This window comes from Euphorbia lathyris, chromosome 2 (assembly GCF_963576675.1).
Source record: "Euphorbia lathyris chromosome 2, ddEupLath1.1, whole genome shotgun sequence".
Lineage (NCBI taxonomy): Eukaryota > Viridiplantae > Streptophyta > Magnoliopsida > Malpighiales > Euphorbiaceae > Euphorbia > Euphorbia lathyris.
The window spans coordinates 51,333,604-51,405,692 of record NC_088911.1 but is presented as its reverse complement, the minus strand read 5'-3'; the positions used below and the strand labels follow the sequence as shown (position 1 = coordinate 51,405,692).

At 37.5% G+C, this 72,089-nt stretch overlaps 3 protein-coding genes across 5 annotated transcripts; all 3 read left to right on the top strand.

Annotated features, from left to right (window-relative positions):
* The first annotated feature begins 4,978 nt into the window (after positions 1 to 4,978).
* Positions 4,979 to 9,418, top strand: LOC136218169 (F-box/kelch-repeat protein OR23). Of its 2 annotated transcripts, XM_066004936.1 has the most exons (3): positions 5,270 to 5,409; positions 5,495 to 6,210; positions 8,854 to 9,418. In XM_066004936.1, exons 1-3 carry the CDS (start codon positions 5,407 to 5,409, stop codon positions 9,143 to 9,145), a joined length of 1,011 nt encoding a protein of 336 aa, XP_065861008.1. In that variant the 5' UTR covers positions 5,270 to 5,406; the 3' UTR covers positions 9,146 to 9,418. The 2 variants fall into 2 exon arrangements, with proteins under 2 accessions (XP_065861007.1, XP_065861008.1); XM_066004935.1 differs by having other exon boundaries at positions 4,979 to 6,210.
* Positions 9,419 to 27,691: 18,273 nt separating this feature from the next.
* Positions 27,692 to 41,060, top strand: LOC136218168 (myosin-11-like). 2 transcript variants are annotated; one of them, XM_066004933.1, is made up of 27 exons: positions 27,692 to 28,019; positions 28,517 to 28,648; positions 28,743 to 28,886; positions 29,001 to 29,146; positions 29,238 to 29,394; positions 30,447 to 30,505; positions 30,865 to 31,024; positions 31,100 to 31,258; positions 32,075 to 32,211; positions 32,293 to 32,439; positions 32,533 to 32,634; positions 33,037 to 33,094; positions 33,176 to 33,277; positions 33,962 to 33,999; positions 34,147 to 34,273; positions 34,366 to 34,533; positions 34,681 to 34,812; positions 34,897 to 35,006; positions 35,115 to 35,178; positions 35,446 to 35,623; positions 35,844 to 36,049; positions 36,142 to 36,255; positions 38,273 to 38,371; positions 38,649 to 38,867; positions 39,577 to 39,716; positions 39,947 to 40,188; positions 40,457 to 41,060. In XM_066004933.1, exons 2-27 carry the CDS (start codon positions 28,520 to 28,522, stop codon positions 40,507 to 40,509), a joined length of 3,390 nt encoding a protein of 1,129 aa, XP_065861005.1. In that variant the 5' UTR covers positions 27,692 to 28,019; positions 28,517 to 28,519; the 3' UTR covers positions 40,510 to 41,060. The 2 variants fall into 2 exon arrangements, with proteins under 2 accessions (XP_065861005.1, XP_065861006.1); XM_066004934.1 differs by having other exon boundaries at positions 27,693 to 28,019; positions 31,109 to 31,258.
* A 10,784-nt stretch (positions 41,061 to 51,844) lies between these two features.
* LOC136220553 (zinc finger protein 11-like) lies at positions 51,845 to 52,855 on the top strand. The gene has a single exon (XM_066008366.1). The coding sequence runs from the start codon at positions 52,095 to 52,097 to the stop codon at positions 52,524 to 52,526; it is 432 nt and encodes a 143-aa protein (XP_065864438.1). The 5' UTR covers positions 51,845 to 52,094; the 3' UTR covers positions 52,527 to 52,855.
* The last annotated feature ends 19,234 nt before the right edge of the window (positions 52,856 to 72,089 follow it).

Sequence of the window (72,089 nt, the reverse complement as noted above, 5' to 3'; positions counted from 1 at the left end):
GAGTCACTTCAGAAAAATTCCTTGACTATGTCATTAGCAAAAAAGGTGAAAAGAGCGCCTAAATAAAAGCCATGCGAGGAAAAAGGTGAAAAGAGCGCCTAAATGAAAGCCCCACTATGGGTGAGAAAGATCCAGAGGTTGAACGGGCGGATCATCATACTAGAAAGATTGTCAACAAGCATATCAAGGTATAAAACAATTCCTAGCAGAACCACCCTTGATGAGCAGACCAATCTGAAGGGGAGACCTGCATTTGTATCAATCTGTCATGGATAAAGCTATGTGTACCGTGGTTATTCAAGAAGAAAAAGGTCAGCAGTTCTCCATCTATTATGTTAGCAAAATGTTGAAGGATGCGGAGATAAGATATTCGAAGCTAGATAAAACGGCTCCCACGGTTGTGACAACATCCATCCGCATTAAACCATAGCTCCAAGCATAACCTCAACATGATCGAGATCAAGATCAAGAGCCGGCTTCACCATCACGATTCAACATTGAACACATGGATGATGAGATTGAAAGGCGAGTACATGCCGCTCTAGATAGACAAGAGAACAATTCAGAAAGATACGCCATCCAGTTAATAGGAATTCGCCATTCACAGCGCAGATCATGGGGTACGAGGTGGAAAAAATGATTAAAGCTTCCAACTTGCCACAATATAAAAGAAAAGAATCAATATAAGCGGGACATTACATATCCAGAACCCAAAGGAGGGGAGCATGTAACCGTTGGAAGAAACGCCAAAGCGTACTACAGGTTGGCCACCACACTGAAGCTTGTTGGGAGCTGGCAAACTAGATAGCTTTGTCCAGAATAACAAATAACAAGATGACAAGCAGAAGACAGATCCCAAAAATAAATTCAAAAGTGTCATTAATGTCATAGCAGATGGACCAGTGTATCAGCCACCCGTGGAAAAAGCAAAAATATCCGCTCTGGATAAAACATCCCTCCATTGCTCCTTTTGCAGAAACAGGTCCAGTAATCTCTCCACATGCATATGCATTGGTAGTAATAATGGAGATTCAAGGATGGGAGATAAAATAAAGCGAGTAAAGACACATGCAGTTCTCGCAATGTCATCACCAAAGGTGCATTCGCCAAACTAAAGGTTGATCCGATCCAAATAGAAACAACCATTGTTGACATCATTGGAGTGACGGGTCACACTATCCAGACCAAGGGCCAGAGGTTGCAGCCCTAATTTCCATCCGTCGTCTGACAATGTACATTCCCACCAGCAAAGGAGGAGTAATGATTAGCGGGAACCAAAAGGTGGCTAAAGAGACTTATACTCGGCGTCACTATCAATCCGCCCACAATCCAAAGAGGACGAAGGTGAGAAATATTAACTTGTCACTACAGCTTTGGGCGACACAGAAACGCTCCTTATTGCTGATGGAAAGCGGGTGCGGATCGCCAAAGGATTAAAACTTGAGATCAAAGAGGATGTTGAAAAAGTTCTCATTGAGTCTGAAAGCGTATTTACATAGGAGAATGAGATCCCCACAGGAGTAAGCCCAGATGTGATTACTCGTAAGTTAAACATCATTGAGGATGCGGTTCTAGTTGCTCAGAAAAGACAGAACCATGGGCCTAAAAATCAGTATTTTTACATATTCTTATATGTGCATTAAACTGTTATAGTATCCTATATTTTATAATTTATTCTTTCTCGCCATACTTCTTATATTCATTTGCCTAGCTTTTAGTGCTGATATATGCCCAGTGGCTGGCGAATGAAAAGTTCCACAGGTGGATCAATTACCTCAAAGATAGGACAATTGATCCCATCACGGGCGGATCCCCTTTCCATAAAGATAAGAAGCACAGACCCTCAGGAGCTTTCAAATGAGCTCAACTCTCTCCTCAAAGACAGGAAAAGGATTGACCACCATCAAAAGCGGGTTAAAATCGTCTCAAACATGAGATCATTACACCCTCAACTTTCTCCTCAAAGATAGGAGAACACTCTCATGGGCGGATCCATCTTTAGATGATCACCATTCGAGAAAGAGTTAAAACATTCCTTGGACGCAAGGACTTTACACTCTCTCACTCCCTTCCCAAAGAAGGGTTCACAAGTCCTACGGGCGGATCGCTTCACCTCAAAGATAGGTAGCAAGTTGATCCCCTAGGCAGCTTTACTTTCTCTAGAAGGAATAGAACAGCTTCAAACCTTCACAAAGGTTCGCACAACGGAGTATGGCTGGCCACCTACTCCATATTAAATCCTACAAACTTATATATTTACTTACGCAAACGTAAAAGTAAATGGCGACCATAAGGATTAAAACAATTGTACTTAAGTTTTACAAACAATCGGACAATAATCTCAGCGGCGGATCGATCTACCTCAAAGATAGGAAACAATTGATTGCCATCAGAGACAGAGTTAAAACATTTCTCAGACGTGAGAACTTTACACTCTCAAATACTCTTCCCAAAGAAGAGTCTCAAGACCTGGCGGCGGATCGATTCACCTCAAAGATAGGAAGCAAATCGATCGCCTAAGGCAGCTTAACTTCCTCACCAGGAATAAAAGCTTCTAAACCTTCACAAAGGTTCACACATTGGGGTACGGCTGGCCACCTACCCTAAACAATCAGAGAAATCCTAAACCAGATTCTAGAAAATTACTTGCTAAAAGATATAATGCATTAGTAAAAATAGTTCTGGAAAGCAAAGGGTTCATCCAAGTAATGAAGCCTCGTCTTCATCTCCAAACAATGAAGCCCCGTCTTCATCAAATTCATGAAGCATCGTCTTGATCCAATCAATGAAGCCTCGTCTTCATCCAATTAATGAAGTCTCGTCTTTATCCAAACAATGAAGTCTCGTTTTCATCAAAGTAATGAATCCTCATCTTCATCATAGAAATAACAAAGTCTCGCCTCCACAAAATGAACAAAAGTCCCTAAATGGCTGATCATTCTTACTGATCCCTAAGTGCGGGTCATTCTCCTCAATATGGCAGAACTGAACAAAAGAAGTCCCTAAGGCGAATCATAATCCTATGTCATAGGAACAAATGGTCCCATAAAGGGCGGGTTATTCCCTTTCTAAAGGAAATATAACTCTCAAGAAGCCCCTAGAGGATAACAATGGATACGGTTGGCCACCTATCCACAAGGAAGCAAAAGCCCCTAAAAGTGCATCATATTCATATATGATCCCACATAGGGCGGATCTTGTTCATAAGATCCCGCATAAGGAAGCCCCAAAAGGCGCATCATTTCCATATATGATCCCCCATCTAGGGCGGGTCCACTTTCCTCCAAGATAGAAAAATAAAACACCATTTAGACAGCCCTAAAGAGCTTTTTATACCATTAGGGGGGGTTTCTGATAACAACCCAAATTATTCTTGAATAAGGAATAAGGAAAAATTAATAGAGATAATGACAAACCATTATTTCTTCTAAAAGAGATATTTATGCATGATTAATGTGGAATTAATGATAATTAATGCAGGGGTGAATATGCAAATAATGAGGAAAAGAAAGGAGTTTCTAGCATTATGCCACACCACGTGGACCATGGCGAGATACGCCATAACGAGATACGCCCGATGAGAGCGAGTAATGGAGACCCGCCATTGTTCTCAAGGAGAGCGTACATACGCCTTGACGGATCCAAGAATACCAAAATGCGCATTTATTACCATCCATGAATGGGAATAAATACAATTACATGGCAATTAATAGCCATTAAAGGCGAATAAAGACTTGACTGTTCGAATACCTCAACTCTGAGGGTTTTAATGATAAATGCTGGGATTAATGGAGAATTGATAGCAATCAAAGATGAGTAATGGCACAACTCTTCACCTGCTTCCCCATTAATGCTGAAGGTTACAGAAACCTATATAAATACCCCAGCTTCCTAGGATCAAAGGTACACTTACTGATTCTCTACTTTTGTGCTTACAGTTTATTCTCAGAAATATTACTGACTTTAGCATCGGAGTGTCCCCGGCCGATCCCAACGACGCCTCACAGGGAAGTGCTCCAATCAAGGATTTTTCCCCAAGTTATCACCATTATTTATAAATAGATATATTAGTATAGAAATGGAGAGGAATCCGTGCATTGCACGGGCCTGAATCTAGTTATACAGTCCCGCTCAATTGGACCCTAATGATCAAGTAGAATTTGTACCTTCACCGTTAGATCCAGCCAATTAATAATCCTACGGTTAACCAATTATTCAATTTAATATTAAAACAAATATCTTTTTTTCATAAGGAACAAGTTTAGGAGAGAGGAAGAGATTTGCAGTTCCGGAACAAGTTTAGGAGAGAGAGAGGAAGAAATTCATATGAGCAGTACCCAAATTCCTAATTTTTTTTTCTTTTTATGTATTAATCTTAATTAAACCTAAAAATAATAAGGAACAAGTTTAGGAGGGAGGAAGAAATTCCCTGAGCAGTTCCAGAACAAGTTTAGGAGGAAGAAATTCAGAGGAACAGGTACCCAAATTCCTTTCTTCAACTTTGCAGGAGCCAAAATAGATTGCAGGAGCCAAAATCGATTGCAGGAGGCAAAATAGATTCTTCTTCGAATTCTTCTTCTTCGACTTTGCAATTTGGATTGAATTTCTCGACTTCGCATAAAATTTCTCTCAGAAAATTGAACGATAAATTGAACGATTAAAACGTAAAAAGGATAAAAAAAAGAAAATTGTTTTATAATATTAAATTGAATAATTGGCCAACCGTAGGATTATTAATTGGCTAGATCTAACGGTGAAGGTCCAAATTCTATTTGGTCATTAGGGTCCAATTGAGCGGGACTGTCTAGTTATATATATAAACGAAATAACGAGATTCAACTTGCAAAAGTTAGGGTCATAATTGTAATATTTGTAAAGTTTGGGATAAAATTGATGTTTAGCGTTCATACAGAGTAATTTTGAAGTTTATTATCCCAAATTGTTTCCAAAAACAGAGAAAAGACAAAAGGCATTACACTTTCCCAAATACGAGGAAAGCGCAATAAAGCTTAATAGATAAGCAAACAGACAGGCCCGCCCGCTAGCTTAACCATGGAGGTAGACTACCACTCATATTCATTTTCATGATCACAATTCATGGAGGTAGACAGAGTTGCTGTTTATCAGTTGATTCGGTCGTGTATTTCATACTTATGAGCGACCGCTACTCTGCAGATTGTCTCTAGAATGTATAGATTTATTATACTGGCAAATTGGACAGGATTCATTCGGATTTTTGTTTGAATTTCAATATTCTGAAATGGTTTCAATTCCTTCTTCTTCGTCTTCACTTGTAATCGATGAGCCAGCGACTCTGATTCCCGGCCTACCCAACGACATCGCAGCACAGATACTCTCCGTGGTTCCATATTCTCACCAATCCCGAATCAAAACCACCTCCAAGGCATGGTACGCTTTCCTCTCCTCCAAAACCCTAATTTCTTTTCGTCATCACCTATTCCATCTCAGTCATCTCCTGTGTATTTTCCCTCAGGACCCTTCTATTTCCTCTCCTTACCTATTTGACCCACACAATCTCGCTTGGCGTCCCCTACCTCCCATGCCCTGTAATCCTCATGTGTATGGACTTTGTAATTTTACCTCCATTTCTCTTGGTCTCAATCTTTATGTTCTCGGTGGTTCTCTATTCGACACCCGTTCTTTCCCTATAGATCGTCCTTCCCCTTCTTCCTCTGCCTTCCGTTTTAGTTTTGTCGATTTCTCCTGGGATCAACTCTCTCCGATGCTGTCTCCTCGCGGTTCCTTTGCTTGCGCTGCAATCCCGCATTTGGGCCAGATAATTGTGGCTGGTGGCGGGTCGAGGCACACGTTATTTGGTGCAGCAGGAAGTAGAATGAGCTCGGTGGAGAGGTATGATATAGTGAGAGATGAGTGGGTGGAAATGGACGGGTTACCGAGGTATAGGGCGGGTTCTGTGGGGTTCTTGGTTGGGGATGGGGAGGAGAGGGAGTTTTGGGTTATGGGAGGATATGGGGAGTCCAGGATTATATCTGGAGTATTTCCTGTTGATGAATACTACAGGGATGCTGTGGTCATGGATGTGAAGAAGAACGGTACCGGAAATTGGAGGGCAGTTGGAGATATGTGGCTGGAAGGCGAGAGGGCTAGGCTTGGGAAGATTGTGGTTGTAGAGGATTATGATTGCCACAGGCCTGGTATTTTTATGCTTGATAATAATGACATATTCAGGTGAGTTCCTCGGTTCTTAATTGTTTTTCCTTTTAGGCTTTCATTGATTTTGATATAATGTTTTTTCATTCTAGGTGCAATTGTCTATTTCTTATTTCGCTGAACTATATCTAATTTGATGATGATTAGTATTGTTATTCAATTTTGTTTGGTGCATTGCGCTTTGGCTAGTGGGCTTTTATTTGATTGATTTTGAGTTACTTGTTGAACTGCTGTGCACAATAATTCAATTTGACTTAAGCAAATAATATATATGGAGAAATGTAATATTAGCATATTAGTGTTAAATTTATTGCCTTGGTTTTATGCTGGTCCTGTAGTTAATTCATTGCTAGATTTGTAGGGTTGCTTTGGTGTTTAGTCTTCATTAGCATAGTTTTAATTCTATGCTGCATGCAACTGCTATGTGTTTTTATCTTTTTCATTATTGAACTTATTGGATATCTTTCCTCTGGAAGTAATTTAAGCAATGGATTTGGTTCAGTACTTTCCATATCAGTTCTAGTGGGGACCATTGAGCTCTTGCTTGATCACGATCTTTTAAGTTGCTGCCCTTTAGCTACTCAATTGCGAAATTTTTTACCCAGGATGATCCAGAGTGGATGCCTCCGCCATAGCCTAAGAAATTGCATTAATCAAGAATGACCTATAATAGTATTCAACCTCTGCTTCAAGGATGGTTTACATTTTCCCTTATTGGGGGTAGGCTGGCTTTTCTGAAGTTCATTTGTTAGACATGGTGATTGTTGTAGGAATTAGCATTTTTAGGCCACTTTTTTAAATGTTTGCCAATCGTTGTGCGACACTTGGTTTCTCCTACAGATTTGATGTACTGGTTACTGCACTTTACTGTTGCTCTCTATAAGTTACACACGGCAGCTTAAGTTAACATTGTTTTTTTCTTGTCCCTTTTGGTGAGAGACAACAAAAGGGATTATGTTGTGGGGGGAATCTTATGCTATTTATATCAAGTATTAGATATGTTTCTCCAGTTTATGTGTTTGTAGACATAAATATGTCTTTGTCATAGTACTGGAATACTGGTGGTTGATTTGTATTTTTTTCAATTATTTTGGTTAATTTTGTAAGGAGTTTGTAACTTTCATGGTGCCAAGATGCACTTGACCTTTCAAATGTCTTCAGTAGTACATAATTTGTGGGCTTGTGTCCAATGGTATGGATTTTTTTTTTCCGTACATTGCTATAGAATATAGACAGATAGGAAGTCTGTGGGTCCACTGAGGGCTTTCAGTTGATGGATACTGGGGTTTGATAGTCATAGTCTGAAGTGTTATCTTAATTCAGCTGGAAAGCTAAGGATCTGAAGTTTCTGAAATCCTTGGGCATCATACTCAAGGTGCTATCGACACCTAGGGTTGAACTGTGTGCTATCAACACCTTGGGCGTCTTCCCTAAAATAAAAGAAACTTTACTTGACAATTTTCTAAAATATTTTAACTGATAATTGAAGTAGATTACATTGTTCCGGGTTAGAGATCACATACTCGGACCGACTTAGAACCTAGAATTCAATCAAAAAACAAAGTAGAGTAGATAGATATGGGGCTCAAGATACAGAGTCCAGTTCATTCTAGCAGTGTAGTAATTGTCCAATTATCTCTGCACCACTGTTGTTAGAATCTTACGATTCTCGATTCGAATCCTATGATTCAATTCAATTCAGCTTTATTTCGAGCCGAATCAATAGACGAATCTAAATTATAACAGAATCTTACGGTTCCCGATTCGAATCATACGATTCGACTCGATTCAGCTCTATTTCGAGCCGGATCTTCATCACCATTCATCAAAAACTTAAACAACACTAACTACTAAACTCATTGTCCTCTAGTCCGATTGTTATTTATCAAGTTATCAACTCAAACTAGCTCTATTCCATCATTATCAAGTTGACAACAAGGCAAAAAAATAGAGTCAAAAATTCAAACTCTTCATCTCTACTAAGTTATTAAAAAGAATCCTTGTGAATTAGTTTTATTAGGATTGGATTTACATTGGATTTGAATTTGAAGTACTTGGTTGATATGATTTCTTTTTTTGACATTAAAATTCCATTTCTAGACTAATATTTGATAATATTTTGAGTTCAACATAGTAAATATTATATTTTTTATAATATTATGAATTTGAACCGAATCTTACTATTCATGAGTCACGATTCACAAAATGAGGATTTCAATTCACGAGTCTAATCTCGATTTGACAACTATGCTCTGCACTAACAAACTGTAGAACATAGCAGCTATATCTTGTAAGAATAGATTTATAGGATCTATAATGACCTGAAATTACTTGTAATGTTCTGAGCAAAGCCTATTTGTGATATGAACCTTAATTTCAATACGTTATCTGCTGCAGTGCACATTTTTAATCTGATATGCTACTTTACAATTGGATGGTGCTTGTGTTGTGTTGTACTTTTGTTAATTCTGATATGCTACTTTGCAATAACATGCTGCTTATATCGAATTTTGTCTACTGCACTTTACTATGTTCCTTGCTATTTGGATGCTTCTGTTGGTTTATGGTATTTGAGACAACTGTGAGCAAGTTTTAACTGCAAATGAAAGCAAGAATTTTTTTTATGTTATAGCCAATAAGGTTGGTTGATGACCTTTTCAGATATAACATGGTCTCAAACTCGTGGGGAAAAGAGTCAAGTGTACCGAAAAAAGCTCCTTCTAACTCATCATGTGGTTTTGTGGTGTTGGATGGTGAGCTGCATGTAATGACTCTAGTGAAAGGAGGCGATTCAACAGAGAGTCGAAGGTCGAGACAGCAGAAGAGGGCAGGAACACTTGTGATTCAAATTTATCATCCAAGGAAGAAGACATGGAGATCGGTGGTTACAAAGCCACCGTTGAATATGCCTCTGGATTTCAACACTGCAGTTATGTGTACCATCATGTTGTAGAGAGTATGCGATGCGAGAGTAGTGAAGTTGTTCTCAATTCGTGTGAAGTTATAGGAGGTTGGTTGTGTTCTTTGCTTACAGAAATGAGTATAGGTCAGTGTACAGATTGACAGCATAAATGGTGCAACCATTTCAGTTGCTGTAGTAGTTAAGTTCAGATGATGTCAAGTGCAATGTGTATATCTCTGCTTACTTGAAATAGGATAAATTTGATAGACTGAAAATGATGGGATATATATATAGAATTTGTCCAATAAAATTCAGTTCACTTTTTCTCTGTGTTTACCTTATATTAGCTTTCTCCCACCCATGTGTTATATGGACCATTATATGATATGATAAATGATTTTGACATCATATGTGAAGATGATCATCATTAGAAGATGTTTTTAAATGGATGTGATTTTATTTTATTTTTGTTTCACGATAAAATAAGATGGAAAAGCCACAGTTGTGATACGGCAATAAATACAAAACTAAAACAATGGATATACCACCTTTAATTTTACACTAACATATTTTATGGATGATTTACTGTTAAAGTGTATAATTTTACACCTAATGTTGTTAATACATCACGCGAGAAAAAATTTATTCTTAATATCGTAAAATGGTACCATCATACTCATAAATTTGTAAGTTTGCTCAATTTTACTTCTATTATAATTATGATTTACGGAATCATGACTCTCGCTATCTTTATTCCACTTCACCATACGCATTATATTATCGCTCATTCATAATAGGTCAAAAACACGTGAATTTTTTAAAAAAAGAAATGCAAAATAAATCTCGTCTGTACTTTAAAGTGTTTTTGATCTGATACAGAATACGAGATAAATTTTTTCATACATGTATACGTGTCTTTGATTTGTTAATGATGAGTAATAACATAATACACATGTGGAATGAAGATAACGAAATTCATGATTACACAAAATATCACGCTAATAATGATTTGAAAATCGGTCCAACTTTCAAATGTTACGTGTAAAATTGGCTCAACTTACAAACTTTAGTGGTAAATTTGAATTATTTTGGACGTTAGAGCTAAAATTGTTCTCAACTCCTAACAATGTGAGTATTTTTATACCTGATACCAATATATTAATATGTCGTTTGGTACGTTGTAATGGAATGCCAATTACATTACAATTGCCATGTTTGGATTAGTCTATTGTTTTTGTCCTAATGGAATCACAATTATATCACTCAATTTTTCTTTATAAATTTATTTAAAGTGGGGTTACATAAAAAAATATGCATATATAATTCTCTTTACGACTAGCTCATATATATATATATATAATATTATTTATATTATTATCCACAATTCTTATTAAACGGTAAAACATAAAATGAGAAAAACATGAAAAATACGAATAACGGGGAAAATGTGAAAACAAGAAAACACGAAAAATAGAATAAATGGAAAAATATGAAAAACGAAAAAATGAGAAAAACGCGAAAGATGGGAAAACATGAAAATGGAAAAGACGTGAAAAATGAGAAAAATGGAAAAAAAAAACAGAAAAAAACGCGAAAACGGAAAAAGCGAACAAAAATTAATTTTTTTTTAACCATCATATATGGATGGTGTTCCCATTCATATGAAAATTTGAGAATAATTGAAGTTTCTAACTACATTTGACGAAACAAACATAAGTATTGTAATAATGGGTAAATTAAAAAAAAAACCCATGTGGTTTGATGTTGTTCCAAAAAAACCCTTGTGGTTAGTTATTACAAAAAAAAGGACTGTGGTTTGCGCCGTTACCCGAAAAACGGAAATGGACTTAACACCGTTAATTTGCTGACGTGGCACAGGGGTAGAGTTGAAAATTCGATATTTTTTTATTTTTTTTCTCTCTCCTCTTCTTCTCCTTCCTCCTTCTCCTCCTCATTCTTCCATCTTCTTCATCCTTCTCCTTCTCCTCCTCCTTCTTCTTCCTTCTTCTTCTTCCCCCTCCTTCTTCCTTCTTCTTCCTCTGCTCCTCTTCTTCTTTTTTTTTTCTTCCATTCTTTTTTTTTAATTTCCCATTTCCGAAATCTCTCGCCGATTCGATGATACTCCGGTGAGCAGCGAGCTTGTTCTTGACAGAGATTCGAATTCCGGTGATACGAAGACAAATGGTGTAAGTTACACGCCGTTCCTCACCAATCCCGGAACTAACCTTGTTTTTCAGGATTATTACTATCTAATGTTGCGAAAAATCATCGTCCGCGATATAGATGTTAAAGTGCCGTACAGTTTTCTAGCGCCCGGAGCCGACGGGAACAGCGGGACGATAGTGGATTCAGGTTCGACTTTCACGTTCATGGAGGAACCAGTTTTTGAACTTGTAGCGAAAGCATTTGAGAAGAAAATGCGTAATTACAGTATTGCCATTGATGTTCAGAATCAGACCGGTTTACGGCCGTGTTTTGATATCTCCGGCGTGAAATCGATGATTGTACCGGAGTTGATTAATTTTTCATTTCAAAGGTGGAGCTAAGATGGAACTTCCATTATCGAATTACTTCGCGTTCCTTGATGTGGGAGTCGTCTGTTTAACGATTGTAAGTAACAGTCCCGCCACCGACGGTGGAAGCCGCGGCGGTGGTCCAGCGATTATTTTGGGGAATTTTCAGCAGCAGAATTTTTATGTAGATTATGATTTGGAGAATAATAGATTTGGATTTAAGAAACAAAATTGTGCATAAACAAAGGATTATTATTATAATTGACATTATTACTGAGTTCACGAGAAATAAGAGGAGGAGGAGGAGTTGACGGTGGGGATGGCGGCGGCGGAAGTGGTGGTGGTGGTGGTGGAGGTGGAGGCGGTGGCGGCAACGGTTAGAAAGAAGAAAAAAAAAAGAAGAGAAGAGAGAGAGGAAGAAGAAAGAAGAAGAAGAAAGAAAAAGAAAAAGAAAAAGAAAGAAAAAAGAAAAATTAAAAAAAATAAAAAAAAATTTCCAACTCTACCTCTTGCCACGTCAGCATTTTTAACGGTGTTAAGCCCTTTTCCGTTTTTCGGGGTAACGACGCAAACCACAGTCCTTTTTTTTTTGTAATAACAAACCACAAGGGTTTTTTTGGAACAACATCAAACTACATGGGTTTTTTTTAGAATTTACCCTAATAATTACATTTCACTAATTTTTTTTTTTAAATTTGCCAACCAAACATTGTAATGGAACCATTATTACATTGCATTACATTACAACTTTGATTATATTACAATATTTGTTACATTACATTGCATTACATCATACCAGACGGGACCTAAATATTTATTAGTTTTAAGCTAATTTGATTATTTTACTTTTAATATAATAAATCAAAATAATTAATTTTAAATTAGATATCAAACTACAAAAAAACAGTCCTTTACCGACGGATTTTTTCTACTGTACCGACGGTTTAAACCGTCGGTATACATATTAGGGATGGTCTTGCAAACCGTCGGAAAAGTGTTGTTAATGCCACTGTTGCTACATTTACCGACGGTTTTACAAGAGCGTCAGGGTAAGGTTTTCGGTAGGGACACTTTTCTAATGGCGTTTAAACCGCCCCTACAATCGATTTTCACAAAAAAAAAACAGAATTTACTGACAGAAAATCGGTCGGCAATCCGTTGCTAAAAATTTAATGATTAGGTTAAATTATACCGACGAAATGTTTTATCGCTAAATATCTGTTTATTATTGCCATTAATTGCTTTTTTTGGGGATTGTGCCTCAAACTGTGATAGCGAACAATCACTGAAGTTGAACTAGCTAGATCACTGCTATCTCGTCTTTGGGACAATATCGTCTCATCTTCACTGCTGCTTCTAGAAAGATTATACCCCTCTTCAATCCCATTCTTCCATATGTTTCTTTTGTTCTTGAAAAAATGAATGTCCATGCTTCTCATCCTGCTAAAAAATCAACACTAAAATGTTGCACGGAAATGAACACGCAAACGCTACTGAAGAGAAGTATCACAAAGCATCAAGGAATGTAGAGGATGAGGCTTACATGTGAAGTGAGTTCATTTTGCAAGAATTTAGAATTCCAATTCAGATTGAATTATGCTGCTATTTCATCAAGGAGCTCAAGTTTTATCGCTAAATATCTGATTTCTATTTGATTTTTTTTGTTTGGGCTTTTTTTTTAATTAAGTTGGACACTTTTTAAAAGTGTTGGTAAAAAAATATTGTTAAAGTCCTTTTTTTTTGTAGTGATCACTAATGACAGTTTTCTGTAAAAAATATTTTCTATATTTTTTAAATATATTTATCATTGTTTTCAATATAAATAAAGTATTATAACTATAGAAAGTACCAATAAATTAAAAAACTACATATTTTTGAATTTAAATTATTTATTAAATAATTAAATTATTTAATAATTTTAATATTTATAATATTCAACTTGTTATTTATTTTTAATATTTAATGTTCAGTTTTACTAAAAAAAACATGTCAACATTGAATTAGAGAAAATGGTAAATTCCAAAAACAACCCCCGTGATTTCATGTTGTTCAAGAAAAACCCCTGTGGTTTGTTTTTACCAAAAAAAGGAGCGTGGTTTACGCCGTTACCCGAAAAACGGAAAATGACTTAACAGTGTTAAAATAGAGCGGTAAAATTGGAAATTCCGAATTTTTTTTTATTTTTTTTATCTTCTTCTTCTTTAAGTCCAGAAACCTGGAATTTCTAGTTGATGTAATCCATCAATGGCGGCGGCCATTTTAGCTCCAGATGTAATGTCTTCTTTAAATCCGGGAGGCGATGATAGATGTGAATCAGACTCGGGTGGACTCTCGGGCGAGAAAGAAATTTCTGGCGGTTGAGCGCTAATCTCGGGATTTCCCGGTTTGGTCGTCACCGTCGGATTCTTTCCAAAAATCTCTCTCGGCAACAGAACTCTCGAAACCCCAAATATCGCCACTGGATTCTGATCGAAAACCGTTTGCGTCATAGATGCTTGAACTATTCCTGTATCAATTGCTACCGATCCATTAACTCTTGAGATATTGAGAGTGTAGCTACCAGCGCCGATAGCCTCTGTTGCTAATGTAGGTTGAACCAGATTCACAATCGATTCTAGCGAACCTAAGGGATAATACGAATGCAACACATGGAATTTCAACACTACAGCTTTTTTCCCTACAATATTTCCATTGTTTCCGTCAATTCTCTGTTGGTACCTGATAGATTTAATCTAATGGCGTCGGAAACTCGGCCGCCGTTGGGATTGAACATTACGAAAGCGTTACTCGATTGACATAATTTTTTTGTGGCGGCTTCGATGTTGTCGGCTTCTTGTGTGGTGGGTGAATTTGAAGCCGATGAGAGAGGCGCTGGAATTAAATCTCAGATTTCCGATTTCGGAAATCTGGAATTTTCAGATTTCCGAAATCGAAAATCTGAGATTTCTGAAACTAAAAAAAAAAAAAAAGAAGAAGAAGAGAAGAGAGAGAGGAGGAGGAGGAGGAGGAAGAAGAAGAAGAGGAGGAGGAGGAGGAGGAGGAGAAGAAGAAGAAGAAGAAAGAAAGAAAAAAGAAAAATAAAAAAATAAAAAAAATTTGTTTTTCCAACTTTACCCCTTGCCACGTCAGTATTTTTAACGGTGTTAAGTCATTTTCCGTTTTTCGGGTAACGGCGTAAACCACGCTCCTTTTTTTGGTAAAAACAAACCACAGGGGTTTTTCTTGAACAACATGAAACCACAGGGGTTGTTTTTGGAATTTACCCTAGAAAAAAACATAGGCCCTGTTTGGGAATTAGCTGTTAGCTGATTACATTAGCTGATTTGACTAGCTGTTTGTGTAGACCTGTTTGGTAAAAATTAGCTGATTGATAATAGCGGTTTGTGCAAAAAGACGAATAAGGGTATTAATTTTGGCGCAGGAGAAGAGTGAGTCTATCTATTAGGGTTAAAGAAGTCCATTAATTTTAATATTCCAAAACGCTAATTGAAAAAGCTCCTTTTAAGAGCTTTTTTTAAATTAGCGTTTTCATCCCAAAACTCTCTCCCAAACCTCTCTCCACCAAACACTCCAATCAGCGGTTTCAGTGGTCAAACCTCTAAAATTGGTCAAAACCGCTCTTTTTATCCCAAAACGCTCTTTACCAAACAGGGCCATAGTTGTTAACAAAATTCTCAAGTTTTTCAAACAGATTTTTTGGTTATTTATGGTTTTTAGCTGAAGATAAGCCTATTTTTTACTTTGCCTTGATTTTTTCTATATTGAATGAATTTTTTTATTTATTAGTTTACTATAATGGTCAGTTTGATAGTTTATTTTTTATTTGAATTTTTTTATTCTTTCTTGTAATTCTCTTTAGGTGGTTGTGAGTTTTCTCTCTATATGAGTTTTATTATGTTTTTGTTCATACAAAAATAAAAGAGTTTTGTCTATAATCACATAAATCTTGCTCATTAAAATATTACGAGTTCATTCCTGGAGAAAAAATTTGAAGTGTATTCTGGGTGAAATTCATTTCCCGTTGTTGTGCCAAAAACAGTTTCAAGCACTATTTACTATTGCTCTATCACGAATTATTATATTGAACATGCAAATCAAACTCCTCTAATGTACTTCTGGATTTTGTAATTTTGTAATTACTTATATCGAGATCTAGTATTTTTTCATGATTGAAATAATTAGCTTTTGTTTAAAAAATTCATAAAATCCCATTTTGTTTTAGGATAAATTCCAAAAAAAACCCCTGTGGTTTGATGTTGTTCCAAAAAACCCCTTGTGGTTTGTTATTACAAAAAAAGGACCGTGGTTTGCGCCGTTACAAGGAATGCAGAAATGGAGAAAACGCCGTTTAACTAAGTGACGTGGCAAAGGGTATATTTGTCTGAAAATGTTGGGAGACCTATATAAGCTCCAGAACTTGTTCTTCTTTCCCCAATTTTCTGCTTCTTCTCAATTTCTTCGTTCGTTCGAAAACCTAAAATCAAAATTCCTTCAAATCATGTTGAGTAATTAACATGTTCGTGTTTCTCTTGATGTTTCGAAGGTAAACCCCAAGATTTGGAGTTCCAATTTCGCCTAATTCGTGTAGAATTGAGTGAACCCTAAACGCTTGAAGAGATGAGTTCATCGAATTCAGGGTCTTCTCAAATTTCATTGGGCCAGTGGCAGAAATCATACTGCTTCTGTGGGTTTAGAGCTCCAATCCGCCGAGCATCAACAAAGGTAAACAATGGAAGGAGGTTCGTTGGCTGTGCGAAATATCCTGATCGAGCTGCTTGTCGTTATTTTGAGTGGATTGATCCTGATGAGTTAGAAGTTTGTCGTGCTCGCTTGGATGAACTCGAGATGGAGTTACGGTCTATTTCTGAGGGTAAGAAAAAGGTAGAGATGGAACTCTTGCAGGAGAAGGAAGAAAATGGAAGACTGAGAAAGGAACTTTTGCAGAAGAACGAAGAAAACAGAAGATTGAAATCAGAAAATGGGTGTTTAAAGAAGAAATTAATTGTTATTGGGATTGTATTGATAATTGGATTGATTGTGATGATGATTGCCAGCTTAGAACATGATAGTAGGGTAGATGGTAGATTTGGGTTGCCTTAGTGGTAGGCATACTACACTGTGTAGTTGGATTGTAATCCAAATTTGTAATGCCATTTACCTGTTTGAGTAAATGCTTGTGTGAAAAATGAAGTTGGATTGTAATGCAAATTTGTAATTTTGTGCAACTTATTGGCTTGTGATTTTGATTTTGTGCAACTTATTGGCTTGTGATTTTGGCCAACTTATTGGCTTGTGATTTTTGTGCAACTTATTGGCTTGTGATTTTGATTTTGTGCAACTTATTGGCTTGTGATTTTGTGCAACTTATTGGCTTGTGATTTTTGTGCAACTTATTGGCTTGTGTTAATTGTTACCCAAATGAAATTGGCTTGTAATTTTGTGCAACTTATTGGCTTGTGATTTTGTGCAACTTATTTGCTCCTAAATGTTGGGTTGTTACTTGTTCTTACACAAAAATGTTAACAAGTTCATGTCACATAATATGTAAATTGCAAATGACCTTAATTACATATAATGTCAAACAAAACGTATTACATATAAGTCATTGGAAAGAACCTTAATTGTCAAACAAAAGGTATTACATATAAGGCATTGGAAGGTACCTATAATGCCAAACAAAAAGTAGTGTATGCATATATGAAGGGCATAAGTTGTGATTACCCTATACACAAAGTGGTGTACCATAAAGGTCACAATTCACAAAATATACAAAATGGGCAGCAAAAAGTAGTGTTCCAATATGCATATCAAACTTGTTAGTAGTCTTCAACATTTCCAGTGAAATGGCCATGCCTCTTGGCTAAATCAGCAAGGTTTGCAGCCCTTCTTGGTCTTTTTGGGACACTTGGCTCGCCTTCATTTGGGTTGGCTCGTTTCCTGGAGGTAGAAATTGTTGGTGCCATGAAATTTCTGCCCCCGCCCCTACCTCTGCCTCTGGCTCTCACCACTGGTTCAGCTTGACCTATTGCGGAAGGTTGTGTTGGGGGTGGCTGTGAAGCACTTCCTCTACTAACACCACCAACATTTGCTCGTGGTTGTGTTGGGGGTGGTTGTGAAGAACTTCCAACTACATGCCCTTGCTGCATCATATTACATCAAGAAATAACTAAATTGCACTATTATTCCAACAATCATCAGGAAAACAGCAAATCCAACAAATCCAACCAACTTACACTAGAATGTACAGGGTTGGAAGTGGTTGCATTAGGGACTTTTTTAGGCCTGCCTACCTTTCTAGGTGGACTTCCCTGCAAATATAAGAAAAGAAATGTTACATGGCCATATAATGTAGATTATCCAAAATTTGTATAGACTTACTTGAACTTGGTTACCACTCCTTTTGTTGTTTAATTTGCGCTGCCTTCTTTGCCACGGGGTTTCACCTGTAACTCCAGCTTTGCAACCCCTGGCATTATGGCCAAACCGTTGACAAAGCCCACACTTCACACCACCTCCTATCCTCGAAACCTTATGAGGGTTCCTTGGTTCATCAGCCCTCCTATTCCTTCTCTTCTTGGGTCTTCCAGGTGGTTTAAGTACAATTCCAGCATGAATGTCAGGTAGTGTTGTCCTTTCCCATTCCTCTTGTGATGGCACAGGCTTGAATACATATTGATATACTGCCAAATACGTTGTCTTCGAAAAATATTCATGCACATATTGCTCTGGTTGTTCTCTTTGATACATGATGGCAGCCACTGCATGTTTACAAGGAATACCAAAAATGTCCCACATCCTACATGTGCATGTCTTATCCTTAAGATCCACAGCAACATTCTTTCCATAATGACTAACCTTGTACAATTGATCACCTGCTCGAGTGCAGAAACAGTTTCTACTCTCCACTTTTACCTTCTCAAGTATATCCTGGTAATTTGGGCACACATTCCCAGTGTAGTTCTGCATACCAACGAACTTAGTATACTGTCTCGCCATAAAGGCTTTCCTGATCCACTCCAGCAGACTAAGTATAGGCAACTCTCTACAAGGCAATATCATCCTGTTAAATGACTCACATATGTTGTTTTGAATTGCGTCACACTTGGTTCTAGGGTCGAAGTGACTTCTTGCCCATGTGTGAGGATCATAGTCCATCACCCATTGATGAGCCGCATGGTCAAATGCTTTTAGTTTCTCCATATGATTCTCCCATAACTTTTTAGTACCAGCTGATGCATCCTACCATAAATGGTCTTTGTATTCAACCCCTTTGAATCTCATTTTCATGTTCTCGTACATGTGCTTGACACAGAAACGATGTTCCACATCTGGCATTAGCTCCTTCATAGCTTGAACTAGCCCCTATAAAAGAATAACAAACCATAATTAGTCAATTATAAATCAACACTAACAAGTAAGTACTAAACGTGACTAACCTTTTGTTGATCCGACATGAAGACCCATCCAGTTTCTCTAACAGTTCCATAATCATCTTGCAAAACTTGTAGAAACCATGCCCATGATTCTTTGCACTCAGAGTCAACAACAGCAACAGCAATTGGAAATAGGTTCTCATTGCCATCTCTACCAATTGCCGCCAACAACTGCCCCCCCATCATTCCTTTCAAATGACAACCATCAAGGCATATAATTGGTCGTAGGCCAAAGAAGAATCCTTGTTTTTAGGCAGCCATTCTTACATACATGTGTTGAAACAGAACAATCTCCCTAGGAACTCCTACCCCATGGTCTAGCTTGAGCTCGGTTTTGATTTTCACAACAGTTCCTGGATTAGTGACTTTGAGAGTCTCTGCATAATCATACAGCCTCTTATATTGATCCCTAACTTGACCAGATATAATTTTTCTCGCCTCGCTCTTAGTCCTATAGCACTTTCGAATAGACACCTCATATCCCAAATCCCTCTTAATCTTATTCTTCAAGTATGCAACTTTCAAATCCTTATCATCCTTCATGTCTTCCAAATACTTTTCACAAAGGTATGAAACCTTGACAAAGTTTGAGTGTTTCTAACCATAGATCCTCTAATCCTGAACTCACAACCCTGGGAATCACATCTCACATGCACCAATGATGGTCCATTCTTACTAAAGCAAAATGTATGCCCTCCCTCTATTGCCCAAGCCCTCAAGGCCTTTCTAAACTCCTTAGCACTCCTAAATGTCATACCCAATGCCAAATTTTTAGTCCTTGCATTGTAGTCTACATTAGGTGTTACTCCCTCATCCTCGGAACCTTGCAAACTTCTTAACTCATCATCTAAGTCAGGAGCAGCCTCATTGAACTCAAATTCCACCTCCCTCATGTTTGACAGGTTCTCATTGCCACCCTCATTATGCATTTCTCTATTAGGGACATTACTTGTACCTATATTTGGAATTTCAGTGTACAAATTACCTTCACTATATAATGACACATCAGCACTATCTGAGTTCTCAGACCCTGAATGAACTTCAAAATCACTATCTTCACTATCCTCACCATCACTACCCTCATTGTCCTCTTCACCATCACTACCATCATTGTCCTCCTCACCCTCATTGTCCTCCTCACCATCACTACCCTCATTGTCCTCATCACCATCATTGCCATCATTGTCCATATCAGGACTGTCACCACTTTCTTCCCCCCTACCAGCTCCCATATCATTGTCAAGCCCTACTGCATCCCAATCCATACCTATATCAAGCCCTACTGTTTCATCAAATATGTATCCTCCATCAACACCAAACTCCTCTATTACTTCTTCTCTAGCTTCCACTGCTTCATCCATTGTTGCATTACCATCCCCATTTACTTCCCCAACTAGCTCTACATCTTCCCCATTTACTTCCCCAACTAGCTCTACATCTTCCCCACCTACTTCCCCAACTAGCTCTTCATCTTCCCCACCTACTTCCCCAACTAGCTGTTCATCTTCCCCACCTACTTCCCCAACTAGCTCTTCATCTTCCCCACCTATATTCACAATTCCTTCATCAACTCTTTCTCCTTCATGCACTATGGCTTCATCACATACATCTGGACCACCCTCACTATCTAATGACACATCATCACTTTCTGTGCTATCAAACCCTGAAACAAATTCAAAGTCACTGTCCTCACTATCTTCACTATCCTTACTATCATCACCTCCAGCCACACCTACATCCACGTCCTCAACTTGGTGATCTCCATCCACACCTACATTCACATCCTCAACTGGTTCATCTCCATCCACACCTATTTCCTCAGCTACTTGAACTCCAACCATATCATCAACTAGAGTTAAATCCTCTATCTCCCCTACCATCACCAACTCAAGACCACCAACTTTAGAGCATAAGCTATTATCTGAGTTGGATGAATTGGACTCAGCTGGTGCATGTTCATCACCATCAACCAGATTGACAAAAACATCATCCCTAATCATTGACACGGGTTTAGGTAAAGCTTCAAAATATACATCCCAAGTATCCCAACCCCTATTAGCATCTGCCATGCTAAAACATGATTTATCATCTACGATCTCCCAATAACTCCATTCACCTCTAAGTCCTATAACATGCATCCACATCCTACAACCACCTGTATACTTTAACTGCCTATAATACTCCAACAATCTATAATACCCTAAATAATCTTTGTCTAATGTAATCTCAGCTTCATCTCCCCCTAAATACTTCATGGAGTCATCAAATGAGGACCACTTGCCTCCATGGTGAAAAACCAGGGTCACATATCCAGCCATCTGCACCCCTTCATTCAACATACCAGCAACAAAACAAACAAACCAATAATAAATAGCTATTAACGACCAACAAAACCATAATATCAAACCAACAACAAACAACAGCCAACACTAATCGCGTAAATAGAAACAGAGAGATGTATCAAATGACACAAACAATAATATACACGACTCGATTCAACTAGAACCCTAACTATTTCAAACAAAACTCGACAAACGATAATATACATGCAATATAACTGTTGATGATTAATATACCCAACAAAAAAATCACAAATCCGATTATTAATCGTACAAAACAGAAAACCCTAACTATTTCAAACAAAACCCGAAACCAAGAACATATGTAACATAAGAAAAAATCGATTCTTCCATGGATATTGTTAGCTTACCTTGGCTGACACGTAACCCCTTGGAGAGCCTTGAAATGTGGTTGCTCTACCCACTTCGAACAATCGATTCTAACGTCTATCTAATTTCCTCGCTTACGAAATCAAACCCCTTCAGTAGTAGAAACGATGATCGAAGTGCTTAGGGATGAGTTCTTCCTTAACTGACACTTCGTATTTCGATTAGGAAATCGTTCAATGAAAGTGAAATATGGAAAGTCACTGAAGATAAACTCTGTTAAAATAAGTTCTGGAGCTTATATAGGTCTCCCAACATTTTCAGACAAATATACCCTTTGCCACGTCACTTAGTTAAACGGCGTTTTCTCCATTTCTGCATTTCTTGTAACGGCGCAAACCACAGTCCTTTTTTTTTGTAATAACAAACCACAAGGGTTTTTTTGGAACAACATCAAACCACAAGGTTTTTTTTTGGAATTTACCCTTTGTTTTATTATTATTATTATTTAAATCAGATCTTTTTATTAAAAATTTAATTCAATGACTTTTTTTTATTGTTCAATGAATAAATTTTTGATATAAGGTATTTTCAATTTTTTTTTTATTAAGGTCCAAATTTATCACTAATTTTACACTCAATTGAAAATTTGAACAGACTTATTTGATTGTTATTTTATTGTCATATCGAACCTTCTAAAGAAATTTGTCGATAAATTGAAATACTTACGTGCATTTTAACATATTATTTATATCTACATTACTAACATGGTAAATAGTTTAGACAAATTTTTTTAGGATTAATTTATACGTGTCAGACTAATCGCGGCAGCCCAGATATTGATTTACGGACCATGGATGATGGTCCCGCGACGACGATACGTACCAAAAAACATAGGGACAGAAATAGAAAAAAGGGCCAGCCGAATGTGGAAGGAAATACGGAGTTGTCTTTGAAAAAAACGAACCGAGGGCGTGGAACTCACCAATGACAAAGGAAAAGGACTTCTAATACAAAGCGGAGGGACCAGAGACAACCAATCTGCCAAATCCTCTAGAGGGTCCAGAGCTACCTGGGTAATAAGAGAAAATGAAATCACTCTGCACAACCCTTTTAGTGCTTTGACCAGCGGTACTAATCCTTTAATAACTGAGACTGAGGAGGAGATTGGCATAGGCAACATGACCAAACGAAGCCGGCTGAGCAATCACAGAGTAGCATTAGAACATTTGACACTGGTGCAACAATGATTTTCAAAGCGTCTACTATAAGTGGCAAGGGAGGCAATACCAGTACTGCAGGTTCTAGTGGGGCTGCTACCCCATAAATCCAACAACCCCTATGATTGAAAAAATAGCGACCCTAGAAGGATTAATGGTGGATGTTGGAAGGGTTCCGATCCCGCACTGCTAGATGTCGTGGTTCCTGCATCAGAATCTCTTTTATGTGGATAATATCATGGAATTGCTTTGGTGCAGGCGGCACCGAGTTCTTCAGAGCTTGTAGTCATCTTATTATTAAAAATGATCCTGAGATTCTAGTACTAATGGAAACGAGGATGCATGGCACCCGTGCGAGGATGCATGGCACCCGCGCACGGGACCTCTGTACCAAATTCAAATTTTCTGATGTTGAAATAGTAAGAATAAACCTGACTATTCTTCAAATGCACCAATAGTTCATTCACACTCGGATTACTGTCATGGGAGGAAAACAAGATGGGATGACCTTTGTGGTGACCTTTATATACGTCCGCCCCCAGATGATGCTTAAACGATAATTTATGGCAAAAATGCTCGCCCTCAAGGTCTCTGTTATTGATCCTTGGTTATTAATGGGAGACTTCAACATGATCAGAGTCGCTGATGAGAAGCATGGGGGTTCGTATAGAACCTTAACTCGGTGTACAGGCTTCGTAGAGTGGATTGATCAGATGGAGCTTGTTGATATGAGATTCCATGGGCCTCATTTCACTTAGTTTCGGGGATCACTGCCTAGGACCCGAGTTGCTTGCAGGTTGGATAAAGGATTATGTTCGACGACATGGAGAATCATGCTCTCGGAGGCTATGATCGGACACCTCCCCCGACATATGTCTGACCATTGCCTTATCATGCTCGACACATTTGGACTGGAATCTCCATATACATCTCAGCCCTTTTGTTTTCAAGCCGTGTGGCTGCTTCATGATCAGTTTACTAATTTCTTCAAATCCACCTGGGTAAGTGATGGGGATCTCCGTGAGGAACTGGCCTCCTTCACTGATAATGTACGGGATTGGAGCAACAGAATTTTTGGACACATTGGTTTCAAGAAGAAAAGAGTTTATAGTCGCATTGAAGGGGTGCAAAAGGCACTAAATGAAAGAGTAACTACTGGTTTGCTACGGCTGGAAACAAAGCTGCATGTTGAGCTAGATGAATTGCTCCGCTTCGAGGAAGTGTATTGGGGTCTGAAGTCGCGGGTGAAATGGCTCCACTTTGGAGACTAAAACACATCCTTTTTTCATCTTTCTACCGTGATTAGAAGGCGACAGAACAGAACTGAAGGCTTGCGCAATGCTGAGGGGGTATGGGTGTGGCAGATCGAGGAGCTCAAAACTCTCATTACTGAATATTTTTGCAAGCTGTATACGGAGGAGAGTCCTATTCAGGGCAGCCTCCACACTATGAACACGTTTCCAGATATTCCACAGCACCTTCGCCCGAGATTGTTAAATGAATTTGTAAAAGGAGGAGGTACGGGTGGCGCTTTTTTACATGGCTCCATTCAAGGCCCCGAGACCCGATATCTTTCAAGTCAGCTTTTATCAACACATGTGGAATAGCGTGGGAGATAAAATAAGTTCCTTGGTTCTGCGTGCCCTCAATACTGGAGTGATCGACCCTGGAATAAAAGAAACCTTAATCACAATCATTCCAAAAATCTCCTACCCGGAGTTTGTGTCCCAATTTCATCCAATTAGCCTATGTAATGTTCTATATAAGATAGTCACGAAGTGTATTGTGAACCGTCTCAAGCCCGTGCTAAATTGCATCATCAGCCCAGCTCAAAGCAGTTTCATTCCAGTGAGAAGTATCTCGGATAATGTTATTCTGGTTTAGGAAGCTATTCACTCTTTCAACAAAAAACAGGGAATGAAAGGAAATATGATTCTGAAACTTGACTTGGAGAATCCTATGACATGATCAGCTGACATTTTCTCTAGGAGACACTGGAACTGGTTGGACTTGAAGCAAATTGGATTTAGTTGATTATGAACTATGTGGCGGCCTCTTCCATGACGGTCCTTTGGAATGTGGAGCAACTTCCGGGTTTTACTCCGTCTAGGGGCCTCCGTCAAGGCGATCATCTATCCCCCTATTTGTTTGTAACCTGTCTAGAGCGATTGAGTCACATGATTGACGATGCGGACTTATGGAAGAGTTGGATTCTAATAAAGTTATCGCGCAATGGACCTTTGTTGACACACATGTTCTTTGCGGATGATATCGTTTTGTTCGCTGAAGCCTCAATTGCTCAAGCAACCACCATCAAGCATATCGTTCAGTTCTTTGGGGAATGATCAAGCCAGAAGGTTAGCTTGGCTAAGTCGAGAGTTTTTTCCTCTGCTAATGTAACTGGTGACCTGCGAGGAAGCATTAACGATACTCTTGGCTTTACAAGTACGGAGGATTTAGGGGTGTATCAAGGTATACCGTTGGTGCATAAGCGGAAATAAGGATACCTATAGAGGCCTGGTGGAGAGAGTTCAGAGTCCGCTTGCAGGGTGGAAGGGCAAATGCCTTTCCTTTGCGGGGCGAGTTACCCTCATCAATTCTGTAACCTTGGCAACTCCGTCATACGATATGCAAACCGTAGTTCTGCCTTCTGGAATTTACAATCGACTCGACAAATACGCTCATGACTTTCTTTGGGGTTCAAGCACGAAGGTCAGACGGGTCCCTTTGGTTCGCTGGGATAGAGTTTGCAAGCCTCGTAGACAGGGTGGTCTGGGCATCAAGTTGATGAAGGAAGTTAACTGGGCAATGAGTGCAAAACTTTCCTGGAAAGTGCTAGCGGAGCCCTAAAAATTTTGGGTTCAAGTGATTCGAGCAAAATATTGCACAAATCGTAGTCACTTGGACGTATTTAATCATCGGAATGGATCTTTTGTCATTTGGAGGAGCATTCTTTCAAGGGTGCCAATTATCCGGTTTGGCTTGAGTAGAACCATCTACAATGGAGAATCTACAAACTTTTGGACGGAAAAGTGGTGCGGTGACCGTCGATTTCAAGAGATAGCGATTGCTTTGGTTCCACCGGAAATGATAAATTTGCGGGTTTCGGATTATTGGGTTGATGGTGATTGGAATTGGTGTACAATCGCTCCATTTTTGCCGAACACTGTTCTTCTCCAACTTCAAGTCGTAACTCTTCAGCCTGAACTTGGTCGATCGGATTGCTGGAGTTGGTCGAAATCTCGCTCGGGTAAGTATACAGTGAGCTCGGGTTTTTTGTGCTTGCAGGAAATGCTGCAATCGCTCTATTTTTGCCAAACACTGTTCTTCTCCAACTTCAAGCCGTAACTCTTCAGCCTGAACTTGGTCGATCGGATTGTTGCAGCTGGTCGAAATCTCGCTCGAGTAAGTATATAGTGAGCTCGGGTTTTGTATGCTTGCAGGAAATGAAGGAACAAATTCATGAGGATACAGGTTGGGAGGAATTATGGCACGTCGAAGCTACGAAGCGGGTTAGAGCCTTCCTTTGGCTTATCCGACACGATAGGGTCATGTGTAACATAGTTCGTGTCAGACGTCACTTGACGAATTCGGCTGCGTGTTCGGAATGTGGAGCGAATGAGAGTATCCTGCACATGCTCCGTGACTGTCCGGAAGCTAGATCGATCTGGCTACGTTAGCTTCCCATGGATCTGGTTTCCCACTTTTTTTTGGGAATGAAAGGAAGCAATGGATCAGCGCCAATCTGCAGGAACGGAGGCGGGTGAGAGGTGTAGGGTGGCCAAATATCTTTGCATTCGGGGTCTGGATGATATGGAAATGGCGGAATAGTAGAGAGTTTGGAGGTGAAGTAGAAAGACGGGAGAAGGGCGAGCTAGTTATGACTAGCGTCTTGGAGAACAACAAGGCTTTGGCGGATGATGGCAGGCCTAGAAATATGTTTAGATCAGAGAAATGGATAAAATGGCATCCTCTAGAGATAGAATGAGTCAAGATTAATACAAATGGTGCAAGGAAGGGAAACCCGGGGGCTGCCTCAGCCGAGGGGGGGGGGGGGGGTTCTAAGGGACCATGATGGGGTCTGGATAAGTGGCTTCGCTGCAAATTTGGAGATCTGTACCGCCTTAACTTCTGAACTTTGGGGGGTGTATCATGGTCTCCTCTTGGCCTGGAGCAAAAGATACCGTAAAGTAGTCATTGAAGTGGATTTTCAGGAAGTGATGAAAGCTATGGAAGAGGAGGTGGAAAATTGTCACCCACAGGCTTGGTTAATATTGAAATGTCGTACGCTTAGAGAGCGAGATTGAGAGGTTGTTGTAAGCCATACTCTCCGCGAGGGTAATGAAGCTGCTGACTGGATGACAAAATTCGCAGGAACTTGTTTATTGGGTTATCACGAGTGTGATGTACCATCTGTAGACCTCTAAGATATTCTTGACGATGACTGTACTGGACGGTCAACAAAAAGAGTAGTTTTTTCTGTTTAGTTTTATCTTTTTCCTTGGAGATTACCTTCCTATTTAAAAAAAAATATATACGTTAGCGTTTTGATTATATTTTTTATTTTTTTAACTTCACGGGGTCAAATAATAATAGTAAACCAACATATACATATTAAAATAAGATAAAAACGATTAAAAATTGAGGTGAAATAGTAGAATGGTTTATCATTTATTTAAGAGTGAAAGATTGATTTTCCATCAAAAAAAAAAAAGAGTGAAAGATTGATTTTTGTTTATAAAATTGGAAACTATAGTTAGTTAGTAATGGGATGTTCAAAGGAAAATTAGATTTCCTGAACCGCCAAAAATGATCAATGAAATAGACCACAAGATGGCGAAATGGAAGGAGGTTGTTCAAACCATGTCAGCTCCACAAACCTGCAAGTCTTCATCCTCTTCTTTTTTCTCTCTCCTTTTGATTCCTTTTTTTCCAGCTAAGAAATCGTTTTGTTCTTTTGGCATCAATTTTTCGAAATCCAAGCATCCACCGTTAATTCTGTCAAGGCTGCTGCATTGCACGTCTTCTTCCCCAACTCCTTGATTGCTTTGCTGTTAGCATTTCAATTTCATGGTTCTGTGTAAATCAGATTGGTAAGTCATCTGAATCTATTGTTTCTGTTTTTCGTCAAAATCAAAATCTCCTTGATCTCTTATTAAACATATATTGTTTATTATCGTAGAATTAAGAATCAGTTTCATTTTATGATTAATAGTTATGTTAGAGATTTGGACATTTGCTAGGGAAGATGACAGAATTTTGTATAACGAGGGGAAAATTTTCTATCAATTAGAAGGGCTATTCAAGTGTGTAATGGACAGTGTGCGAGTTTGAATTTTGATAACGCGCCAATGGAATAGCCGTGATATCTGGTGTTGTAAACTTAAGAACGAGAAGATGGTTAAAGTTAATGAGATTCTGATGATATATTTTTTAATCTATTTGTTGTGACATTATACTAACAAAGAAAAATGTTATGCTGTTAACTGGGAAAAAAGTTGCTGGAATAGGAGAAAGTGGAATAAGGGGCAATTTTATGCACAAAAATCTCTTTTTGCAGTCTAAGAAGCTAATGATATTATAATTTCAGCCAATGAAACCACTGCAAGTTGATGTTGGCTCCCATATTTGGGTTGGAGATCCTGAAGTAGCATGGTTAGAAGGAATTGTGTTGAACATTAAAGGACAGGATGCCGAGATTCAAACCAGTAATGGAAAAAATGTGAGTGGACTAATGCCAAATCTTATCTGTAGTTTTTTTGGTACTTCCGTTGCTTTCCAACGTGTTAATGCTGTTTTTCCCCCATATCAAACAGATTGTTGCCAGTTTGTCAAAAATATATCCAAAAGATGTGGAAGCTCCTGTTGATGGGGTTGATGACATGACTAAGTTGCAATATTTGCATGAGCCTGCAGTTCTACACAATCTGGCTACCAGATATGCAGTCAGTGAAATATATGTAAGTTTGAGCTCACCTTGAGTTTTGAGTTTATTGATGTTCCCATAGTGAGATAAAACAATTAATTAATGCAGCTACGGGCGGCACTGTTATAATATTTTCACATCTGGGCAGACTTATACTGGAAACATTCTTATTGCTGTCAACCCATTCCGAAAGCTTCCACATTTGTATGATGTTGACATGATGGAACGATACAAAGGATCACAAATAGGGGAACTACATCCTCATGTTTTTGCAATTGCTGATATTGCATACAGGTGATCAGTATTTGTGTACATGCAGATTCTTTGTTTTAAATACAGGTTGTATGTACTAATTGCTAAATTGTATGCATTTCCTTTGCACCAGGAGAATGATGAATGAAGGCCAAAGCAACTCAATTCTCGTCAGTGGTGAAAGTGGGGCTGGTAAAACTGAAACAACTAAAATGCTTATGAAGTACCTTGCACATTTGGGTGGTCACAATGTTGGTGAAGGATGGGCAGTTGAAGAACGAGTTCTAGAAGTATGTAGTTTAAGTTTCTGTTTCTTCAACATCGTTTTCAGTTCAAGTAAATATGCGTAGCTTTTCCTGGGTATCAGTCCAAGTGATGAGTAACACATTCACATCTTGGAGTTCCTTGACATTTCTCAACACAGGGAGGTCATATAGTTATGAGATGGCAGAGTTAGGTGTATGAAATGTATGCAAATTTCAAAGACATGACTTTTAATTATGTCTTTCTATATGCATAAACAGACATACTCATTATAGGTGTTAGAATCTACCGATATAGAAAGTCCAACGCTGTGCACTTTTTGAGGTGCACCTCAGATGAGGCATACCTGTTGTAATTAAAGCAAGTAGACCTTACAATGCTGGTCTCCAATAGTCCCTTTTTTAAAGTTAGAAACATCTTACGTTTTTTGAGAATGGGAAAAAGATAAATGGTTGAATAGGGTAGAGTCAGTTAACCATGGACCTTTTTGGTGCTGTAAATTGTCAAGTTCAATTGGCTTTAGTTTACCAGGTCTGTTAATGCATCATCTGGGCTATGATATGAGAAATAGATACGCCCCTGAATCCCTGATGATATTATATAGAATGACAAGAATTCAAGGGCATGGAAGGAACATTTGGTATTATGTCATCTTGGCTCCACCTTGAACAAACATGAGAAGCATATTATTAGGGATAATATCTTAGACATGATTAATGGATTTAGCAAACTGTATATAATGCAGTTTGGGTGTTCCCTTATTCTGTATAATTTGAATGATTAGATTGCGTTCAGTCCTCACATCATATGACCAATATGAAAACACATGCTAAAGTAGACCAAGGATTTGCTACAACTTCGATCGACCTCCCAACTCTAAATTTCAGAAAATGAAATATTATCTGCAGTACAGAATGTCTTTTGAAAATCCATTCTCAAGATCTAGAGTCCAATGCTCCTTCACATTTGTATAATTTTGTAGTGGAAGCAAAATTTCCTCTCTTTTCATGAGTTATATTATTTGCATTTGAACTTTGTCAAAGTTCCAATTTTTTTTACGCTAACAAATGTTTTGCAGTCAAATCCAGTTCTTGAAGCATTTGGCAATGCAAAGACTGTTAGAAATAACAATTCCAGGTGAAAAAATATACTCTGCAATTTACTTCCTTGTCTCAGTTGACCAGTATGTTTTTGTTTGACAATAATTTTAAACTGCATTTCCATGAAAGAATAGAACATCTTTTCAAGCATCATGCTGATTTGTCAAGAGGATAGTTAAAAAATTAGTTGCAAAGAAAAAGAAAAAAGGCTGCGACCTAAGTTGCAAGAAGTTACTAGAGAAATTAATCTCAATACAAAATTTCTTACAGATTTTTCTTGCATTTTGTAATAAATTTTTACTATTGGCAAGAGGCCATGATTTATTTTGAATTCTTTTGCTCATTAATAGTTGGCAATCTATAACTAGTTGTGTTCTCTTGACTATGCCGGCCCAGCCGTTTTGGGAAGTTTGTTGAAATTCAATTTGATCAGCGTGGAAGAATATCAGGGGCAGCCATCAGAACTTATCTTCTTGAGAGATCTCGAGTTTGTCAAATTTCAGACGCAGAACGGAACTATCACTGCTTTTACCTTTTGTGTTCTGCACCACAAGAGGTGAATTACCCTACCTTGATACCACTTATTTTACTTTATATTCTTTGTTAAACACTTCAGCTAATTTATTTTAAGTATTATCAGGAAATTGAGAAGTATAAACTGGGAAATCCTAAATCATTTCATTATCTCAATCAATCCAATTGCTATGAGCTGGCTGATATTAATGATGCTCAGGATTACCTGCTCACTAGGAGAGCTATGGACATCATTGGAATGAGTGAGAAAGAACAGGTCATTCCTTCTTCCATATACCACATTTTTTAGTTTGTCATGCATTGGATTATTATTCTTCTTTTATAACCTTTGAAATTTTCAATCTTGGACTGCCATGTGTTCGAAGATAGGATTATGTGTAAAAGCTGTGTGCATTATCTTTTTGAAAAGCTATGTAACTCTTATTTGATCTTGTCCTAATGAAAAATAAGGAAACAATTTGGAGCATCTAAATGCAGTAAGATCTATGAAGCACCGATACTTCCCGGAGGTCACCGTACGCGTATCCGATACTCCGGGTGCGGGGATTCGCCGGGGATTCGCGGGGATATGTACGGGATTCGCCTGGGAAGTATCCCCTTTTTTCTTTTTCTTTTTAAATGAGGGGATACGCGGGGACACTTCGGGGACACTTCGGGGACACGTCGGGGATACTTCGGGGATACTTTAGGGTTTTTTTTTTAAAACTTTGAAAGTATAAGGGTTTTTTTTAAAAAAAAACTCAGTAAATAGAAGGATTAAAATGAAATAATCCAAGATTACTGGTATTTGTGGTTTTATAATGACTTGAGAGTATTATTTGTGTTTTTATAATGACTTTATGAATATGATTTGTGATTTATATATTTATGTATCTTTTTGAATTTTCATTATAAATGATATATATATTATTAATTATATATAAAATTTGCCGTATCCCCGCCGTACCCGTATCTCATATTTTTTAGAAATGCCGTTTGCCGTACCCGTACGCGTACCCGCACCCGTATGCGTACCCGTATCGGTGCTTCATAGAGTAAGATCTAGTTTTAACTCTATCTCTCTCTTTCTCAGGAAGCTATTTTCAGAGTGGTGGCTGCAATTCTTCATCTTGGAAACATTTGTTTTGCAAAGGGCCAGGAGATTGATTCATCAGTTGTAAAAGATGATCAATCCAAATTTCATCTTCAAATGACAGCAGAACTTCTCATGTACGACTGGAGTCTTAATGTCCCTTGGTAGGTAATCCAATTTATCAACCGTGGTATATAAAAGTCTTGTACTTTTTTCAGGTGTGACCCTCATTTATTGGAAGATGCACTATGTAAGCGTGTAATGATCACTCCAGAAGAAGTTATCAAGAGAAGTCTTGATCCTCAAAATGCAGCAATTAGCAGAGATGGTTTAGCCAAGACAATATATTCTCGATTGTTTAATTGGTAAGGTGTTAGCATCTGGATTTCAACTATTGTAAAATAATTCCACTGTGATTTTGTATCGTTAAAAGATTACTCTTATTTTATTGTTTTCAGGTTGGTCGATAAAATTAATGTTTCCATTGGGCAGGACCCTAACTCAAAATGTCTGATTGGAGTCCTAGACATCTATGGCTTTGAAAGCTTTAAAAGTAACAGGTAATGCTTGCAATAAATCATTCTAGACTGATTGAACTTAATAACAACAACAATGTTAATCATAATGATGATGATAGTAATAATAATAATAATTATTATTATTCTTGAGATAATAATGAATTGTAGTCAACAATATGCTCGCAGATATTTATCTTTTGAAGCAACATGATTACTGAACATAATTTGGAATTACTAACGAAGTTTTTTTTTTTTCTTTTCCCGTAATACTAATAGAATAGAATAGTTTACTATAAACACAATACCTTAATTTTAAGTAGAAATATTTCAATATCAATTTTAAAGAATTAAGTTTAAATAAATTTTAATATGATAGACTCAAGCATCTAAATCTGTTTCTCTTATGGCTAGATTTATGTTCTAACTTGATTACATCCTGGATAGTTTTGAACAGTTCTGCATTAATTATACAAATGAAAAGCTGCAACAACATTTCAACCTGGTATGAGATCAGTTGTGTTTGACTACTTCACAAATGCTAATATTTTAGTTGTATAAATTCCATGCTATGTGGTGCTTTCAGCATGTCTTCAAGATGGATCAAAAGGAGTACGTGAAAGAGGGCATTGATTGGAGCTACATAGAATATGTTGATAATCAAGACGTCTTAGACCTTATTGAGAAGGTTTATAACTGTATCCTTTTGTCCTCTTTTTATAATAGTTCTTGTTTGAACTAGTGAACTGATAAAATTAAATTTTTGTGTTAAATGGATCTTTGAAATGGTGTCACAACCTCTTAGACCAAAATATTTAGAGTTTGATTCTTGACAACCCCGTTTGTTATTTAAATTTCAGCACAAGGTAGAGTGAGTATGTGCTTGCTTGCACATGAATCAAGCCCAAGGAGCATTTGCGTGTAGGGGTGTGTTATAAAAAAAAAAAAGGGCGGCCCGCTCGCACTACGCGTGCCCGCTGAGCGAGGGTCCGGGGAGGGGTCCCACCACAAGGGTGTACTAGGGGCAAGCCTTCCCCTGCCAATTTATTTGGTAAGAGGCCGCTCCTAAGACTCGAACCTGTGACCTCTTGGTCACAGGACAACAACGTTTACCATTGCGCCAAGGCTCGCCCTCAGTAGGGTGTGTTATAGATTAAAAAAAAAACTATTTTTGTAACATTATCTATTAATTGAAGCTTTTGGGTTAAATGGTTCTTTGACATTATTTTTTCACTTTGAAATGAAATGATGAATTCCCCACATCAATCTTTTTGTATTTTGTTGCTGCACCGTATAGTGGCAATTCAATTTTGCTGGATTATTTGCTAGTTCATTTATATTCACATAACTCCAATTCATCGTGCATTTGCAGAAACCTGGTGGGGTCATTGCCCTGCTTGATGAGGCATGGTATGCTTAATTCTTTATACTCAGGCTCTGATATCTGAGAAATTCGTATTTAGGGTTATACATTGTCTTAGGAATTGTCAGAATGTTTTCTTCTTTAAAGATCTGGTGAGTTTTATTGACTGACATTATGGACTTTATGGGCTGCAGTATGTTCCCAAAATCAACTCATGAGACTTTCTCGAATAAGCTTTATCAAACTTTCAAGGATCACAAGCGGTTGATTAAGCCAAAACTGACTCGGTCAGATTTTACTATTGTTCATTATGCGGGAGAGGTTAACTGTTATTCCTGTATTTGGTTGCGTTATCTATTGTTCATACTCCTTTTTAACTACGCATTTAAATATTATTATTTCTTGAATTGCAGGTTCAATATCAGTCTGATCAATTTTTAGACAAAAACAAAGACTATGTTGTTCCTGAACATCAGGATTTGTTGAGTGCTTCCAAATGCTCTTTTGTGGCAGGACTTTTTCCTTCTCCTCCTGATTCTGCCAAATCGTCAAAGTTTTCTTCTATTGGCACCCGTTTTAAGGTATCATCTCTTTAACTATACCTTGGTGTAAACTTAAACCACAGTAGGATTATTAGTGTATGGAGGTAGCTATATTCAGGCTGCATTAAGAATTGGATTTCAGAACTTTGACAAAACATACCTGATATCATAACCTAATTTGTGCAGCTACAACTGAACCAGTTGATGGAAATTCTAAATTCTACAGAGCCCCACTACATTAGATGTGTGAAGCCAAACAGTTCACGAGAACCTGTTCTATTTGATAACATTAATGTCATGCAGCAACTGCGCTCTGGTGTAAGCAAATTTTGAAATTTGGTTTAACCTCTGTTTACTTTGAGTAAATTCTTTTTCCACTCTACTGATTTGTTATTATTGTAGGGAGTTTTAGAGGCAATCAAGATCAAATGTGCTGGATTCCCTGCTTATAGGCCTTTCACTGAGTTTATACAAAGATATGGAATTCTTGCACCAGAGATTTGGAAAGAGAAGTAAGTAATGCATTGTGCATTGTAATGAATGTAAACAAACTTCATCTTTTTTCCGCACGGTCAACTTCAACAATCTGTTGAACTTGTTGATTTGCATTCATATATCAGCAGCTATGAAGAGAAGGTAGCGTGCAATTATATTTTGGAAAAGATGCAGCTTACAGGATATAAGGTATTAAAACTACTACTTTTGTCTTTATTCATTAAGAAGTGAAAACTGTGCCTCACTCCTGAAATTAGTATCTAATGTTACCTACATTTGTCATAGTAAATGGAGACTGCTTGATCTTCTTCTTATACCCATCTTTTCCTCTCCTTTAAAATAACTCTATTCATTTTCTCAAAACAATAATATAAAAAAGGAAGATTCAGATACTTTGAAAACATAATCTTTTGACTCTTATGTCATATCTTATGTTTTCTATATCCTACCTTGTAGTTGGGGAAAAGTAAGATTTTTCTAAGAGGTGGTGCAATGGCTGAGTTGGATGCACATAGATCAAGATTAGTTCGTTGCTCAGCAACAACTATTCAGAAGGTGATGAGAGCTTTTGCTACTCGTAAAAATTATATGCGCATGCAGCAGGAATCTATTCAAATACAGTCTCGATGGAGGGGTGAGTCTAGCGGCAAATGTGAAGGCTTTTCTTGAAACATACTTGTATATGTTGATGTGAAGCTGAACATGGCTGATACATGTTCAAAGAATTTGGTCTTGCTCATGATTTTGTCATAATTTGCCTTTATTTCATGCATGTATATTGTTCTGGTGCCTCAACATTTCATCATGTTAATGCTTATTACTACTTGCACATTAATATTACTGTTGACTTCCAGGAAAACTTGCTCGTACGGTCTACAAGGTGATGAGAGAGGAGGCAGCTGCAGTCAAAATTCAGAAGCACTTGCGAAGACAATTGTCCACAAGAACATTCCATGTGCTTAAGTACTCTGCTATTATCCTGCAAACAGGATCACGGACAATGGCTGCACGTATTGAATTCAGATTAAGAGAGAAAAACAATGCAGCAAGTATTATCCAGGTTAATACCTAGCTGATCCTCTTTAACCTTATGATGACACATCCAGTTGCTTTTCCTTTGCTGTACTAAGAGTAGGACAATAATATATGCAGACAAATTGGCGTTCCCATCAAGAAGCTTTAACCCGTAAAAAACTCGAGGAAGCTGCATATGAAGCAGAATGTAGTTTAGAAACTGCAGATAGATGCCTTGCAAGCTTAAATATGGTATGTCTCAATACATGTTTTTAAGCATCCCTTTTCAATTCTGCAAACTCGTTTTTTAAGCACCCACCGGATGGACGAGCACTTTTTATATATGATAATTGTGGAAGCATCTTTCCATTTATTACTTTGAACTCAAAAGCACCTATTCCAATTCCAGAAAATAACCTCTGAGACCATGCACGTTATGCTTCCAGTAGGAAATTGAATATTGTATGCTAGAAGAACTATGAATTTTCCAAACACTAAAAATTATATGAAGAATTGTATGGCCTTTGTCACTTGTTTGTAATAGTAATTTTTAATATTCATTAACAGTATATGATGCCATTTGTAAATTTGTGTATGTGTGTGTTGGCTGTCTCCTTAGTTGATTGGTACGTTTGCTTCCGATGATTTGTTAAAATCTCTCTAAGGACCTTCAGTCGCTGTAACAGCAATTTGGGACTTCATTGTGTATATAATTGAGAGATGCATATGAACTTCTTGTGAATATTCATTCATTAAAAATTTGAACTATCACTTTATGGATGTGATACTTTGTTTACTTTTGTCTAAATTGAGTGTTCTAGAAGTTTTAACTTTTTTAGGCTCTTATAAGTGTTGGTTTGGCCAGAAGAAAGAATATCTGGATGAATGGAAAATATTTTTCTCTAAGAGGGCTTGTATATGGAGATACAACAACAACAACAACAAAGCCTTAGTCCCGAAATGATTCGGGGTCGGCTAACATGAACCATCATATAAAACCGTGAAAATCAAGTCGTGTCAGCGACACAGATTCGCTCCCTCCACTCCGTCCTATCCACTACCATATTTTCCTCAATTCCCAATAAACTCATATCACTCTCGATCACCCTCCTCCAAGTTTGCTTAGGTCTTCCCCTACCCCTCACCACTACATCCCTTTGCCACTCTTCGGTTCTCCTAACCGGCGCATCAAGCGCTCTACGTCTCACATGGCCAAACCACCTTAGTCGGTTTTCTCTCATTTTATTCTCAATAGATGTGACCCCTACTTTTGTCCTAATTATTTCATTACGCACCCGGTCCTTTCTCGTGTGACCACACATCCATCTCAACATACGCATCTCCGCCACCGACATCTTATGGATGTGGCAGTGTTTCACTGCCCAACACTCCGTACCATATAACAATGCTGGTCTAATTGCCGTCCGGTAGAATTTTCCCTTCAATCTATTAGGCATGCCGGGATCACAAAGGAAACCCGTAGCACTCTTCCACTTCGACCAACCAGCTTTAATCCTATGAGCAACATCTCCATCTACTTCTCCATCCGTTTGGATAATAGATCCTAAATACCGGAAGCAATCCGAGGCCTGAACAACTCTCCCATCCAGGGTGATTGTCCCTGCCTCCCTACTCCTACGGCCGCTAAACTTACACTCCAAATATTCTGTCTTACTTCGACTCAACTTAAAGCCTCTAGATTCTAGAGTTTGCCTCCATAGTTCCAACTTCATATGTAGATAAATAAATAAAATCTACATATTTTTAATCTTTGGACTAAACTACCCAGACAATTTATACATTGTTTACATCAGAAATGCTATTTTTTCTTCTTCCAATCCACCAAGTGGGAACATTTTGATGTTGGCGATATACTTCCACTCACTCATTTCCTCTGAACCAAAAAGTGGCGCCATCCTTTCAATCCTTTCCTTCTTCCTCTTCCGTCCTACCACTTTTCGTCTGTATGAATAAACATACTGTTTAGTTTGTACCTGTTGGATTCTGTTTTAATTAATTTTGGTAATCTAAATCAAAACTTCGTCTACATTGAGGTTCTTTCCATTTCAATTCAAAAGTTTTTTTGATGAATAGTTCACTTAAGTCATATTGAGTAGACTACAAACCATTGAGCCATATTTTGAATTGATTGTTGGACATGTAACTATTAATTTTACGTGGCTAGGGAATTTGAACATCTAAAAGTGAATCCTTTTTTTTTTTGCCATTCCCCTCAGTTTGTGCATACTAATATTTCAATTGCCTTCAGGAAGCAGGAGATAGAGATTTCATCATAGAAAAAAACAATTATCTTGAGAAACAAGTGGTTGGACTCACGTTTCACTTAGAGCTGGAGAAACAATTGAAGGTAAGACTGAATCCTTCATGAATTGACATTGCTTTCAAGTTAATCAATTAAAAGATATCAACGAACCTTTGGTTTCTTTCTTCATGAATAAGGGGAAACCAACATTTTCCCATTGGCTTGATGCCTTGGTTTGCTTAGATGATGCCAATGGTACCATTTGCTTGACATCAGCAAGGACAAAACTACAATTGCTCATTACATAAAATAATATGCCTGGATAATAATTCATGCCAATATATGAAATTGGCCTTGAACTGATGTTGGCTATATATTCTAGATTGATATAGGAGAAGAAAAAGAGCGAGAGGTAACAGCATTGCTGCATTCCGTGAGAATGCTCCAAAACCAAATTGATGAAACAAATGAAGTGCTTTTCAAGGAACGTGCGGCTGCACTTAACAAAAGTGAAGCAAATCATTTTATTGCAGAAACCACGGCTAATGTTGATGCTGCCAAGAGAAGTGAGACTCTCAATGCAGAGGTGGAGAAACTGAAGGTGATGATGAGTAGCCTTCTCCTCTTGATATTTCAATCAATATTCAGATCTTACTGTCACGAGTGCTATAACTTGATATAAGAACTGAAAATACATTGAGCAATATATTATGGATTTGTTGTTAAATGGTTGTTTACAATTAAGGGAGAGGCTAATCAATGCCTCATAATGGATAAACAAAAAAGTAGTGGGATAGCCATCAAGGTGCAATGAGGCCAATGACCCTCTAGGAGAAAATTCAACTTTGGAAATATTTAATTTGGCTGTGAGGGAAAATACATTAAAAAAAAAAAAAGATTATAATAACTTTCTTGATAGGAACCGTCTTTAAGTGCTTGCTCTGCTGTCTAAAAATATAATTTTCATTGTTGCACCCAATAGAGGTAGATGCTACAGACAATAACAAAATTCTATTTGTCACATAACTTTTTGGAATTCGATACTTAAAAATCTTCACTCTCTCTTATGGCTATCAAGGAAATAAGTCCAACGCAAAACCACAATTTTAATCTGTTCTATTAACAGCTCTAAGAAAGGACACTAATGAGGAGTGTGGCATTAAAATTAGGGTTTTATTGATTTTTTCCCTAAAAGCAATCCTCATCATATGAATTGACGTTTTCAAATTATTTATGAATAATAGTTAGAGTTTTTCCTGAATTCAAACTGTGTTTTTCTAATATGCAGTAGGCTTAATTTTTATGTTCAGGAATTATTGATGGAAGCAAAAGAAAGAGCTGATATTGCTGAAAGGAAATATACTGAAGCGCAGCAAGTAAATGAGAGAAGACGTAAGAAATTAAGGGAAACCGAAAAGAGAGTATGTCAACTTCAAGAATCTTTGAACAGGTAGTAATAGTGTGGAAAACATAGAAGCAATTTAATCTTAGGATTCCTTATTTCCATGTTTATATGGATGTCAATTTTAGAGTTCAACATGTTTTTTTACATGCATATATTAGTACAAACCACTGCATATGGTGTATTGATTTGGTAACTGTAAAAATACATAGTAGAATCATTTAGTTTGTATGATAGCCATGTTTAACTAATACTGAACTTGATCTAGTGTCGCTCAGGATGTTATATTCCATGTCAGACCAATTTGCAGAGCTGAAAATTGTCCTGAACAACTCGTTAAACTTCACTTCAACTTCTGGACCCGTTCTCTCGGATGAGCTGCAGGTTGATGTTACTTCTGATAATTCTGATATCTCAACGAATGGCTCCGACTTTGCTTTTGCAGCTCCAAGTTTATCTCCAAACAAAGACGACAGTTGCCAGTTGGTAGTTCAGGATCTTTCGGCAACAGAAATTTCAGGTGTCATTTCTTTATCAATGTAAACTAAACTCTGCGGAATTAAGAAATTCCTAAAACCAAGCAGATAGTCATTGCATTCACCATTTCAGGAGAGTGATTCATGATTCAGTAATTCATGCATTACCTCTTATAACATTCTTTTTTTTCTTTTTTTTGCTTTTATAGATGGAAGTTTATATAAAATTCTAAATTTTGTCACTTGAAGTCCAACATAGTGCAGCATTGTGATCATTTATTGCATCTTTCTCTTTATTATTGCATTATGCAGATTACGAGAAGTGGAATGGAGATAGAGCGGGTGCATTTGACGACTACTTCTGATGTAACTATTATACTTTCTCCCCAATGCTTAGAAACTCAACAAGATTTACTGGTGTTGTAGAGTAGGGATCCACACTAGAACAATTACCATCATGCATAGCAAGTATTCCTAAGGTGAATCTAGATAAATTAATCAGGCACTACTATACTAACTTATTTATCAGTTGTAAATTCATTACCACTTGAGTATCATCTGGGTTAATATAACTTATCTTCTAATAGCTCAAAGCGGAAAATTTTACATAGGCTATAGTAATATACAAGTCCCTCAATGAGTTTCTTCTGCTTTCACTTTGTGTTCTTAGTTTCTTTGCTGTACAAAATGCAAAGGGATCTGCACTTTTTTGCTTCATTGAATTCGGATACGCTGAGAGATCACGTGAAGCTTATTTTCGCTCATTTCACCTGGATCAATCGAACTGAAAAATCTTTCTTTCCAGGTCTGATTATGGCAAAGAGAAAGTGTTATTTTTTTTAGCCTTTAAGGTTGTTTGTTAATCACAATTAACCTTTGAGGTTATGTAATATATTCTCTGAACTGTACCTTTTAAGGTGGGTATGCTGTATTCTTTCATGTACTAAATTGATTGCAATAACTGCTAAATGTATATTGACATGGAAGTAATTTTTATGATAGTATCATGTAGCATGATGAAAGGGGCTAAAAAAGTGCTATATATATCTCCTGAATGGGATAGAAATCTATATTATATATGACATAATTGGACAATTTACCATAATCTCACATTTAATTACACCTAATTTACCATATTTATGTCCATTTTTTGTCATGGTTTTGCTCTGATGATAATATTAATTAGTTACTTATTTTTCTTTCCACTTCATGATTTGTGAGACTTGGTGATCTTGATAGAATATGGCATTTCTAAATAAGTGACAATCAAATAACAATTTAAAGTTATTATCCAACCTGGTGCCACAATAACATATTAAAAATACATTATCATCCAAATGTTACTATCTTAGGTATAGTATATCAATCCCTCATTTTCTACCAAACTTCACCTTCAATTTTTAGGGTTTATGATGATTGACAAGGAATGAGAAAATGAGGAAAATTAAAAGAAGTAAAGGGTTTCTCTATCTAGTGTTTGTGTACTTGTAAGCATGCCTTCAAAATTGCTATCCAAGAGTTTCACTCATATTCTCTATGTTAGTGAGCTTTTCTTTTGCCATGTGAGGCCTACTGCTCACCAACCCTAGGCCGACCCTGGACATAGGCCAGGAGTGCGGCCGCTCAGGGTAAAAAAACCTTTTTTTTTTTTGTTATAAATATAGTTATAATATCCATTTATATCTAAAGATGATCAAATACTATGATATTTTAGGTTTAAAATGGATTCAAATTTCTATTTTAGATTTTTAAGTATAATTTTTTTTTATTAAGAGCCAATTATCTCTTATTTTACTTAGAGTCTATAAAATGTCAAGACCGGTCCTGATTCCAATTGAATAATGATCAAATAATTACTTGAGGTTATGAAATTTTCTTTTTGTAATAACTTGGAAGTCGTACTTATAGCTTGAGGGAATAAAAATGTACAATTTATGTTCCATATTATCACATGAAAAAAGGGCAAACATAATTTGAAGTTCCTAAATTTGGTTTACATGTTTGTTGTGTTGAGTTAACTTCAACTTTTGAGTGTTTGAACTTTACATGTTTGTGGTAGGGACCCTTTGAAAACTTGTTTCTAAATTTTATAATTGAAACCTATTGAGGCCCCATTTTTTATATTGTTTTTAGGGATAATGTGTCCTAACGTTGAGAGTCACGAGCAGTTTTACATTTAACGTCTAAAATAGTGCAATTTTAACCCTAATGTTGGCATACACATGACGTTGGAAAATAGGGTCAATTTGATAAAGGCCTAATACACAAATAACCCCCTGAACTTGTCCAAATGTTGCAACTGCCCCCCTCAACTTTCAATTGTAATAACTTACCCTTTAAATTTGTCCAATTGTAAAATATAACCCCTCAAACTTGTCCAATTGTAAAACATAACCCCAAATTGAGATTTCTTTTACCCCGTACTTGAAGCAACCGTAAAAATGTTTCTCCGAATTTGTACCACGCTATGAAATCTTCAATGAATCTATTTCTCCACATAAACACATTTTCACCCACATAATATCCCAAAACTTTGAATCAAGAAATCACTAAAAAACGAATAGCAATAACAAAAAGAAGAAGAAGAAGTTGAAGAATTGAGAATTTTGTTACTTAAATACTGATTTTTTTGGGTCTAAAGATCTGATTATCACATTCCACGAGCGTTTGCAGCTTTTGTATTTCACGTGTTTCTTCAATTGCAGTCCGTGTCAGCAATTTGGGGTTCTGTTTTACAATTAAACAAGTTTGAGGGGTTATGTTTTACAATTGGACAAGTTTGAGGGGTAAGTTGTTACAATTGAAAGTTGGAGGGGGCAGTTGCAACATTTGGACAAGTTCAGGGGGTTATTTGTGTATTAGGCCTTTGATAAATAACTCAACAAATTGTCTTCTCTGTCACGAATATCACTATCTACACTTCACATGTGTGTCATTCTAACACTCATTAGTAACAAATCACAAACACATGAATAGATGTGAAAAATATATATTGTATTTTGTACGAGTTGAAAGAAAATTAAAATATATCGTCGAATTTAAAAATATTAATCTCCGATTCTATACTAAATCACAAAAAATGTGAATTTTTTTAGAACTAACTAATAACTAATATGTAACTGGTGTAGAATAAAAAATAAAATAATTGTATTTTATAATGATATCTGAAATTGATCCAACTTGCTAATGTCGGGGTAAAATTGTATCATTTTAAACAATATTGGTAAAATTGCTCCTAACTATCCACGTTAGGGGTACTTTTGCACATTATCCTTGTTTTTATTAGTTTGTAACTATATCATAGTGTCTTTTATGATATATTTATGTTGTATAGGTTAAAAAAGGCTTCATATATTAGGAATTCTCTAAACTTGGTTAAAAAAAACTAATTGGCTTTCTGAACTCATAGAGTGTCGTATTGGTCCTCTGAAATTGCATAAAATGACATGATTAACTCTGTGAATGCACGTGGCAGAACAAGATTGAATATGAATAAATTGAAATATATATCACTTTAAGCAAGTCCATGCAGCAATAGATCAATGTAAGAAAATTCAAGAGGTCAATAGGTCATCTTAAACAAAATAAGATAACCAATAAATCACTTTAAGTAAGTTCAAGGGGCTAACGAGATAATCTGTAAGTTTGGAAAACTAATTAGCATTTTGGGTCAAAATTTAGGGAACTCCTAATGTATTAAGCCGTTAAAAAATGATAAATTTTATGATATAAGTATGTTGTATTTGTAAAAAATGACCTTTAGTCAGTTCTATTATGTGTAGTTTGTATGGCCTAACACATATGTGTTGTTTACATCTAGGGTTGTTACTTTTTGACACGACAATACAATTTGTAAAGACAACATACTTGGCATGACCCGTTTAACAAAATTATCATTTTTATATTATTTATATCATATATAATTATATGGAATATATAAATTACATGACATACACAGACACTTTGGGCCGTTTACTGTGGAAGATTATCACTGCTAAACAGACACTTTGGGCCAGCTGGGTAATTGAAAATAAGCTCAAAAGGTTGAGTTTTTGGGATTTAACTAAACCTCTTGAGGCCAGCTGGAGTTGGAGGAAGATTCTCCAGTTAAGAGACATCTTCAAAGGAAAATTCCAGTACAAGTTGGGGAATGGCCATTGCTTCTCTTTTTGGTTTGATCCTTGGTTAAATGGTAAGACTTTGCATGAGCTTTTTCCCGCTTTAGACATTACTGATGCTGATATTCCTATTGGTGCTAAAGTTGATGAAATTTGGAGGAGAGGGTCTTGGGTTCTGCCTGATCCTATGAACAAAATTACTGAGGATGCTTGGAACCTTGTTCACTGTTTCAAGCATATCCCTAATTTACAAGACAAGATTATCTGGCCTCATTCTAAAAATGGATTTTATTCCATCTCTTCTGCTTGGAATGTTATTCGGCCTAAAAATGAAACTGTTCCTTGGTCTAAGCTACTTTGGGGTCTAGGTAATATCCCTAAGTGTAGTTTTATTGTTTGGTTGGCTATACACAAGAGACTCAATGTTAAAGCTAGGTTGTTTCGTTTGAGTACAGTTCAGAATTCTACTTGTGATCTGTGTAAGGGCAATGCTGAAACTATTGACCATCTGTTCTTCAAATGTCCTGTCACTCATGCTGTGTGGAAAAATATTATTGATAGGTGTATGTTGCCAGTTGAGAATCTAAGTTGGAGAAGAATTGTAAGTTGGTTGGGAAAAAAGGCTGCTGGAAAATCGGTTCTTGCTGGAGTTAGAAGAATTGCTTTTACTGCATCTGTTTACCATATATGGTTAGCTAGGAATAAATCTTATTTTCAGGGAGTTTGTTTTGATTATAACAATGTAGTGGGGAGTATTGTTTTCTATGTTAGATTAAGGGGTCTTGCTTTGAAGAACAAAGATAAGTATTCCTGAAATACTTGGTAGCTTTTGCTACTGGTTTTAGCTGTTTTTTTTATACTGTGTAATTTTGGTTTATGTTCTATAAAATTTCTTTTATTGATAAAAAAAAATTACATGGCATAATTATAATACAATAATCTGTTTTAATAACCCTCTTTATATCTAAAAAGCTAAATATATAAGTTTTAATTACAACTTTTAGAGGCTTAAAGTTATTGATTTGAGAAAATATGTGGAGTAACTTTTGGAAGTGATTTGAGAGGATAACTTCCTGAAATAAGTCAGAAAATGATCAAAAGAGGGACCATGATTCGGCAGCCTCACTCTGATGTTTATGTTAGCAGAGTTTTTTAGGAAGAAGATGAAGAATAATAGAATTCTAGGATTTTGTTATGATATACCTTTAGCTACACAACTACATTATCTATTTATATGGTGTTAGAAATAGTTCTGGTAGTTTAGTAGTTTGTGCATCCTAAAAGACACTCAGGACACATGCAAGGATGTCAGTGGAGAATATCCTCTGATGGTCCTGATGAGATTTGACATATAAAACTTCATCTTGTAATCATAAGCGTGAATATAAAGATTGATACCTTATGGATTCAGGGCTCATTCTCATTGCTCCACATGTCACTGTTGATTATGTAATAATTGATTCATGCTTTTTAGGTATCCAGTGCGATTATTTGCCTGTTATTAGATGTCTCCTCCTTCGGTCAGTCGATGTTCTTTAGGGCTTTGTGTTAGGTTTATAATTTAGAGAACCGAAGTCCTATGTGACTTTGTGGTTGGATGAAGGCCAGAGTAGAATTGGTGGATGAAGCTAAGGGTGTTGCAACATTCATAAAAAAAATATTGTACCTTCTTACACGTGATGTCTAATTCCTCCATCTAAGTAGTTGAGAAAAGAAGAAAATTCATTGAGATGTGACATCAGCTAACAAGGCACATGATACCTACAAGTACATTTTCAAATCAAAACTATCATTCCATTAGAAAGTAGTCATGTGTCGGGAAGCATGCCACCGTTTTGAAAGGAAAAGAAATGAAAGGGTTTTGGGGTTTCTTGAGCGACACACTTGTCATGATATTCACTATTTCGGCTTCTTTCAGAAGTTTATAAAAAGGGGGAGGAACTTTCAGTCTTGTCTTTTCTTTTGCGCTTTTATCTTTTCTATTTCCTCTCCAAATTCTCAACTTCCCTTCAGAGTTCTTACTAGTTTTCTTTTAACCACTAAGTGTTCTTCTCTTTCCTCCCTTTTCATTTTTTTCTTCTATGAAGTTTTGATCAGAAATCATTCTTGTAAGCCTCGAACACCTAAGCTTATTGACGATTTGTCTGTTGGTCTAATATGACTATATAAATACTAGAGGAGTGTGAATATTGTTTATAAACCTTTTAAAAATTAATGTTTCAACTTAAATAAATTTATGCTTACTTAAATATATTTATGTGATTAAATAATTGTACAAATTAAATATATTTAGTGAAAGATGTTTAAAACTGTCTTTTAAAAATGTCTTGAGCAAATATAAAAATGATCACATTTAAATATTTACAGATAAATAAATAGACAGTAATTAAAAGCGCATGGATAGATAAGCTTTGACTCGTGATGATTTATGCAGCTTCGCAACTAAGGCCTACTCCTGTCCTCGAGAGTACCTCTCGAGATTTTCCACTGCGATTCTTTTACCGGGCAAGAATCAAGCCTGTGAAACTTTACAACCTAAAAGTTACCCAAGTAGATACCTCCCTGATATTCAGTTCTCTCAAACTTACCGAGTGTTTGAGAAACACATCCCTCAATTTTTACAAGCTCTATTGAGAAATTTACAATCTTAAACTTACGGGTGTCTAAGAATCTACACTTTTTAGAGGATCTAGTGAGAGCCAAAGACTCAAGTTACACACTTGATCTTTTTACAAATGATAGAAGAATATTTAAATTCTAATCACACTCTTCCTTCAAGCTTAGTAGGAAGGAAAAATATTGCAAGAATACACTTATAAATTTCATAAAAATGGGGTATTTTTTCTTCTAAATTTTTTTTGTAATCTTTCCTTAGCAATTGAGTGAAATAGCTTGGCTATTTATAACCAATTTTGATGATGTATCAGTTATGTTTGAAGGAAGGCTTTTGTGCATATTTTCCAAATTAATCTTGATGGAGAACTTGTCTTCTGGTCTCTGATTTCATACATTTTTTTTTATCTTTGACAATATATTTACTTTTCAAAAAGAATATTGTCTTTTGAATGGAGTAATTTGAGCACTAATTAGAATACCTTTATATAATGTAATCAATTAATCATTCGATTGTAAAAAAGTAAGTTAAATGTGGAAGATATGTTGCACGTGCCTTAACATGTTATTACATAATTCACAAAATAGATTAAAACATATTAAAAAAAGAAGTTCTTACGTGTTCAATTATAAAACATTTTCTTCTCTAATATTAGAATCGCATACTCTGATCTTGGTGGTTTTACTTTTTTAAGATGTGTGCAACATGTCTTCCTTATTTAACTTACATTTTTACAACCGAGTGATTAATTGATTACATTTTACGTAAGTTCATGGAGCTAAATGAATATTTTATACAAGTTCAATGGACTATTGGAACACTTTGAAAATTCAGGAGGCCAATCAAGCTTTTTGGACAAGTTCAGGGGGCAAATGATGTATTAAGCCTTAAAAATATTATCCCAAGGAGTAGAAAACATAACTTTTAATCCTTCACATGTTCGGTTAATATCATAAAGTATTCTTTCTTTGAAGTTCTGTGTATATATTATATGAAAGTGTTATATGGATACATCTTTTAAGAATACTTTCATATAGTAATTATTTTGAGTAAAAAGAATAATTAAAAACTTTGTAGTGTACTAAAAAATAATTTGTATACTGAAGCGTTTAATTTGGATATTATCCTTGATTTAAATTAACTAAGGCTTAATTTATTGATAAGAATAAAATAACTTATATTAAAATTTAGCAGTCTAATTATCAAAAGCGGGTATTAACACTGTCTTCTCGCGATTATGAAGAAATAGCTCCTAAAATCAAACTCCCACCAGTCAAACAGACCCCACCAAGCAATCAAATTGTCGAGTCTAGGATCAGCCATCTACTTTGACCACTAAGTAACTTATGATTTTGATAGATACATACCCAAAACTTTAGAAGATGGAGGTCTAATGGTTGTCTGAGGAGCACCATACCGACTCCGGACAAGATGGGTGCCTAAGACTTTTTGTCTTGCTACTAGAGCAAGGTATGGGATTTCCACTCCTGCATAGTATTTTGGACATCCTATAAGAGTTAAATTTGTGTCCTATTTAGATATCACCCAATGATTGGCTAGAGTTATTGGCCCTTACAAAGATCTACGAGGACATGAACCTGAACTTGACCAGAGCTACGTTTTGTAGGTTTGGCAATCTACAAAGAAGAAGAATAACAATGTTTACTATTGAAATGATTCCTCAGATGAGGGATGTTCTGACCTAGAACAAAGATAACATTAAAGGCTTCAAACACACATGGTTATGGGTGAGAGTAAACAAAGATTCCCCTAACAACCTTTATTTAGAAGGTTTGCTCGTCCACCTAAAGTGGAACCCTCATCCCACTTGCTCTGAATCTTTGAGGAATGAGAGGGACCTTGTCCTATAGGAGGAGGAAGCGTTGAAGGAGATCCTTTGCTTTACATGTTTGTATGAGTGTGAGGATATGCTAAAGTTGGTTCAAAGAGGGATTCCCAATGGTCATTGGGATGATGCCGAATAATTATTTTTAACCAGCGAAGAGGGCTACAACCAACTTCGTAGAGTTGATAAGTATTTTAAATCTATTTCTATTTTATTTTGGGTGCATGATGACTTCTAATATATTAATTCGTTATGCTATATTAGAAAGGAGAGAGTAATAGGTAGTTGTCGGACCACAAGTGGCAAGAGTTAGATCTGGAAATTCTACTTCAACGGGTGTTGGGAATTATTCTTCAACGGATATTGAGAATCTTGCACCGCGTGGTGTTGTAGTTGTTGGGGTAGATGTTCCTCTAATTAAAAACAACAACTCCTGCTTCCCGAAAACCATCAGTCAAGGCTTTTTTTAGTGATGATATTGGCACAACTTCCTATGTCTATGAACACTCGATGAACCATGAAGTTCTCGATCAATACTTTAATCACTTGTGCATCTTTATGCATTCTTTTGGGCACCTTCTTCATATGATCGAATGAGAACTTTGAGTTGAACTCATACAGCCTCTTTCGTTTTACTGGCCTTTCTCTCAGAGACCTTTTGGGTATCACTTTTATCGCCCCTCAAGGAGTGTGACCCGAAGGTTGTGCAATCTTAAGCTCTAAGGTGGGGGATTTGGTATTTTTCTTAAGGAAACGACCTAACAAGCCTATATGTACCATCCTGTCTAGCTCCAAAGCTAGTTGTCTGCAGTCATCCGTATCGTGAGCCTTACTTTTTTGGAACTAATAATAAGTTAAGTTGCTTCATCGACTAAAATGCTTGAGCTTTAACCAATACTCAATATGTTACTTGTTTTTTCTCGATCCAATACATGACTTATTTCTTAGGAGCATTGGGTGGTGAGCATTATGCATTTTGATTATTCATGTGGTATCTTCTCATGTCTCTATCTTTTGCCAAGATGTTGTTGTTTCTAGTGATTTTCCAAACTTTGATGGTCCTTCAATAGTGGGTTAAGTTTGTGGATGTCCCATCTCACATAATCTCTAGCTCATTGTATAAGGTCTGGGAAGGACTGGGGCAATTTGGTAGTAAGCTCTTTAGATAAATCTTCATTCCAGAAGTTCATAGCCATGACATCCACTACCGAGACCATATGGACCAAATAATTAAGGTCTTGCATGATTTTACTCCCTAGAATGAAGATGATGAAGTGTTGGGCAAACTTTATGGCCATCTAGTTAAGACTTTGGATTGATCTTGTTGGGAGTTGTTCGTTACATTAGGCAACTACCTCTTTCAGGGTGGTGGGGAATAATCAGCACATGACAACATCTATGGCTATCATAGTTTCAAATGACCTTTTGAAAATTTTAAAGTGTACCGTGGGATCTCCTATCTCGTTGTATTCTTTCAAAGATAGATATACACTTGAAGTCGTGAGGCATTAGTTCCTCCAAGATGCATGCATAGAGTCGGGAACTGGTATCCATGATCTCCGAAATGCAAGCATCAATTCCACTGTCTATCATAGCACTCTTCGATCTTCAGCTCACCTCCTTACTAATAAGGTTGTACATGCCATCTTTCTCCATCGAAGTCTGGTAGTCCTCACGAGTTTTGGGAGGACTTTTCTAAAGTGACCGTCAATTTAGAGGAGATCTTGGCTAAGTATATTTTCTCCGTTACAAACCTCGATCATAAGTCTTAGGTTCGATGGAATCCCTCCAAGTTTTTGTTGTCCTTGTGGGGATCTGGACTCGATAGAGTGTTTTTGTAACAAACTTTTAGCTAGACATGCGTGTGCTTCTTTTGATGACTCTTTCCAACTGCTCTCACTAGGAGGTAGTGAAGTTGACCTAGAGAGATGACTCTGACTCCTATGCGGACTTTATTGCCTCTCTTTAGATCTTCCGTCGAGCATAGCTATGAAAGATCTGATTTCTAGTGGAACAGACGGTGGAATCGTAGTTGTTCGAACGCTTAATAGCTTTTTGTACCACTTTGAGCTGGGCATGGACTTGCGCCATCTCCACATCATGTTCTCCTCTAATCTCATTCACAACATCTTAGATGATGTCCATGTAATAGATGATAACTTTCTACTATCTAGATCCAGTGAGCCCATGAATTTGTCTAGATCTAGAGTGATTCACAAGAACTGCATACGATTTCCAATAGCATCTTTCAAGGAGTCTTGGATTCTTGAGAGAAGCTTATGTTTGGCGGAGGAAGGTCAGTGATTAGGGGGTTTGAGGAATCTTTCATGTGATCCATGAATGCAATATAAGTTCCACGCTCACAACTAATTTGACGTGGAAAAATGTGAGGAGGAGCTATTGGGGTGATTTGATAGAATAACTTCCTAAAATCAGACAAAAACAAGATTAAAGGGAGGGGCCGAGATTCGACGATTCGACGACCTCACTTTGATGTTTAAGTTAGCAGAGCTTTTGAGGAAGGAAATGAAGAATTAATAATAGAATTCTAGGATTTTGTGATGATGTAACTTTAGTTGCGCAGCTATCTTTTCTCTTTATATAGCATGAGGGGTAGTTCTTGTAGTTTGGTAGTTTGTACGCCCTAATAGAAATTCGAAATACGTGTAAGGACGTCAGTGGAGTAAATCCTTTGGAAGGCCTGATGGGATTTGGAAGATAAAACTGTCATGAATACGTATAAAAATTGATACCTTACAGATTTAAAAGTCCTCATTAGTCCATGTGTCAATAGCGGTTATGCACTGGCTGAGGCACATTGATTGTTCCACGTGTCCAGTATAATTATTCGCATATTATCAATTACGAAACTCAATCGAATTGAAACATAAAAAAACTCAATGTTTTGTGAATTAAGTGATGAAATTTTAAATAAGAGTTAGTTAATAGTTGATTAATTTCATGAGTTGTCTTTATTGGTAAGCTAACCATGCATTTTCCATTTTGGTACATATGTTACATTCATAGCTAGATTGGATCCTATATCATCAACAACAAGACATATATCCTTAGTATATTTACACCATTTAACACATACATTACTCTTAGTTCCCCTTTTTGTCTTGAAAAAGTTACCTCACATTTAAATGTTAAATTCCTGCAAGAGCTTTTATGAGCCACTTGATCTCCTCTACATTTAGGAAAAAAAACAACAACAGTAAGTGATTAGGTTTTTATATTATCTAAGCTAAGCAATATCCTTATATGGTAGCAGACATTTGCAGACCACTTTATTGGATTTTCAGGTGCTAGATCCATCTCTCTCTCTTTCCTTCATTTTAAGATATCTTCTTTGTTCTTCATTCTTTAAACATGGAAGGTGAGAATTCAAACGTGTTTTCTGTATGGCCTCAGAGAAACTACATATGTAGCTTTTGTAAGAGACAGTTTAACTCAGCTCAAGCTTTGGGAGGTCATATGAATGTTCATAGGAGAGATAGAGCTATGCTTATTCAGTTACCTTCTTGGGTTTTTGATCATTCTTCTTCTTCTTTCTTACCACATCGTCATTATCCCTTTCACCTGGATAAGAAATCTACTCATCCATATGAATCTTTGTCCCAAGATTTAAGGAACAAGAAGAACGACAACAACGTTAAAATGAGAGCTGAAGTGGAAGAACTTAACAAGAAAAGTGATCATCAGCAGCAGCAGCAGCAGCTTATTAGCTTAGATTTGGAGATTGGCTGCAAAGATAATTCAAAGGAGGTTTTGGATTTGGAGCTTCGTCTCGGTTGTTTTTAGTCAATTTATATCTATACTATCCCATCATTTCTTATGTTATATATTTATATATTTTATTGCATTCTGATCAGTAGGATATGCTTTAGAGAAGACAAGTCACACTGATCATACTTATGAGCTGATTAGAGATTTATTAATTAATGACTACTTCTTCATTAATTAATTAATTTTTCTTCTTTCAATGTGTAATTAATTAATATATGATCCTGTTTAGGGATGCTTTAATTATGAGTTTAGTCTTTAATTTGTATGTTTTTGAGTTTTAAATGTTATAATTAGTTTTAGGGTGTGGGTATGGTCCATGTAATTAGGTTAAGTGTAAACATTAGTTGGAGATGCAAGAGTTGTTGGTCTATCATTATTCATATCTCTACATATATGTGCTACCAAGGAATATGAAAACTATATATTAATTCATTTTAGTTCGAAATATATATTCTCTCTAATTAAGGATATTAATTAAATTTTTTTTTTTAACTTATTAAAACAAATGTTCATAGAGATCCTTGGACATTTTTGTGTTTTAACTATATATAACAATTCAAATTTAGGTAGACTGATGTGATGTGAGTGCTTAAGTTTTATTTGGATTTTAGAAATTAGGTAATTGAATTAAGGTTTGTTAATTAAGTTTAGAACTAATCAAAAGTTCAGCCATGAAAACAATGTTTGACTTAAGAAGATTATGTAATACTTTAGTTGATTAGGAAGTTTGTAAAATGATTAAGTAGACAGTTACCTATACGGAACTTCCTAAACTAAACTAAACCTTTTCTATTTTTCTTTTTATTTTTTATTTTTTCCTTTTTTTAGTATTAGGTGTTAATGAGTTATACGCTTCAAAGCGTGAGAGTGTAATATATAAAATATACTATTATTGAATTTTATCTATCAATCCGTTCTTAGTATGATATTAGAGTTTTCGCAGCTAAGTAGTTCAAATTATAACAATTTAAATTATTAATAGAATTTTAATACATAGTAAAATGAGTTTGTGTTATATATTTTTTTTTAAATTCAAGAAACATTTATATGCGAGAATATGCCAAAAATAATAGTAATAAATAACTATTTTTTATCGGTTTAATTTTTTGGATCAAATGTTTTTTTATATTGAAAGACTATATACCCTTAATTAATTGTTGCAATTTTTTTACGAAACTTCCATGTCATTTTATAAAAGAATTTAAAACCGCTGGAATACAAAGATTTACCTTGTGAAAATGTTTTTTTAATTCTTTTCGTATGTTAGAAGACAAAACTCTATCACTAAGTATTTCTGATCGTAGCTACATTCGAATTTCAATTGAATGGTTAAACTCATTCAATATTTTAATAACGTGTTTGGTAATATCTTAGTTAAAATGTTAAGTGAGCATCCGATAGTGTTACACTTAAGCATGACTTTCTTGTAAGCATATAAATATTCAAACGGTAAAATGTATTACATATTGATTGAGATAGAAAATTATCCCCATTATTAAAGATTTTATATATATTGATGTTGTTAATGGATCTTTTTTCTTTCAAATCCTCTTACTTGGTGTTTACGAGGTGTTTATTTTAGGTTTTTGTAATAGTGTTTAATATTTGAGTTCTATTAGATATGGATATTTCTGCTGTAATTTAGGAATATAATTGATTTGTAATTATCATGTTCACACATATATCTTGTGTATATATATCACATTATCAATGAATGGAAAGGCAGGATTCTACATTATCATGGTATCATGAGCCTAATTTCTTTCCTAAAAACTCTCTCCTAAAATTTCTCTCCCTAATCCCACCCAAATCTCTTCTTTCTCTCTTCCTCATTCTGTCGTTCTTCATCCCTAAAAACTCTACTGCCACCATGCCAAACAATGAACAAAACAATGGTGCCGCCGCCGCACCAACTCATCCGGCCCTCTCCATTATCAACATTACCTCCTTTATTCGTGATCCTCTCGAATCCGGCAAAGGCCTCTATACCACTTGGGCTGAACTTTTTAAAACACATGCCCGTGCTTTTCAAGTTCTTGATCATATCCTTCCTGAAACCGACGATAAATCGGAAACCTCTTCTTCGGTTATGAAAGCAAAGAATCCAGGTTTATGGTCTCGTGTTGATGCCATCGTGTTGCAATGGATTTATGGAACCATATCTTCAGACCTTCTCAACAGTATCATCGGACCAAATTTAACAGCCGCCGACGCTTGGAAACTCCTAGAACAACAATTCTCCGATAATAAAAATTCAAGAGCCCTTTATTTACAACAAGAACTGTCCAATGCTAGACTTGAAAATTTTGATGATATCTCTGCCTACTGCCAACATTTGAAGTCCCTCTCGGACCAATTAAGCAACGTCGGGGCTGCCGTATCCAATGATCGTCTCGTTCTTCAATTAATTTCGGGGCTCACTGACGCCTACGAGACAATCGGAACACAAATTCGCCACAATGACATTCTGCCCAATTTCACAAAGGCAAGGTCCATGTTATTATTGGAAGAATCTGCCCGTAAAAAACGCACAGCCGCCACCGTCGGATCTGAAATTGCCGCCGTTACTATCGCCCAACAGTCCCCGTCGAATCAAGCTCCTCCATATTCAAATCACGTTCGGCCTTCTTTCCCTCAAAATTCTGGCGCTGCTCGCGGTGGCCGGGGTTATTATCGCCGTGGCAGAGGCGGACGGGGCAGAGGCGGACGATGGCAGCAAAATAGCGGTCCTCGCTGGTCAGGGGCTGTTTCTTTACAACAGCCATGGGGGTACGGGCCATGGACTGGACAGGCCCAATGGGCCTATCCCCCATGTCCTTATCCTTCTTGGCCCAATTCTTCACATGGTGCAACTCATGGTGCAACTCGCGGGCCTGTTTTTAATAACAATTCTTCTGCAGTCCAGCCAGGCATATTGGGAGCCCATCCGCAGGCCCATCTGGCCCAGTATTACACTCCAACAAACATTGAGGCGGCTATGCACACCTTGACAATCACACCACCTGCAGAACCTTGGCATATGGACACCGGCGCCACTTCTCACATGAGCGGGGATGGAGGTAAACTCACATCTTATTTAAATAAGAGTCCTAACACGAGTATCGTAGTAGGTAATGGCACTTGTATTCCTGTTATCGGTCTTGGTAATGCATCCTTAAAAACAAACAACAAAACCCTAGAATTGAACAATGTTTTACATGCCCCTAGATTAATCAAAAACCTTATATCTGTGCGGAAATTTGCTATTGATAATAATGTGTCCGTTGAATTTGATCCTGTTGGTTTCTCTGTGAAGGACTTGCGCACGGGGATCCCTATTATGAGATGTAATAACACCGGTGATTTATATCCAGTCACATCCTCCTCTTCAGAGTCTTCTTATGCTTTAAATGCTTCTGTTTTATCTCCTTCAGTTTGGCACAATAGATTGGGCCATCCTGGTCCTCAAATTTTAGACAATCTTCGAACTAATAATTTTATTTCTTGTCCTAAAAATGTTGATTTTTCTATTTGCAATTCTTGTGTGCTTGGGAAACATATTAAATTGCCTTTTTATGCTTCTAAAAATATGTCATCAATGCCGTTTGATATTATTCATAGTGATATATGGACATCTCCTGTTCTAAGTTCTAGTGGCTATAGATATTATGTTCTTTTCCTAGATGATTATTCTAATTTTCTGTGGACTTTTCCCTTAGCAAATAAATCTCAAGTTTTTTCTGTGTTCCTCACATTCCGAAATTACGTACGTACTCAATTTGAAAAAGATATCAAAACTTTTCAGTGTGATAATGGTGGTGAGTATAACAATAGTCATTTTCATGATTTTTTTAACAATAATGGTATGCAATTCCGTTTTTCATGTCCACATACTTCCTCCCAAAACGGTAAATCTGAACGAACGATTCGAACAATCAATAATATAATTCGCACTCTTCTAACACATGCTTCTTGCTCTCATTCTTTCTGGCCTCATGCTCTTGCTCATGCGACCTATCTTTTAAATATTCTCCCTCACAAAAATCTTAGTCTTCTTTCACCGACTCAAATTCTCTACAATCGTACTCCTTCTTATACTCACTTACGCACTTTCGGTTGTCTTTGTTACCCACTTGTCCCTTCTTCCTCTAGAAATAAACTTCAACCTAGGTCCTCTCCATGTGTGTTTCTTGGATATCCATCCAATCATCGAGGCTATAAGTGTTACGACATCTCCGCGCGGAAAATAATTATATCTCGTCACGTTATTTTCAATGAAAGCAAATTTCCATTTTCCACTCAACATGTCTCGGCCTCCCCTCCCATTTCTTCTATTTCCAACTCACCTACACAAACAACCCAACCCATTATTCCCTTCCCCACTAATGCGTCCACTCCTAACCAAAGCCCAGTTTCACCACGGCCCAACAGTCCCAACCCATCTTCCCAAAACAGCCCAGCACTTCCCCCTTCTCCTCTCGACAGTCCCTTTCCTTCTCCAATTCAACACGGCCCAAACACAAATTCCCCACAACAGCTCACCTCCCCACAACAGCCCACTTCCCCGCCTTCTCCCGATCCTATACACGCCAACCCAACCCAACCGACTCACCCTATGACAACCCGAGCTAAACTTGGAATTTTCAAACCCCAAAGAAAGCTCAACTTACACACCACCACTATTTCTCCTATTCCTTCTAATCCCTCACTTGCTTTACAAGACCCTAATTGGAAACAAGCCATGACTGAAGAATATAAGGCTCTTATTGAAAATAAGACGTGGGTCCTCGTACCCCGTCCTTCTAATGCTAATGTTCTTCGTAGTTGGTGGATTCTCAGGCACAAATTTAATGCAGATGGATCTTTTGAAAGATACAAAGCAAGACTTGTTGGAAATGGGGCGAATCAACTTGTTGGGGTAGACTGTGGTGATACTTTCAGTCCAGTTGTTAAGCCAGCAACAATTCGAGCTGTATTAAGTATTGCACTTTCTAAAGGTTGGCCACTACATCAGCTGGATGTAAAAAATGCTTTTCTTCATGGGGATCTTCATGAGACTGTTTATATGCATCAACCACTGGGATTTCGGGATCCCAACTATCCAGATCATGTATGCCTTCTTCAAAAGTCTCTTTATGGTCTCAAACAGGCACCACGGGCGTGGTACCAACGGTTTGCCTCTTTCTTGTCTACCATGGGTTTTTCTCACAGTAAATCTGATCATTCACTGTTTGTCTTTCGTCGGGGAGCAGAGATGGCATATCTACTCTTATATGTGGATGACATCGTTCTAGCTACTTCTTCCACTGCTCTACGAGAGTCAATTATCAACAAATTGAGTTCCGAATTTGCTATGAAAGATCTTGGCCCATTGAGTTATTTTTTAGGGATATCTGTCACTCGGAGCGCCGGCTCTCTTTTTCTGTCTCAAAAGAAGTATGCTACTGAGATCATTTCTAAAGCCGGTCTTTCTTCAGCAAATTCCTGTACAACACCTGTTGACACTAAGCAAAAACTGAGTGCTTCATCTGGTTCTGCTTATCATGATCCATCTGAGTATCGAAGTTTAGCTGGTGCATTACAGTATTTGACTCTCACTCGCCCAGACATCAGTTATGCTGTTCAGCAAGTCTGTTTATTCATGCACGATCCCAAAACGTCTCATATGGCAGCTATCAAGTGGATTCTTCGATATGTTAAAGGAACCCTGGAGTTCGGACTTACATTCACAACCTCTTCACTAGATTCCTTGGTCTCCTATACAGATGCAGATTGGGGGGGATGTCCTGACACTCGACGTTCTACTTCAGGATATTGTGTTTTCCTTGGTGACAATCTTCTGTCTTGGTCTGCTAAGCGGCAACCCACTTTATCTCGTTCTAGTGCTGAAGCAGAGTATCGTGGTGTTGCTAATGTCGTATCTGAAACTTGCTGGATTAGAAATCTTCTTCTTGAACTTCATTGCCCTATTAGTAAATCCACCTTGGTATATTGTGACAATGTGAGTGCAGTTTACCTCACTGGTAATCCTGTACAACACCAACGTACCAAGCATATTGAGATGGATATACATTTTGTTCGAGAAAAGGTTGCTAAAGGAGAGGTTAGGGTACTTCATGTTCCTTCTCGTCATCAAATTGCAGATATTTTCACCAAAGGTCTACCACAAATTCTTTTCGACGACTTCCGCTCTAGTCTCAACGTTCGACCACCTCCCGTTTCGACTACGGGGGTGTATTAGATATGGATATTTCTGCTGTAATTTAGGAATATAATTGATTTGTAATTATCATGTTCACACATATATCTTGTGTATATATATCACATTATCAATGAATGGAAAGGCAGGATTCTACATTATCAAGTTCAAACCATAAAAATGTAGTGTTTGATTATGTCTATTCAACACTATCATTTAATATTATTGAGGTTAACAAAATTATCCTTCTAATTTTTAAATATATTTCTTTTTTAATGTTATTCCTATTTCTATAATATTATTGATGAAAGAACAAAATTGTACCCAATTGAATAAAAATTTAACTTTTTAAGGTTTATTTAATTATTAAGATTATATTTATTAATTTGTACAATATTTTCTATTGGTAAATTCCAAATATAATCATGTAGTTTTGCCAATTTATAAATGGATGTTTGTGATTTTTTGTTGCTAAAAGATGACTAAGGTCTTCGCTATTAGCAAAATTAAGAACTTTTAAGTTGACATTATCAATTTTGATCATCAATAACATCAAATTAGAAAATGCCAAGAATTAAAATATATCCATATTAGACAATTTACATATTAACATCAATCGTTCATCGCAATTCTACCAAACAATATTAATTAATCAACTAATAACAAACATCTAAGTACAACAACCAACACCTAACAATTAATAGCTAACGGCAACAACAACAAATTTACCTAACAGTTGAACCAAATAAAGTGATGTGTGAAATTATAAATAAAAAGCTAACATTATATCACATGTTTAAAGAGTTATACCTTTCCAATTAAGTAATGATATTTAATGTATACCCTAATGTCTAATTTATTTGAAATGTGAAACTAATATTTACTGGAGATAAAACATCAAACTATGATTTTGTTCGTGTAAAAGAAAATCTAACTCCTCTAAAAAATATATATCAAACAAGTATGATTATTTCATATATTTAAGACTAATATAGCTTTTTAATTAAATAATATAAATATTTAAGTTGCATCAAATTAGTAAGAAAGAAGTATGATATCGTAGATTTAAACACCACCCTAACAAAATTCAGAAAAAAATGTACAAAATTTATAAATTGGGATCTCCTTATTAACTTGGCTTGAATGGTAGAAATTGTAAAAGAAGAGGCAATATTGAAGTAAAAAAAGAGCATTGATTCATAGACATATTGAATTAGAAAGATTATCAAATGACAGAAAAGAAGTATGAAAAATCATCTGATTCTGAACACAAGACATGATATTATTTTAATGAGGGGAGGGAAATGCATGTTCCCCACATAGTCTAGTGTCAGAAACATGATGGGTTTTCCTTAATAAGAAACCCTTTATTTTCTCTCCTTTCCAATATCAATCTTTCTTTCTTTCTTTCAGTAAATGTGGACTGTAGAAGATGTCACTGAAAGTGTAAGCATGGCATAAAAGAAATAAAAATGAAATCTGATCATAAATACAACAGATGCTGTGTAAGTGCACATTTTAGTGAAAGGGGGAAGAGAATGGGATGAAAATGAAAGGAAAGGGTATACTATTCTCTGCCGTATTCAACTATTCATCATCATCTTCAATGCATTCCCAGCCAACCCAATCCTTATTGTAATCTCTCTCAATTCATTACCATAATAACCCAAAAGATAACCACAATAATAATAGGTTAATAGGTTAAGGATATATCTTCCATTTATCAAGAGTGATAAATATTCAATCTAACATTTATGTGATACTCAACGTCTGTCCGGACACACACACTCTTGGTATCCTACATGTATGAATCTTGTTAAAAACAAAATCAAAACATCACACTTCATAATCTAGAATCACTAATTAATGTTTGTTTGAGTATGAGGATTACTTATACTTACTAATACGTTTGAGACGAAACAACACTAGATAAATCTATCCATCATGTTATCTCAAGTCGGGTCCTCAATCCTAATGAACTCTTTCACTGGATCCATATAACTGTCCAGATATCTGAATATCTAAAGCTTGTAAGATCAACTTTCTGTTCATGAACATAAGACATTGTTACATGCAAGTCTCAACAGTATTATTTTAATCCCTTAAACATAATACTTGACTTGGAGAATTTAAGTTTATCAACTAATTAATTAGAATCATAAGACACAGTTTCACTCCATGCTTGTATGAACACTTTATGATTACTTTTATAAACTTGAGATTTCCTTTTATTTAACTTGTTCAGTTGTGATATAAGATTAATGTCTTTATATAGTTAAAATATAGTTAAACATACTATATCTTATAAATCAAATGATTTAGAAATGAACAATTCATTTACAAATACTTTATATCCTAAAACAATTGTCTATAGGACATAAAACCTATACATGGAACCATGTCTGTCAGCCTTCTTACTTGTCTTATTTGCCTCATTTGCTTCCTTGAGCTCTACTCGCATAATCTCCATTTGCATTGTGTACTCTGCTCTCAAGATGTTCATAGATTCCTGAACTGAGACCATGTTGTATATTAGCTGCTTTATAATTTTTTCCATAAACCTACCCTACTAATTATCTAGAGATCTTAAGCAGACTTCAGTCTTCTGATCCAATGCTGGAGTAATATGCAATGGCTCCAGCATGTTGTTGCTAGAATCAACGAGGCCACGCTTTTTAGTGTGAGTAGTCGAAGTGCTTGGGATATCTGAAACTAGTTGGATGACAGGTTGAAGTGCAAAATTTGTTATCTAATACATTTTACGAAGTAAGATCCACGTTCACTACACCACTTGATGTCGTTCAATCTGCAAATCAGGCTCCATAGGCTGAGCTGGAGTCACCTAATGTGGATTTAACAAACTGTCAGAGATGAGCCGCTGTCCGACGTCCCTTTTTCTGATGGTTAAGTCACTGAAATTACTAAGAATGAAATAAATAAGACTTGGAAAGCATCGTAAAGACAGAATTGATTGTGTACCTTATGTCTCTTTAGAAATCACTATTTATAGATGAAAATGAGAGGTATCTACTGACGCATAGCTCTCCACGTGTTAACATCCGGTTGGTTCATATTCTATACGCTTTATGTATGTCCTTTACCGTAAATCACGACGCTTCTTAAGGATTATGAGCGTATATTTAAAATCCGACCATACGATTAGGATATGTGTCGTAATGGTTATGCTTTTCATATAAAACATCATATTTCTTCCTGCTCTTTATTTAGTATGATATCAATAACAATAAAATTTTGAGATACTTTTATTATTATTGGCTTTGTTTTTGGGATGTATCAACAATTTTATTTGTTCTTTTTGATACGATTTATGGCCATTGTTTAATGGGAGAATTTGGGCCAGTTTCACTTGATGACCCACTTAGATCTAAATGGGTTGGTAATGAGACCCAAACCACATTTATTTTTAGCCCATGTCATGAAGTTGAATGCCCAACAAATTGCCAAAAGAGAAAATTCTGAATATTCACACCATAACCAATTTATTTGGCTAAAATAATTTTTTAATGGGATTTCATAATAGTGCTAATTATGAAGAAAGCAGTCAAATTTGAATGATTGAATTTCAAAGGATTAAATTAATTGGACTCACTCCAAATGGACTTTCAATTCATTCCTTATAACTTCATTAACTTTGCAACCATGTCTTTATTTTTATATCCCTCAGATTGACCCATGGCTTCACGTATTTGACCCACCTTTGGCCTGCTTTTTATTTTTATTATTATTATCTTTAAGTTACAAATATACTATAATGTTGTAGTTTCTTTAAAAAAATAGATAATATTGTAGTCGATTATATTAAATCGATAGACAGTAATTATGACAAAAAAAAAAATTCACATTGTTTATTCATTAGTAGGAGAAATAATTGTAAATAAAAAAAAAAGAATTTAATTTTTGTATGTATTGAAAATAAAAAGTAGGACCCTTTTTTTTATCACCTAGACCACAAACAATTTTTTATATATAAAAAAGAGCATAAACAATTTAGTTAAGTGAGATGAAGAATTGTTAAAAATAGAAGAGAATTAAAAGCAGTGGCGTAGCTGTCTTCCATGTCTCTAACTTTTCCACCTTAAAAGACTAAGTCAATTTTAATATTTTAATAAGGCATATAACCCATATATATACGTACAAATTAAAAAAAGTTTTATAAGATTTTGAAAAGTAAAGATATACAAAGACAAAAAGTCCTAGAAATCTACATATCATTATAAAAACATAATGTTTTCGTAATGATTTATGTGTTATGTCTGGTAGTAATATTTTGAACAACCATAACCCTTTTTGTCTCCCCACATCAGGAATTGCATTGTCATTTTTCCATTTAACAAAATTACATTGTCTTTCATCATTGAAATATGGATGTTTTATTTCAGTGCCAGGGTAAATATAGATAATGATAAATCATTCAGGAAATACAATCCAAAATGAAATAAATCATATATAGAATTTGTTGGCCTAAAAAAATAAAATAATTATTTATATATATAAAAAATGTTTGGGTTATGTTTTTAGGATATAGTTTATATTTTCTAGAAAATAATATACGTGTAAGCCAACCTTCAACCCATGAGAGAGTCCGGCACCACGCGGGGCGTCTCCTCAATACGCAACGCGTAAACAAGGCGTCCGGAGAAATCAACGTCAAAAACTCAAATACGCAGCGCGTCCTTCACGTTACGCGGGGCGTACTTTCTTACGCGGGACGTACTTGCCAATACGTCATGCGTAAGACGCATCCGCAGAGTGTTCCAACATCAGAAGCTCCAATACGCAGGGCGTATCCGCCAATACGCAAGGCGTACTCCTTTACGCGGGACGCGACACTAGAGACGCCACGCGTAAAAATCATCAATGAAACGCACAAGGCCCAGGAGCCACAACACGCAGGGAGTAGTAGGACATACGCGGGGCGTATCGTCTCTCCCGGAAGCAGTCAACGGCAGTTGAGGAAGTTAAGTTAGTTGGACTGTTAGTTGGAGTTAGTTGAGTTAGTTGGTGATGAAAAGACCAAAATACCCTAATGCCACTAACTAATTACCAAAACGCCACTTAAAAATACTATAAATAGACTCCATCCCCTACACTAAAACACACTCAATCACAACACAAAACCCCTCTCTAAAGATCCCTTTCAATGTTCTCTAGTTCCTAGTTTCAAGTTCTTAGTTCTTCAAGTTCTTGTTTCCTCTTTCCATTTTTTAGCTCTCTTTCTAGCTCTTTTAGTGTGCTTTAGCCTCAATTCAAGCCTTTTTTCAAGTGTCTCAAATCAAATTAGTGTTTTTAAGTCGTTATTCTGCTCAAGTTTTCAATTAGAATTTCCTTTCTAAAGTAATTTTCCAGATTCGTCCACCCTTTTTCAAAGCCCAATTCTGTCCATTTAACGTCATTTTTTGCCTTCCATCCCTTCGACAAAGTTGTTCCTAACGTCCTGAATTTCGATCTAGCCTTTTGATTCACTCAATTCCGTGTCCAGAATCTCCGTTTACAAGCTGATCTTTGTACCCCAAATTCTTTTAGCTATTCTGCCCAGAATTTCCCAGATTCGACTAGTTGTTTTCAAAGCCAGATTCCGTCTATTTAGAATCCGTTTTAGCCTTCGATCCCTTATAGAAGTTTGTTCCTGGCATTCCGAAGTTCAATTTACACTATTTTCTCGTCCAATTTCGTGTTCTTAAACACCCAAACGAGCCTTCCAAATTTGAAGATTAAATCTGCCCCATTTGCCTACCAACGTTTTGCCATTGCCAAGATCATATACCGTACGGGCCCGACCGGTTGCAGCTCTCCAAGGACCTCACGCCGACACCAAAATTCGACATCAATCCGAGATAGCTATTGTGGCTCCGAGTTTGTTGTTGAATTCCAATTTGTTTATTGCATTTCAATTCTTCGTATTGATGTGTTCGTTCTAATTCAATTGATTACCTATATGTTTAATATGGAGGTTTCTCAATTGTAATTCATTTCCAATTTCATGTATTCAAACCTTTATTCATCAATAAAATACCAATTTTCACCAAATCTTGTGTCAATTTCGTACTTTAAATTCCTTTATTTTCTCGTCTTCAATTTACCCGCATTAGCTTAAATAAAACAAATTATCTAGCAAAGTTTCTATAACGGCGCTAGAGACCCAAGATGGACTTTTTCAATCCTTGCATCCCTCGCTAATCGTTTCGATTTAGAATTCATGTTTTCGGCGCACAATTTCACAAACGTAACCGTTTTTCATAATTGAGGAATAATTCCTCTGGCACGCCCGCACCCTAACCACACGTGACAAGGTTGAAATTAGCATATTCGCAAAATAACGCTAACAATTTTTGGCACGCCCAGTGGGACCTTTTGTTTTTTTTAGGCTACCAAAAATTGCATTTAGGACTTAAAACCATTTTATTTTTTATTTTTCAGACCTCGTATTGTATTTTTCAAAACCCGTTTTTGTGCCTATTGTCTTCCGTAACCTTTTTTCATATCACATTTATTTTTTCGCCCCACTTCCACTTCACCAAAATTTATTAGCTAACGCTAACAATTTTTGGCACGCCCAGTGGGACCTTTTATTTTTTGTTTTGGCTTAGCCAAAAATTTGTAAGACTTGTTTTTTCATACCACGTATATATTCTTCACGCTCATTTTTTAAACCACTTGTTTTTCATGCCTTGCTTTTGTTCCATTAATAAGCATTTATTTATTTCCTTGTTCTTTCTTTTTCAGCACTAGATTACTAACATAATTTCATAATTTTCACCCATAAGTACTCACGAAGAATGCCTCCTAGGAAGAACACAGGGAAAGATCCCATCCCATCGGACTCCGAGGAGAGTCAAAATCAGAACCGGGATCAGAGCAACGAACCCGGCATGCCTGAAGGTTGTGCGGCTGAGACCATGAACAATAGCGGAGGTGCAAACCAACAACCTCAAGGCCCACCCATATTCGACATGGCACCATTTTTAGCAAAACTAGAGAAGCAGATCGACCAATTTCTACATGGATTTTCGCAATCCATGAGAGAAAGTTATGAGGATGTGTGCAAGGCAATGCAAGCCAACAACGAGGCGGTGAACAATTCCAACAAGGGATCGGCTCTCGAGGAAAGGATCGTTGATTTAACTGGAGAGATCAGCAAAATCCCAGAAAAGTGCGCCGAGCTGTTCACACAAAGGTTGACATCTCAAGGACCGGTAGACGGTGGGAAGAAAGCACCGACATCAGGAACTGGGGAAAGGTATACCCCGCCACCAGCTCGAGAAGAGAATCTCAGGTTCAATGAGCGCGGTGACAGGATCAGCCCAGAACCTATTCAAGTCCCGCCACCTCAACAACAGTTTAGATCTCATACAGGACCTAGTAACCATGCCGAACATTACGAGGAAAGCTATGGTCGTAATATGGGGGGCAATGTGAGACAAGCCAACTTTCACCCACAACGGACGACGCATACACGCATGGAGCCCACCAACAACTTGGGAGAGGCCCAACGCATAAGAAACATCATCTAAGAGATCTATGGGCCAGCCGTGAGGGAAGTATACCAACCCGAGTTGCAGAAACCATATCCACGGCACTATGATCAGCTATACCCTTTGCCCCACAATTTTAGAGTACCTGATTTCGCTTTATTTTCAGGAGAAGAAGGGCAATCCACTGTGGAGCACGTGGCACGCTTCACCTTTCAGTGCAACGGTTTGAGCATGGACACGAACTTCGACATGTTACGCTTGCGGCTATTCCCATGTTCACTAACGGGACCAGCTTTCTCTTGGTACACCACCTTACCATCCGGATCCATTCATGGATGGGAACAAATGGAAAGACTGTTCCACAACCAGTTCTATCGAACGGAGCCAGAGATCTGTGTTGCGGAGCTGTCCCGAATGACGCAACGACATGGAGAACCGATTGAAAATTTTATCAACCGATTCAAAAAGATGCGACATCGTTGTCGAATCAACATCCCCAAGGTCGAGTTCGTGAAGATTGCCCAACGTGGGTTGGAATTCGAAAACCGGAAGAAATTTCAGGGGATAGATTTCCGCGACTACTACGAGTTGGTGGCCAAGATTTCAGAGTACGAGGAGTTGATGAGGGAAGATCATCGACGCAAGAAGAACGCTGTAGGAAGCTACCAAAGGGATGTACAAACGCATGAGGTAGCCATTGCCGACTTAACGAACACCGGATCTCGAACATGTCCCGTGTTGGTAAAGAATCCCAAAGCACCCGAGGTAGTTAAAAGGATCCCAACCACTCAATATACGTTTGACGTCTCGAAGACGGAAGAGATCTTCGACTACCTGCTAAAGGAGCAGTTCATCACATTGCCTCCTAGACATGTGATCCCATCCAAAGAAGAAATACACGGACGAAACTACTGTAAGTATCACGACAACTGGAGCCACAACACTCAAGCATGTTTTGGTTTTAGAAATGCCGTGCAGGATAGGATTAACCGCGGGATACTCCAATTCCCAGAAAAGAAGGAAAGCATGCTGATCGACGAGGACCAATTCCCAGTAGCCAATATGATCAATACCACTTCACTAGTGTGGGGGGGCAAAGGAAAGTAACAGGGTGACGTGAGAACCCGACAGATATGGGTACCAAAAGCGACGCCACCAAAGTTGGAGGAAAGCTCAAGGCAATCACAGAATACAAAGATAAGAGACGTGCAACAACAACGGCCACGTTTCGTGACACCCTCGAGCACGTCACCCCTCAATCAATGGCAATTGAATAGCCACAAGAAATTCCCAAGGCCTCTCTCCAGGAATGCAAAGAGAAGATTAAGGAAAAGAGAGGCAGAAAAGAGAAATAGTCAAAAGGAGTCATCCAGCGTCAACTCCAACGATGCGAAAAGAGGAGGAAAAAACCAAGAGAAGAACCTCCAAATCCGGGTTGGAGATTTCATCATACAGGTAGATTGTGCAGCTACCTCTTTAATCTTACCTTCAGATTTTAGAAGCGAAGACATCAAGAAAGAATTCCCCAAGCCCAAGTACAAGGAGCAAGAAGACACAACACCGAAGGCACCGGGTGAAGAGGGCATGAAGAGGGTTTACTTTGACAAGCCCACTCCAAGGATGACTCGCCATATCAAACCTCTATACGTCAAGGCTCATGTAGATGGCAAACCAATCTCCAGAGTGCTCATCGACAATGGATCAGCCGTTAACATCATGCCTATGAAGATGGTCCTAGCCTTAGGGAAATTAGAGGAAGATATAATCTCATCAGAGGTGTCAGTTTCAGCCTTCACGGGAGAAATTACAAAGACATACGGCGTCCTACCTTTGGAACTCACCGTTGGCTCTCATACCGCCATGGCCGCTTTCTTCGTGGTAAATTCAACCGCGAGTTATCAGGCACTGTTAGGGAGAGATTGGATTCACTCCAACTCATGCATCCCTTCGTCTTTGCACCAACTTCTTCTGTTTTGGAAGGGAGACGAGGTGGAAGTCATTCGGGAAAACGAGAAACCATTCGAAACCTACTCAGATGTGGTCGAGGCTAGACTCTATGAGGAATCTGTAGGCCCAATTCGAGTGGGATCCAATTACAAAGAGCAATCATGTGGCGAAGAGATTAAGAATATCCTAAGGCCAACGACAATCGTGCCCCGTCGAAGGCCATTCCGTGATGAACCGATAATTGAAGAGATTCCATGATTAAGACAACATCCGGAAAAGAAGCGGTGGCTTCAGCCGCTATATCAAAACTGAATGCACAACAACTAGCGGAGAAACTATACCAGGAGAACGACATGAGGGTCTCAGAAATCGAAGCACCCAAAGGAGTAGCAGAACTAGATCCTCAAGGAGAAGAAATCCAATTTCAAGATCTGAAAAGGGCGAACCCGAAGTTAGAAGATGAAGGTTCCATGGCAGTCGACCCTCTTGACGAAGTGAACCTAGGGACAGAAGAGGAACCTCGGGTTACGTTTGTCAGTAGCTTACTACGACCAACATTAAAGGAAGCCATCATCGTTTTGCTTCGGGAGTTCAAAGACTGTTTCGCTTGGAATTACGACGAAATGCCCGGATTGAGCAAAGACGTAGTGGAACATAGATTGCCAATCAAACCGGAGTTCAAACCCTTCAAGCAACCAACAAGAAGGATGAGCAAAGAGGTTGAAGGCAAGGTGAAAGAAGAAATAGAAATGCTGTTCAAGGCTAAATTCATCAGACCAGCAAAGTACGCGGTATGGCTATCTAACGTCGTACCTGTAGTAAAAAAGAACGGTAAATTACGCGTATGCGTAGATTTCCGCGATCTAAATCTAGCTACGCCAAAAGACATCTATGTGATGCCTATAGCCGACATGTTAGTAGATGCTGTGTCTAAAAATGAATTAATATCTCTGTGTGATTGCTATGCGGGATATAACCAAATCCCCATTGCCGAAGAAGACATTGCCAAAACGGCATTTCGATGCCCAGGGTCAATCGGCACGTTCGAATGGGTCGTCATGCCGTTCGGTTTAAAGAATGCCGGCGCCACATACCAAAGAGCAATGAATGCCATCTTTCACGATTTACTCGACACCTCTATGGAGGTATACGTGGACGACATCGTTATCAAGTCCAAGCGAGAAATGGAACATGTCGGCCATTTGAGGAAGAGCTTCGAGCGGATGCGTAAGTACAACCTAAAGCTCAACCCTCTGAAGTGCGCCTTCGGGGTCAAAGCAGGGAACTTTCTCGGATTCTTAGTCCACCAAAGAGGAATCGAGATTGACGACAATAAGGCAAAAGCAATCAAAGAAGCACAACCTCCGAAGAACAAGAAGGAGTTGCAACGGTTCTTGGGCCAAGTAAACTACTTGAGACGATTCATATCAAACTTGGCTGGAAAATCCAGAGCCTTTTCAGATCTGTTAAGACTCAAAGACGAAGAAACTTTCAAGTGGGACGACAAGCATCAAGCGGCGTTCGAAGAGATCAAAACTTACTTGAGCAACCCACCTGTGTTGATGCCACCAAAGGAGGGTGCTCCACTCAAGCTCTATATATCAGCAACCGACGAGTCAATTGGATGCTTGCTTGCCCAAGACAATGCAAACCATCATGAACAAGCCATCTACTATCTAAGTCGAACATTGCTATCGGCAGAAACGAGGTACAGCCCAGTTGAGAAGACGTGCTTAGCCCTCTACTTCGCTTACACAAAGTTGAGGCATTACTTGCTCAAAGCGAGAGTTTATGCGATTGCTAGCACCGAATTGATCAAATACATGCTCAACCAGCCTATCCTCTCAGGAAGAATAGTAAAATGGTCACTAGCACTGGCCGAGTTCACGTTGGTGTATCTCCCGCAATCCTCGATAAAAGGGAAAGCAATTGCAGATTTTGTGGCCGACCACCCAACCAACTTTCAATATCCCGAAGAAGCAGAACTGCCAATTTATCTGACGCACAAAGAACCATGGCAGTTGAAGTTCGATGGTTCAAGCACAGACAGTTCCAAAGGGGCAGGTGTGATCATCACAGCCCCATTCGGGACTAAGACAATATTAGCGGTAAACTTGGATTTTGAATGCACGAACAACCAGGCTGAATATGAAGCTCTAATCATCGGCTTAGAAATCTTGATAGACCTAGGAGCGAAAGAGGTCAAGATTTTCGGTGATTCACAATTGGTTATCCGGCACCTAACAGGAGAATATAAATGCTCAAGTTTATCTTTGCTACCTTATTTCGCGTTTGCAATTCAACTTTTGGAAATGTTTGATGAGGTCAGTTTGGAGCATATTCCAAGAAATGACAACTGGGAAGCTGACGAGCTAGCCCAAATCGCTTCTGGAATGAAGATCTCCAAAGAAACAGCATACAAAGTCGTTATCATCAGAAGACAGGGCCATCCTTCCGTGGCGGATAGAGGCATCCAGTTTGAATCATTCGACATCGATATTAACTTAGCTCAAGATTGGAGGAAACCATTTACCGACTACCTTAATGACCCATCCAAAAAAGTAAAATATTCATTGAGCATTCAATCTCGAAATTACATGTTGATGGCAGGTGATTTATACCGTAAGAGCTACGACGGAATGCTACTCAAATGTCTCGGCTTCCCAAAAGCAATGGAAGTCATGAAGCAAGTCCATGAAGGCATATGCGGAGCTCACCAATCCGGAAGGAGAATGCGGTGGCTTATCAATCGCCATGGATACTTCTGGCCAACGATCCTACGCGATTGCATCACATATGCGAAGGGTTGCAAGAAGTGTCAGCTGTATGGCCAAATCCAACGAGTCCCTTCAGAAGAATTACACTCAGTGGTGAAGCTGTGGCCTTTTAGAGGATGGGCTATTGATCTAATAGGGAAAATATTCCCAGCTTCATCAAAAGGTCATTGTTTCATCATAGTTGCCACAGATTACTTTTCCAAATGGGTGGAAGCAGCACCAATAAAACAAGTCGGCCAAACACAAGTGATCCGATTCATCAAAGAGAACTTGATTCATAGATTCGGAATCCCAGAATCCATCACCACGGATCAAGGAACCATGTTCACAGGCGAAGATATGAACGAGTTCGTAGAAGAGTACGGGATTAAGTTGATTCATTCCACCCCATTTTATGCACAAGCGAATGGTCAAGCTGAGGCGTCCAACAAGATCCTGATCCAAATCTTGGAGAAGATTCTAGAAGACAATCCTAGGGAGTGGCATAAAGTTCTCTCAGAAACACTCTGGGCCATGCGAACGTCTAAGACACGAGCGACCGGAGTGAGTCCATTTTTCCTAACATTTGGTCATGATGCAGTAATACCATTAGAAGTCATCGTGCCTTCATTGCGAGTAATGCGTCAGAATGACTTGGAGCCAGACAATTATGTATAAGCCATGACCATGGAACTAGAAGATTTGGACTACGAAAGGCAGAAAGCGCTCGATTGCATGATGATCCAAAAGAAGAAAGTGGAAGATGTGTACAACAAGAAAGTAAAAAAGAAAAACTTCAGGGAAGGCGAGCTAGTGTGGAAGCTAATTCTACCAATCGGGACGAAGGATCGTGAGCTTGGGAAGTGGTCGCCCAACTGGGAAGGACCATTTCAAATCCACAAGGTGCTTCCCGGGAACGCGTATTGGTTGAAGAGCCTGGGCGGAGAACCACACAAGAGATACATTAACGACAAATACTTGAAGAAATATTTCCAAAGTATGTGGGACATAATTAATGTAGCAGCCAGCCCGCGAGACGTAAAAGAGGCTCAACTACGCACGGCGCACACCACAGACGCCACACGTAAAATGCATCAATAAGACGTTTTAGGTTCAGGAGCACCAACATGCAGGGCGTGTTCGACGATACGCGGGGCGTGCATCCTCGCACGCAGGGCGCTCCCCCTATACGCAGGGCATGTAC

Excerpts from the sequence above, each read along its gene's own strand:
- LOC136218169 (XM_066004935.1), top strand. The coding sequence starts at position 5,261 with ATGGTTTCAATTCCTTCTTCTTCGTCTTCACTTGTAATCGATGAGCCA. Across the intron at positions 6,211-8,853 it reads GATAATAATGACATATTCAG|ATATAACATGGTCTCAAACT; the intron begins GTGAGTTCCTCG and ends TGACCTTTTCAG.
- LOC136218168 (XM_066004933.1), top strand. The coding sequence starts at position 28,520 with ATGAAACCACTGCAAGTTGATGTTGGCTCCCATATTTGGGTTGGAGAT. Across the intron at positions 28,887-29,000 it reads ATGCAGTCAGTGAAATATAT|ACTTATACTGGAAACATTCT; the intron begins GTAAGTTTGAGC and ends ACATCTGGGCAG. Across the intron at positions 38,372-38,648 it reads AGCTGGAGAAACAATTGAAG|ATTGATATAGGAGAAGAAAA; the intron begins GTAAGACTGAAT and ends TATATATTCTAG.
- LOC136220553 (XM_066008366.1), top strand. The coding sequence starts at position 52,095 with ATGGAAGGTGAGAATTCAAACGTGTTTTCTGTATGGCCTCAGAGAAAC.